Below are 71,374 nucleotides of genomic sequence, written 5' to 3' on the forward strand. Positions count from 1 at the left end.
CTGCTGCTCGTGAAGAACAAGGAAACAGCGACGGTTTCTTCATCCGTCGTAACGGTTTCTTCAAATGCTTGTCACAGTTTCTTCAACTGGTTTGCAACATTTATCTTCATTGTAACAGTTCTTCACTGATTTGCAACATTTATCTTCATTGTACAGTTCTTCATCCTCTTCTGCAACATTAATCTTCATATTTGTAACGGTTATCTTATCATAAAAGTGAGAGTTGAAACAGTCGGTCCACAACGCGCATGTGCTGTTGCAGATTTCCTGTTCACCATTTTCTCTTCTTGTAAACACTTTTGAGCCATGAATACATATTTTGAGTGTGTTTCCAACATGATGAGCTAAACCCAATCTTCCGGGGCGACGGAGGAAGCCATTCTTCCAAAAGTTATGTGGTAAAATTTATTTGAATTTATTTATGCAATTCTTTTATGATTATTTGCACCCAATGAAAATTGAGTAAGTGATTTTATTAATTAGTTGTTTTCTCTGATGAAGTATGCTTAGGTTAGGGCTTTTGATACTTCATTCTTGCGATTGATAGACGCATTTATGTGTCTAATATAGCTCATTGTATATATGTTAGTACTCGATATTGTATTATTCGGTTATTTTATGTATTTGTAGGTGTTTTGGAAGAATAAAGCTTTTGCGGCGAAATTGGCTAAAAAATGGTTTTTGCGCCCGTGGGAGAAAATTACTATACGGACTCTCATTTTGGATAAAGGGGTAACCTAATTACTAAGGGGTGACCCATTTCCAGGCATTGCTAAAGGGAGACCGGAACTGGATAGGGGGAGGTCATCTTCAAAGTTTCAAAACTGGATTTTGGCGGGAAAAAAGGCAGCAGCGTCAACAGTTTTGGATCAAGGATTTGAGCGACCTAGCAGGCGATTCAATGGGCAAATTTGGTACCACGGACTCTACAAGACATAAGGGACCTGTTAGAAGCGATTATACCCATCTAATTGGGCTGGATAAGTCAGAAAATCCACACAAAGTCAAGACAGTGCCGGTCCCTGTTTAGGGTTTTGAATTGGTTTGAAAGATTTGGGAGAGATTCTTGCGTGGGATATACTTCAAAACAGTTGAGTTCAAGTCAGAGAGATTTGGGAGCAATAGAATAGCTAACATACGCATACAAAGATCGACAGATGGAATTATTGTTAAAAACTGCACGTGAAGAATAAGAGATTTTATTCTCGAATTTGATCGAGTTTCTAGGGAATCTGAAGGATCTATAGTGGGGTTTTTGTCATAGAAGGTTAGAAACCCGCATGAGAGAATTTAGGAGAGAGTTCAGAGCCGAAACGAAGAACAGAAATCATACCCTGCTGCTGCTCGAGGAGGAAGACGAAGAGAAAGAAGAAGGAAGAACGGACTCGCAGAGTCAGTCGTTTTCCACAGTGCTTACAGCGAACTCAAACTGTCGTTATCTACAGCATATCATCTTATCGTATATAAACAACATCATCTGTTTTGTAACAGCGACGCTGTAACACTTCTACAGCGTTGCGAATTTCTGTTTCATCTTATTTCTTCATAAAAACACCTATTCAGCCATGAGTGATTATTTTGTGTGTGTTTTTTACCATGAAGAGCTAAACCCATTATCCAAGGCGACGGAGGAAGCCATTGTTCCAATTAATTGGTTATTCTATTTTAATTATTATTTGCATATTATTATTTGATTATTTGCATGGGATTTGAATTGAAATATTAGTTCTTATTAATAGTTGTGAATTAATTTGATGAAGCATGCTGGGTTTTAAATACTTTTGTGTTTTATACTCTTTGATTACAACTATTACTTCAAGAATATACTTGAGGCAAATATTAGAATTATTTTTAAAGATAAAATTGCATGAATATATTTAGAGTTTACTATTTATTGGTCAATGGTGGAATCCTAGTCTTGGTATTTTTCTCCAAAACTTTGAATTATTTTATTTAGTTGCCTGTTAATTTAAATCTATAAAATTGTTTTCTTCACAAGTCTGAAAAGACCCAGTTTTTACCACTACTACAATCACTATTTGAAAAAACCATCACGATTAACAATTGATGTTTTGAAAATCTAATTTAGGCAATGATTAGAATCACAATTTCTTTTGGTTGGAGTTATATTGTCTAGAATTTGATGATAAAAATTAACATTAAATTACATGAATTTTGGTGAATGTGAAATCCTGAACCCCGGTCTCTCTATATAATCAGTTTTAATTGCTTTATTTTCATTAGTTTTAAAATTTAAATCTAAAAGCACAACCTTCACCAAGTCTTGAACGAACTCTATTTATTACTACAACAACTTTGAAATTACATCAGCTTTAACTGTTGGTAATTAAAACATATAATATGAAAATCATCATTAAATGCTTTTCAATATTTCGGTATGGGATCATCTTGAGTTTCAAGGAATATCTTTGAAAAATAAATGACAGGATTATGTTCATGTACAAATAATGTTGACCTCTAGAAGTTTTTCTTAGCAAACCCTAATTCTAATACATACACAACATGAAGAAATGTGTGAAACTTGGAAACTCGGTTTGCTTTGGAACCGGTTATAACATGACTCACAATATTATTTGTGACCGGTTATACCATGCTTCCCAAGATAGGTTGTGACTGGTTACACCATGCTTCCCAATGTAGCTTGTGATCGGTTACACCTTGCTTCCCAAAGTAGCTTGTGACCGGTTAACCTTGTTACACATTATAAGCTATGTCCGGTTATACCTCAATTCTCAACATAAGTCAATATAGGTTCTACCTTATAATCTTGTACTGGTCATCTAAAAAAATATTCAATAAAGAACCAGACTAACACATTCATGATTTCCCTTTCGATTATGAAACAAGTTCATAAATCTACTTCCTTGGACTAGTGTAATAATACATAATTTTCTAGGATGAAATCACAGATATATCCTTACATAATCAAGTAACTAAATATACAAATTATGTTGACGTTGTATTCACGAAGTTCAATAGATAAGCGTTATACTTCGATATAATACCTTGATACTTTGATTATAATGCAATGACCAAGTCTAATCGCTTGGTTTATGAATTCCTCTTTCCATGTTAGCTTCATCTTCATGTTGTCGACTAAACAAGAGAAGGAAGTAGTTTTTATTTCATTCAAAAATAGTGGTATACCCAAGTACTTTTCCTTCAAACTCATTTTTCATTCAATTTCTTATAATTACAAGTAACCTACAATATCTATGATGTATAGTTAAAAAAGAAACAACATCATCCTGCTACTGCTGCTCGAGGAGGAAGACGAAGAGGAAGAACAGACTCGCAGAGTCAGTCGTTTTTCCACAGTGCTTACAGCGAAATCAAAACTGTCGTTATCTACATCATATCATTATTATCGTATATAAACAACATCATCTGTTTTGTAACAGCGACGCTGTAACACTTCTACAGCGTTGCGAATTTCTGTTTCATCTTATTTCTTCAATAAAAACACCTATTCAGCCGTGAGTGATTATTTTGTGTGTTTTTACCATGAAGAGCTAAACCCATTAGCCAAGGCGATGGAGGAAGCCATTGTTCCACATTAATTGGTATAATTCTAATTTTATTATTTATTTGCAATATTATTATTTGATTATTTGCATGGGATTGAATTGAAATATTAGTTCTTATTGAATAGTTGTGAATTAATTTGATGAAGCATGCTGGGTTTTAATACTTTGATGTTTTATACTCTTTGATTACAACTATTACTTCAAGAATATACTTGAGGCAAATATTAGAATTATTTTTAAAGATAAAATTGCATGAATATATTAAGAGTTTACTATTTATTTGGTCAATGGTGGGAATCCTAGTCTTGGTATTTTTCTCCAAAACTTTGAATTATTTTATTTAGTTGCTTGTTTAATTAAATCTATAAAATTGTTTTCTTCACAAGTCTGAAAAGACCCAGTTTTTACCACTACTACAATCAGTATTTGAAAACCATCAAATTTTTGGCGCCGCGACGCGACGGACCTGTTTAGTTAGCATTTTTTTAGATTTTTTTTTTATTTTTATTATTTTTGTTCTTCTTTACGTTTCTGTTTTTTTTTTTTTGTTTCCTTGCAGATTTTTGAAGATTGGAGCGAAAGACAATTTTGCCAAAGCTTGTGGTGATTTACTTAAAGTTTGGGAGCGAAAAGCAAAGCTAAAAGAGCGAAAGAAGAAGATTTTCTTTATTTTGTAAAAGAGAGAAAAAAAAAGAGAGACATTTTTATTTTTGTAATTTTTATTTTTATTAGACTTTCTTTTCTTTTGTATTTTTTTTATGGACTCTGGACATTAATTTTTGGACATTTTTATTTTTATTTTTAAACCCTATGGAAGGGTACCCTTAAATATAAACTGTTTGCAGGGAAGGACGACGATTACGATATCGTCTCGGCCCCTCGGGTTCGCACACGGCATAGGAGTCGTGGCCCCAGTCGACGACAACGGTTCATCGCCCGTCTGGTACGGGAGGTAAAATTCTAAACACCCGCGAATCTCCTGCAAGCGGGTTTCTGTACTCCTTAAGGTGCTAATTGTTTGAGGACGAACCAGACTGTTTTTATATTCCTAGTAAAGGGCAAGGCCTGGCCTAAACAAGATAAGGGTTCGGATTTCATCACCGCTCCCTTCTTGCCCGCCTTAGGAAAACGAAACCTAAAGCGAACCTAAGCCTAAAATTTGGACTAGAAAGAGACCTATAGGGTATCGAGCTTAACAGGACAATCATTCGAAAAATATTGGTTACTCTTTTAAGAACACCTCGAAGTTCTTGACGGTTTCTGCGAGTTGAATGCGTGACTGCGCCGCATTGGATCGGTGAGGTTTTGGGTATCAAAGCTCCACTGAGCTTCCCTCGCCTCGATTCAACTTGCTTAAACTCGGATTGATTCCAGAGGGGTTTGCTTAAATTTTAACGAATTCCCTTTCGAAGGATTAGAAGCTGGTCTAGAAACAATCTAAGTGGAGCCATCATGCTTGTTGTTTGCTAGAAATCTTTAGGTTTGCTGTGGTAAAGTCGAGTCAGCCTGCTGTGTGATTGCTAGAACCTTCCTGTTAGGATTTTTTTTTATTTCTTTTTGAATTCTTTTTAGTGTATGCCCGATTTTGTTAATAGGGCTTGGAAAAGAGATACTCTAGGTCGATTGATTAGCGAAAAACCTAGTAGTTCTTCTGATTTAAGCAGGGAGCTCGAAGACTCTTCTTTGGAGAGCCCTGTTTTTGGAAACTTCAGTTTTGAGAATTTATCTCTGAGTGACAAAAGTACCCCTAGTACTCCAGTTGTGCCAACGATGGCAACTTTGAAAGATTACATGTTCCCAACTAGGACCAACCGAGCTTCATGCATTAAATTGCCAGCCACTACGGCTAATTTTGAGATAAAACCTAGTATTCTTCAGATGATCCCTATATTCTTAGGAAAAGATGATGAGAACCCTTATTTTCATATTAGGGACTTTGAGGAAATCTGTGGGACAATTAGGATAAAAGACCTTACTGATGAAGTCTTGAAACTTAAAATGTTTCCCTTTTCCTTGAGAGATAAAGCCAAGACCTGGCTTAACAACCTACCGTCTGAATCCATAGAAACATGGCAGGAACTTATCGCTGCCTTCTATATGAAATTCTACCCTAAGCATAAAACTGCAGCTGTTAGGCAGAAAATTAGTGCTAGTGTGCAACAAGAGGGAGAGTCTCTTTATAGGTTTTTAGAGCGATTCAATGATCTCCTATCTCAGTGTCCTCACCATGGATTTGATAATATGAAACTTGTACAGATTATTTATGATGGTTTAGACTATTCGACCAAAGCCATGGTTGAGTCTATGTGCGCTGGTGAGTTCACTAGTAAAAATGTTGATGATGCTTTTACCTTCTTAGGAGCTATCGCTGAAAAATCCCAACAGTGGGAATCTTGTGTTGAACCCCCTAAAAGACTCTTGGTCAATAGAAGTAGCACCAATATGGTAGATACGAGTTTTGCGTCAGATGCTAAGTTTGCTGCTTTGTCCAGAAGGTTAGAAGCTTTGGAAATGGGTCAGTCTAAAAATAGGTCCCTTGTTGAACCTAATAGAGCCTCTCAAGTCTCTAGTTGTGGAATAGAGCCCGATAATTCATTATGGGAAGGTCAGGTTAGTGAAGAACAAGCCCATGCTGTCTACAACAATGCTAGGTTTGAGAACCGTCAGAAGTTTGATCCATACTCAGAAACCTACAACCCTGGTTGGAGAAACCATCCTAATTTCTCTTGGTCTAAGGGCCAGAGTCAAGGCCAGTCTAGCAATTCTCAGCCTCCCCAGGTTTTGGTTTTAAGAACTCTTCAGGTCAAACCCAGTTTCAGAACACTTCCGAGAAAAAGATCTCTACCTTAGAGGAAGCTATCACTATGTTAGTAAGTAACCATGACATGTTATCAAAGAACCACATGAGCTTTCAACAAGAAACTAGGCAGGAATTGAAGAATACTTCCCAGAGTCTTTCCAAGTTAGAACTTCAAGTAGGAACAAATATCTAAGTTTATAAGTGAGAGAGAGGGTGGAAGGTTCCCTAGTCATACTGATCCTAACCCTAGAGGAGAGAAATCGTACAATCATGTGAATGCTGTCACAACCCTAAGAAGTGGAAAGAAAGTTGACAACAAGGTTTCCATGCCTGATAGTGAACATGTTGTAGTTCACCCTGCTGAGCCAGAAAATGAGGAGACTGATAGAGTCTCCAAGGAGACCAATGAGGGTCCTGTTGAGCCCGGCTTTGTTCCCAGAGCCCCATTCCCACAGCTGCTAGTTCCGACTAAGAGGGAGTCCAACTTTAATGATATATTGGAGGTTTTTAAGCAGGTTAATATCACCTTCCATTATTAGATGCAATTAGGCAGATTCCCTCTTATGCCAAGTTATTTAAGGACTTGTGTACGCGAAAGCGTAAGCTCAGTGTCCAGAAGAAAGCCTTCATAGCTAGTCATGTGAGTTCTATTATTCAGAATACCACTACTCCTAAGTATAAAGACCCAGGGTCCCCTACCATTGCTTGTACAATAGGTAAGTACCGTGTTGAGAAAGCGTTGCTTGACTTAGGAGCCAGTGTGAACTACTTCCATACCATGTGTACCTCAAGCTAGGACTTGGTGAGATGAAACCTACCCAGATAACACTTCAGTTAGCTGATAGGTCCGTTAAAGTTCCTCGTGGTGTGATAGAGGATTCTCATAGAGGTTGACAAGTTTATTTATCCAGTGGATTTTATTATCCTAGATACCCAACCTGTCCCAGACCCAGAGAACCAAATACCAGTGATTTTAGGTCGCCCGTTTTTAGCCACGTCTAATGCGATCATAAACTGTCGAAATGGTATTATGAATCTATCTTTTGGTAATATGACTATTGAGTTGAATATTTTTAATGTCAATAAGCTACATTCTGAGCTAGATGACACGTGCATTGAAGAGGTAAACATGATAGGAACCTTAGTTCCGAAGTCTGTACCAAACACCGAATCGGAAGATCCATTAGAGAGTTGTATAGCCCGTTTTATCATGGATTTTGACGATGATAGCAACATTGAACAAGTAAATGCTCTGTTGGATTCTATTCCTATGTTAGATACCGATAGATGTAAATCTAGGTTTGAACCATTACTAGCTACCGAATCTACCTTAAGCCCTTATTTCGAAGAGCCTAAAGATCCTTCTAAGTTGGACCCCAATTATGCATTTGTAGGCCCATCTGAGATTTTGCCTATAACTTCCAATTTGGATAGTGATCATGAGATTAGGCCAGTAACTGTGCTTCAAAACAATAAGGAAACTCTAGGGATGACCATAGAGGATATGAAACATATAAGTCCTATAGCTAGTATACCTCAAAAGAATTTAGAGGAGGATGAACCACCTGATTATAACTCAGAGAAAGCAATTGACCTTTTTCAGGAACCGGATGGTCTAGAAATTAGGAATATTGTGACTAGTTTATCTAGAGACACCCAAAACTCTAAGTTTGGGGGTAGTGAACTAGAAGAAGCTCTAGAGTATTTTAAATACTCTCCGGATCGGAAATTCAAGCCATAGTTAAAGGTCTTACGGAGAATAGTGATTACCCTAATTTGGGGGGGTAGAGATTGTCAATTATCCCCAGTAGAAGTCCCTAACTTGGGACTCAAGCCTAGTGCATCTGAGGTATCGCTTGAGTCTATTCAGACTCCACAACCTGATCCGCCTGATACTGTCCAGGAGAAAATCCATATGTTAGAGACCCGTTTTTCGGATGAATCTGTTTGCCGAGACACTCATATGAAGCCCAAGTGGGCACCTCAGATAAATCCAGTTGTCTTGCGAGAAACTTTAGATCAGGTTGTGCTCTATCTGCTCATTTTTCTGATCTTAAGCATTGTCTCCTATTAGTGGCAGTTCTATTTGGTCTTATGGACCCACAATTGTTTCGACTATTGGTATACGACTTTGGAAGGTGACAATTTTTTAGAGGTATTTGATGTCTAGCTAATGACTATAAATTTAGCATTTACTGGGAGGCTCCCGCGTTCATGTGATACGGTAATATCCTTCCTTATTTCTTTTCCCCCCAGTGGTAATAGTTTCCCTTGTTCATGCTTTTAATTTCATCTTTAGAACATTGAGGACAATGTTAGATTTAAGTTTGGGGGTATGGGAGAAATTTTGTGTTGCACTTTTGAAACTTCTAGCGTCACATGGTACGGTTAGCTAAGTTTACATATTGTTTCTCACCGAAAAGATAGAAATTGGAATGCTAGAGATAAAACCTATTGAGACATTAGAGAAAAAGACATGAGATCCTTGAAATTCAGGAGAGAACTTGTTCCTTTTAGAGGGTTATCGTGATGGACCTAACCATACATGATGGAAAGGCAAGCAGGCCAGAAGGAAATGCCAGAAAGACAAAGCAACCTCACATGTAGTCTTAGTTACTAGATTACAACTCTCTCTCAGTAGAAACTTATCATCATCAACAAGCGGGCGACATCAAAATCTATGAAGAAAGTGAAGACGTTTTAAGGTTTAGAAGCAACAAATAGAAAAGAATAATTCAAAAATCAAGTTGAAGACTTAGTTATAAGAAGTTACAAGAGCAAATGATATAAGTTGTTAGAATCCATGATACCAAGACATCACAAGTTGCGAAGAGCCAAGTTTTGAAAGTCCTTCTCTCATGGCCATGTAAATTTTTGTCTTGTAATTTTTTCTATTTAAAAAAAATGAAAAATGAAAAAAAAAATTGAAAAAAAAGAATAAAAAAAAAAAAGAAAAAAAAAATATGAAACATCATTACGTTCTTTTTGTTCAATAAGGCCATAGGGAAGAAGAAATTTATAAGTCAAGCAAGAAATCGAAGAGAAGAGTTAATTGTCAAGGTTCTATGAGGTTCGATAGTTTATCATCAACAGTTGAAGACCGAAGAAGGCGTTGTTTCTACTGGGCACTGTGAGAGAGTCGAAGAAAGATGCATTTTGGTTGCTTTGTTAGTATGCTTTCAATCTGGCACAAGATCTTTCTAGCACTGGTTTAACTCATCACACGTAATTAGTCCAGCTGTATAGCAGATGTCCCTCTCATTTTTATCTCTCTCCTAATCTTATCCAGCTGTAAAGCAGCGGACGCATCTTACAATGTTTATCTAGCTGTATAGCGGATATCTCTTTATCTAGTAGTCATGCAGATGTGTCTCCCCTTTTCTTCAGTCAGCTTTAGAGCTGACACCTTTAATTTCTCTGGCATTCTACTTACTTGGAGATAGGTTGAGAATATGTATGTCCTCATAGCTCTTTGGATACTTGTGACCAATTAGGAGTACAGGTTTTGTGGGTATATCTCTGGTAAGCCCTCCCGAGACTATAACTCGGCCACTAGGGCCACCTAGGGGTTTAAAGGCTTATTGCATACGCTAAATGCAATCGACGATGCCTGCGACAGTGAGTTAGGATTTTATTTCTATTTGATTTGCTCGGGACTAGCAAATAATAAGTTTGGGGGTATTTGATAGACGCATTTATGTGTAATATAGCTCATTTTTATATTGTTAGTACTCGATATTGTACTTATTCGGTTTTTATGTATTTGTAGGTGTTTTTGGAAGAATAAAGCTTTTGCGGCGAAATTGGCTAAAAAATGGTTTTTGCGCCCGTGGGAGAAAATTACTATACGGACTCTCATTTTGGATAATGGGTAACCTAATTACTAAGGGGTGACCCATTTCCAGGCATCTGCTAAAGGGAGACCGGAACTGGATAGGGGGAGGTCATCTTCAAAGTTTCAAAACTGGATTTTGGCGGGAAAAAAGGCAGCAGCGTCAACAGTTTTGGATCAAGGATTTGAGCGACCTAGCAGGCGATTCAATGGGCAAATTTGGTACCCACGGACTCTACAAAACATAAGGGACCTGTTAGAAGCGATTATACCCATCTAATTGGGCTGGATAAGTCAGAAAATCCACACAAAGTCAAGACAGTGCACACGGTCCCTGTTTAGGGTTTTGAATTGGTTTGAAAGATTTGGGAGAGATTCTTGCGTGGGATATACTTCAAAACAGTTGAGTTCAAGTCAGAGAAGATTTTGGGAGCAATAGAATAGCTAACAGACGCATACAAAGATCGACAGATGGAATTATTGTTAAAACTGCACGTGAAGAATAAGAGATTTATTCTCGAATTTGATCGAGTTTCTAGGGAATCTGAAGGCTATATATAGTGGGGTTTTTGTCATAGAAGGGTTAGAAACCCGCATGAGAGAATTAGGAGAGAGTTCAGAGCCGAAACGAAGAACAGAAATCATACCTGCTGCTGCTGCTCGAGGAGGAAGACGAAGAAGGAAGAACGGACTCGCAGAGTCAGTCGTTTTTCCACAGTGCTTACAGCGAAATCAAACTGTCGTTTATCTACAGCATATCATTATTATCGTATATAAACAACATCATCTGTTTTGTAACAGCGACGCTGTAACACTTCTACAGCGTTGCGAATTTCTGTTTCATCTTATTTCTTCAATAAAAACACCTATTCAGCCATGAGTGATTATTTTGTGTGTGTTTTTACCATGAAGAGCTAAACCCATTATCCAAGGCGACGGAGGAAGCCATTGTTCCACATTAATTGGTATAATTCTAATTTTATTATTTATTTGCAATATTATTATTTGATTATTTGCATGGGATTGAATTGAAATATTAGTTCTTATTCAATAGTTGTGAATTAATTTGATGAAGCATGCTGGGTTTTAAATACTTTTGATGTTTTATACTCTTTGATTACAACTATTACTTCAAGAATATACTTGAGGCAAATATTAGAATTATTTTTAAAGATAAAATTGCATGAATATTATTTAGAGTTTACTATTTATTTGGTCAATGGTGGAATCCTAGTCTTGGTATTTTTCTCCAAAACTTTGAATTATTTTATTTAGTTGCCTGTTTAATTTAAATCTATAAAAATTGTTTTCTTCACAAGTCTGAAAAGACCCAGTTTTTACCACTACTACAATCACTATTTGAAAAACCATCACGATTAACAATTGATGTTTTGAAAATCTAATTTAGGCAATGATTAGAATCACAATTTCTTTTGGTTGGAGTTATATTGTCTAGAATTTGATGATAAAAATTAACATTAAATTACATGAATTTTGGTGAATGGTGAAATCCTGAACCCCGGTCTCTCTAATATAATCAGTTTTAATTTGCTTTATTTTCATTAGTTTTAAAATTTAAATCTAAAAGCACAACCTTCACAAGTCTTGAACGAACTCTATTTATTACTACAACAACTTTGAAATTACATCAGCTTTAATTGTTGGTAATTAAAACATATAATATGAAAATCATCATTAAATGCTTTTCAATATTTCGGTATGGGATCATCTTGAGTTTCAAGGAATATCTTTGAAAAATAAATGACAGGATTTATGTTCATGTACAAATAATGTTGACCTCTAGAAGTTTTTCTTAGCAAACCCTAATTTCTAATACATACACAACATGAAGAAATGTGTGAACTTTGGAAACTCGGTTTTGCTCTTGGAACCGGTTATAACATGACTCACAATATTATTTGTGACCGGTTATACCATGCTTCCCAAGATAGGTTGTGACTGGTTACACCATGCTTCCCAATGTAGCTTGTGATCGGTTACACCTTGCTTCCCAAAGTAGCTTGTGACCGGTTACACCTTGTTACACATTATAAGCTATGTCCGGTTATACCTCAATTCTCAACATAAGTCAATATAGGTTCTACCTTATCATCTTGTACTGGTCATCTAAAAAATATTCAATAAATAACCAGACTAACACATTCATGATTTCCCTTTCGATTATGAAACAAGTTCATAAATCTACTTCCTTGGACTAGTGTAATAATACATAATTTTCTAGGATGAAATCACAGATATATCCTTACACATAATCAAGTAACTAAATATACAAATTATGTTGACGTTGTATTCACGAAGTTCAATAGATAAGCGTTATACTTCGTAATATAATACCTTGATACTTTGATTATAATGCAATGACCAAGTCTAATCGCTTGGTTTATGAATTCCTCTTTCCATCTTGTTAGCTTCATCTTCATGTTGTCGACTAAACAAGAGAAGGAAGTAGTTTTTATTTCATTCAAAAATAGTGGTATACCCAAGTACTTTTCCTTCAAACTCATTTTTCATCTTCAATCTTCTTATAATTACAAGTAACCTACAATATCTATGATGTATATGTTTAAAAAAGAACACAAATCATACCTGCTACTGCTGCTCGAGGAGGAAGACGAAGAAGGAAGAACAGACTCGCAGAGTCAGTCGTTTTTCCACAGTGCTTACAGCGAAATCAAACTGTCGTTTATCTACATCATATCATTATTATCGTATATAAACAACATCATCTGTTTTGTAACAGCGACGCTGTAACACTTCTACAGCGTTGCGAATTTCTGTTTCATCTTATTTCTTCAATAAAAACACCTATTCAGCCGTGAGTGATTATTTTGTGTGTGTTTTTACCATGAAGAGCTAAACCCATTAGCCAAGGCGATGGAGGAAGCCATTGTTCCACATTAATTGGTATAATTCTAATTTTATTATTTATTTGCAATATTATTATTTGATTATTTGCATGGGATTGAATTGAAATATTAGTTCTTATTGAATAGTTGTGAATTAATTTGATGAAGCATGCTGGGTTTTAAATACTTTTGATGTTTTATACTCTTTGATTACAACTATTACTTCAAGAATATACTTGAGGCAAATATTAGAATTATTTTTAAAGATAAAATTGCATGAATATTATTTAGAGTTTACTATTTATTTGGTCAATGGTGGAATCCTAGTCTTGGTATTTTTCTCCAAAACTTTGAATTATTTTATTTAGTTGCTTGTTTAATTTAAATCTATAAAAATTGTTTTCTTCACAAGTCTGAAAAGACCCAGTTTTTACCACTACTACAATCAGTATTTGAAAAACCATCAAATTTTTGGCGCCGCCGACGCGGACCTGTGTTTAGTTAGCATTTTTTTTAGATTTTTTTTTTATTTTTATTATTTTTGTTCTTCTTTACGTTTCTGTTTTTTTTTTTTTGTTTCCTTGCAGATTTTTGAAGATTGGAGCGAAAGACAATTTTGCCAAAGCTTGTGGTGATTTACTTAAAGTTTGGGAGCGAAAAGCAAAGCTAAAGGAGCGAAAGAAGAAGATTTTCTTTATTTTGTAAAAGAGAGAAAAAAAAAGAGAGACATTTTTATTTTGTAATTTTTTTTTATTAGACTTTCTTTTCTTTTGTATTTTTTTTTATGGACTCTGGACATTAATTTTTGGACATTTTTATTTTTATTTTTAAACCCTATGGAAGGGTACCCTTAAATAAACTGTTTGCAGGGAAGGACGACGATTACGATATCGTCTCGGCCCCTCGGGTTCGCACACGGCATAGGAGTCGTGGCCCAGTCGACGACAACGGTTCATCGCCCGTCTGGTACGGGAGGTAAAATTCTAAACACCCGCGAATCTCCTGCAAGCGGGTTTCTGTACTCCTTAAGGTGCTAATTGTTTGAGGACGAACCAGACTGTTTTTATATTCCTAGTAAAGGGCAAGGCCTGGCCTAAACAAGATAAGGGTTCGGATTTCATCACCGCTCCCTTCTTGCCCGCCTTAGGAAAACGAAACCTAAAGCGAACCTAAGCCTAAAATTTGGACTAGAAAGAGACCTATAGGGTATCGAGCTTAACAGGACAATCATTCGAAAAATATTGGTTACTCTTTTAAGCACACCTCGAAGTTCTTGACGGTTTCTGCGAGTTGAATGCGTGACTGCGCCGCATTGGATCGGTGAGGTTTTGGGTATCAAAGCTCCACTGAGCTTCCCTCGCCTCGATTCAACTTGCTTAACTCGGATTGATTCCAGAGGGGTTTGCTTAAATTGTAACGAATTCCCTTTCGAAGGATTAGAAGCTGGTCTAGAAACAATCTAAGTGGAGCCATCATGCTTGTTGTTTGCTAGAAATCTTTAGGTTTGCTGTGGTAAAGTCGAGTCAGCCTGCTGTGTGATTGCTAGAACCTTCCTGTTAGGATTTTTTTTATTTCTTTTTGAATTCTTTTTAGTGTATGCCCGATTTTGTTAATAGGGCTTGGAAAAGAGATACTCTAGGTCGATTGATTAGCGAAAAACCTAGTAGTTCTTCTGATTTAAGCAGGGAGCTCGAAGACTCTTCTTTGGAGAGCCCTGTTTTTGGAAACTTCAGTTTTGAGAATTTATCTCTGAGTGACAAAAGTACCCCTAGTACTCCAGTTGTGCCAACGATGGCAACTTTGAAAGATTACATGTTCCCAACTAGGACCAACCGAGCTTCATGCATTAAATTGCCAGCCACTACGGCTAATTTTGAGATAAAACCTAGTATTCTTCAGATGATCCCTATATTCTTAGGAAAAGATGATGAGAACCCTTATTTCATATTAGGGACTTTGAGGAAATCTGTGGGACAATTAGATAAAAGACCTTACTGATGAAGTCTTGAAACTTAAAATGTTTCCCTTTTCCTTGAGAGATAAAGCCAAGACCTGGCTTAACAACCTACCGTCTGAATCCATAGAAACATGGCAGGAACTTATCGCTGCCTTCTATATGAAATTCTACCCTAAGCATAAAACTGCAGCTGTTAGGCAGAAAATTAGTGCTAGTGTGCAACAAGAGGGAGAGTCTCTTTATAGGTTTTTAGAGCGATTCAATGATCTCCTATCTCAGTGTCCTCACCATGGATTTGATAATATGAAACTTGTACAGATTATTTATGATGGTTTAGACTATTCGACCAAAGCCATGGTTGGTCTATGTGCGCTGGTGAGTTCACTAGTAAAAATGTTGATGATGCTTTTACCTTCTTAGGAGCTATCGCTGAAAAATCCCAACAGTGGGAATCTTGTGTTGAACCCCCTAAAAGACTCTTGGTCAATAGAAGTAGCACCAATATGGTAGATACGAGTTTTGCGTCAGATGCTAAGTTTGCTGCTTTGTCCAGAAGGTTAGAAGCTTTGGAAATGGGTCAGTCTAAAAATAGGTCCCTTGTTGAACCTAATAGAGCCTCTCAAGTCTCTAGTTGTGGAATAGAGCCCGATAATTCATTTGGGAAGGTCAGGTTAGTGAAGAACAAGCCCATGCTGTCTACAACAATGCTAGGTTTGAGAACCGTCAGAAGTTTGATCCATACTCAGAAACCTACAACCCTGGTTGGAGAAACCATCCTAATTTCTCTTGGTCTAAGGGCCAGAGTCAAGGCCAGTCTAGCAATTCTCAGCCTCCCCCAGGTTTTGGTTTTAAGAACTCTTCAGGTCAAACCCAGTTTCAGAACACTTCCGAGAAAAAGATCTCTACCTTAGAGGAAGCTATCACTATGTTAGTAAGTAACCATGACATTATCAAAGAACCACATGAGCTTTCAACAAGAAACTAGGCAGGAATTGAAGAATACTTCCCAGAGTCTTCCAAGTTAGAACTTCAAGTAGGACAAATAGCTAAGTTTATAAGTGAGAAGAGGTGGAAGGTTCCCTAGTCATACTGATCCTAACCCTAGAGGAGAGAAATCGTACAATCATGTGAATGCTGTCACAACCCTAAGAGTGGAAAGAAAGTTGACAACAAGGTTTCCATGCCTGATAGTGAACATTGTAGTTCACCCTGCTGAGCCAGAAAATGAGGAGACTGATAGAGTCTCCAAGAGACCAATGAGGGTCCTGTTGAGCCCGGCTTTGTTCCCAGAGCCCCATTCCCACAGCTGCTAGTTCCGACTAAGAGGGAGTCCAACTTTAATGATATATTGGAGGTTTTTAAGCAGGTTAATATCAACCTTCCATTATTAGATGCAATTAGGCAGATTCCCTCTTATGCCAAGTTTTAAGGACTTGTGTACGCGAAAGCGTAAGCTCAGTGTCCAGAAGAAAGCCTTCATAGCTAGTCATGTGAGTTCTATTATTCAGAATACCACTACTCCTAAGTATAAAGACCCAGGGTCCCCTACCATTGCTTGTACAATAGGTAAGTACCGTGTTGAGAAAGCGTTGCTTGACTTAGGAGCCAGTGTGAACTTACTTCCATACCATGTGTACCTCAAGCTAGGACTTGGTGAGATGAAACCTACCCAGATAACACTTCAGTTAGCTGATAGGTCCGTTAAAGTTCCTCGTGGTGTGATAGAGGATGTTCTCATAGAGGTTGACAAGTTTATTTATCCAGGGATTTTATTATCCTAGATACCCAACCTGTCCCAGACCCAGAGAACCAAATACCAGTGATTTTAGGTCGCCCGTTTTTAGCCACGTCTAATGCGATCATAAACTGTCGAAATGGTATTATGAATCTATCTTTTGGTAATATGACTATTGAGTTGAATATTTTTAATGTCAATAAGCTACATTCTGAGCTAGATGACACGTGCATTGAAGAGGTAACATGATAGGAACCTTAGTTCCGAAGTCTGTACCAAACACCGAATCGGAAGATTATTAGAGAGTTGTCTAGCCCGTTTTATCATGGATTTTGACGATGATAGCAACATTGAACAAGTAAATGCTCTGTTGGATTCTATTCCTATGTTAGATACCGATAGATGGAAATCTAGGTTTGAACCATTACTAGCTACCGAATCTACCTTAAGCCCTTATTTCGAAGAGCCTAAAGATCCTTCTAAGTTGGACCCCAATTATGCATTTGTAGGCCCATCTGAGATTTTGCCTATAACTTCCAATTTGGATAGTGATCATGAGATTAGGCCAGTAACTGTGCTTCAAAACAATAAGGAAACTCTAGGGATGACCATAGAGGATATGAAACATATAAGTCCTATAGCTAGTATACCTCAAAAGAATTTAGAGGATGAACCACCTGATTATAACTCAGAGAAAGCAATTGACCTTTTTCAGGAACCGGATGGTCTAGAAATTAGGAATATTGTGACTAGTTTATCTAGAGACACCCAAAACTCTAAGTTTGGGGGTAGTGAACTAGAAGAAGCTCTAGTATTTTAAATACTCTCCGGATCCGGAAATTCAAGCCATAGTTAAAGGTCTTACGGAGAATAGTGATTACCCTAAATTTGGGGGTAGAGATTGTCAATTATCCCCAGTAGAAGTCCCTAACTTGGGACTCAAGCCTAGTGCATCTGAGGTATCGCTTGAGTCTATTCAGACTCCACAACCTGATCCGCCTGATACTGTCCAGGAGAAAATCCATATGTTAGAGACCCGTTTTTCGGATGAATCTGTTTGCCGAGACACTCATATGAAGCCCAAGTGGGCACCTCAGATAAATCCAGTTGTCTTGCGAGAAACTTTAGATCAGGTTGTGCTCTATCTGCTCATTTTTCTGATCTTAAGCATTTGTCTCCTATTCGTGGCAGTTCTATTTGGTCTTATGGACCCACAATTGTTTCGACTATTGGTATACGACTTTGGAAGGTGACAATTCTTTTAGAGGTATTTGATGTCTAGCTAATGACTATAAATTTAGCATTTACTGGGAGGCTCCCGCGTTCATGTGATACGGTAATATCCTTCCTTATTTCTTTTCCCCCCAGTGGTAATAGTTTCTCCTTGTTCATGCTTTTAATTTCATCTTTAGAACATTGAGGACAATGTTAGATTTAAGTTTGGGGGTATGGGAGAAATTTTGTGTTGCACTTTTGAAACTTCTAGCGTCACATGGTATCCGGTTAGCTAAGTTTACATATTGTTTCTCACCGAAAAGATAGAATTGGAATGCTAGAGATAACAACCTATTGAGACATTAGAGAAAAAGACATTGAGATCCTTGAAATTCAGGAGAGAATTGTTCCTTTTAGAGGGTTATCGTGATGGACCTAACCATACATGATGGAAGGCAAGTAGGCAGAAGGAAATGCCAGAAAGACAAAGCAACCTCACAATGTAGTCTTAGTTACTAGATTACAACTCTCTCTCAGTAGAAACTTATCATCATCAACAAGCGGGGCGACATCAAAATCTATGAAGAAAGTGAAGACGTTTAAGGTTTAGAAGCAACAATAGAAAAGAATAATTCAAAAATCAAAGTTGAAGACTTAGTTATAAGAGCAAATGATATAAGTTGTTAGAATCCATGATACCAAGACATCACAAGTTGCGAAGATCCAAGTTTTGAAAGTCCTTCTCTCATGGCCATGTAAATTTTTGTCTTGTAATTTTTTATTAAAAAAAAAAAAAAAAATGAAAAAAAAAAATGAAAAAAGAATAAAAAAAAAAAAGAAAAAAAAAATATGAAACATCATTACGTTCTTTTTGTTCAATAAGGCCATAGGGAAGAAGAAATTTATAAGTCAAGCAAGAAATCGAAGAGAAGAGTTAATTGTCAAGGTTCTATGAGGTTCGATAGTTTATCATCAACAGTTGAAGACCGAAGAAGGCGTTGTTTCTACTGGGCACTGTGAGAGAGTCGAAGAAAGATGCATTTTGGTTGCTTTGTTAGTTGCTTTCAATCTGGCACAAGATCTTTCTAGCACTGGTTTAACTCATCACACGTAATTAGTCCAGCTGTATAGCAGATGTCCCTCTCATTTTTATCTCTCTCCTAATCTTATCCAGCTGTAAAGCAGCGGACGCATCTTACAATGTTTATCTAGCTGTATAGCGGATATCTCTTTATCTAGCAGTCATGCAGATGTGTCTCCCCTTTTCTTCAGTCAGCTTTAGAGCTGACACCTTTAATTTCTCTGGCATTCTACTTACTTGGAGATAGGTTGAGAATATGTATGTCCTCATAGCTCTTTGGATACTTGTGACCAATTAGGAGTACAGGTTTTGTGGGTATATCTCTGGTAAGCCCTCCCGAGACTATAACTCGGCCACTAGGGCCACCTAGGGGTTTAAAGGCTTATTGCATACGCTAAATGCAATCGACGATGCCTGCGACAGTGAGTTAGGATTTTATTTTCTATTTGATTTGCTCGGGACTAGCAAATAATAAGTTTGGGGGTATTTGATAGACGCATTTATGTGTCTAATATAGCTCATTTTTATATATTGTTAGTACTCGATATTGTACTTATTCGGTTATTTTATGTATTTGTAGGTGTTTTTGGAAGAATAAAGCTTTTGCGGCGAAATTGGCTAAAAAATGGTTTTTGCGCCCGTGGGAGAAAATTACTATACGGACTCTCATTTTGGATAATGGGTAACCTAATTACTAAGGGGTGACCCATTTCCAGGCATCTGCTAAAGGGAGACCGGAACTGGATAGGGGGAGGTCATCTTCAAAGTTTCAAAACTGGATTTTGGCGGGAAAAAAGGCAGCAGCGTCAACAGTTTTGGATCAAGGATTTGAGCGACCTAGCAGGCGATTCAATGGGCAAATTTGGTACCCACGGACTCTACAAAACATAAGGGACCTGTTAGAAGCGATTATACCCATCTAATTGGGCTGGATAAGTCAGAAAATCCACACAAAGTCAAGACAGTGCACACGGTCCCTGTTTAGGTTTTGAATTGGTTTGAAAGATTTGGGAGAGATTCTTGCGTGGGATATACTTCAAAACAGTTGAGTTCAAGTCAGAGAAGATTTTGGGAGCAATAGAATAGCTAACAGACGCATACAAAGATCGACAGATGGAATTATTGTTAAAACTGCACGTGAAGAATAAGAGATTTATTCTCGAATTTGATCGAGTTTCTAGGGAATCTGAAGGCTATATATAGTGGGTTTTTGTCATAGAAGGGTTAGAAACCCGCATGAGAGAATTAGGAGAGAGTTCAGAGCCGAAACGAAGAACAGAAATCATACCTGCTGCTGCTGCTCGAGGAGGAAGACGAAGAAGGAAGAACGGACTCGCAGAGTCAGTCGTTTTTCCACAGTGCTTACAGCGAAATCAAACTGTCGTTTATCTACAGCATATCATTATTATCGTATATAAACAACATCTGTTTTGTAACAGCGACGCTGTAACACTTCTACAGCGTTGCGAATTTCTGTTTCATCTTATTTCTTCAATAAAAACACCTATTCAGCCATGAGTGATTATTTTGTGTGTGTTTTACCATGAAGAGCTAAACCCATTATCCAAGGCGACGGAGGAAGCCATTGTTCCACATTAATTGGTATAATTCTAATTTTATTATTTATTTGCAATATTATTATTTGATTATTTGCATGGGATTGAATTGAAATATTAGTTCTTATTCAATAGTTGTGAATTAATTTGATGAAGCATGCTGGGTTTTAAATACTTTTGATGTTTTATACTCTTTGATTACAACTATTACTTCAAGAATATACTTGAGGCAAATATTAGAATTATTTTTAAAGATAAAATTGCATGAATATTATTTAGAGTTTACTATTTATTTGTGTGATGCATGGAATCCTAGTCTTGGTATTTTTCCAAAACTTTGAATTATTTTATTTAGTTGCCTGTTTAATTTAAATCTATAAAAATTGTTTTCTTCACAAGTCTGAAAAGACCCAGTTTTTACCACTACTACAATCACTATTTGAAAAACCATCACGATTAACAATTGATGTTTTGAAAATCTAATTTAGGCAATGATTAGAATCACAATTTCTTTTGGTTGGAGTTATATTGTCTAGAATTGGATGATAAAAATTAACATTAAATTACATGAATTTTGGTGAATGGTGAAATCCTGAACCCCGGTCTCTCTAATATAATCAGTTTTAATTTGCTTTATTTTCATTAGTTTTAAAATTTAAATCTAAAAGCACAACCTTCACAAGTCTTGAACGAACTCTATTTATTACTACAACAACTTTGAAATTACATCAGCTTTAACTGTTGGTAATTAAAACATATAATATGAAAATCATCATTAATGCTTTTCAATATTTCGGTATGGGATCATCTTGAGTTTCAAGGAATATCTTTGAAAAATAAATGACAGGATTTATGTTCATGTACAAATAATGTTGACCTCTAGAAGTTTTTCTTAGCAAACCCTAATTTCTAATACATACACAACATGAAGAAATGTGTGAACTTTGGAAACTCGGTTTTGCTCTTGGAACCGGAGTTAACATGACTCACAATATTATTTGTGACCGGTTATACCATGCTTCCCAAGATAGGTTGTGACTGGTTACACCATGCTTCCCAATGTAGCTTGTGATCGGTTACACCTTGCTTCCCAAAGTAGCTTGTGACCGGTTACACCTTGTTACACATTATAAGCTATGTCCGGTTATACCTCAATTCTCAACATAAGTCAATATAGGTTCTACCTTATCATCTTGTACTGGTCATCTAAAAAATATTCAATAAAGAACCAGACTAACACATTCATGATTTCCCTTTCGATTATGAAACAAGTTCATAAATCTACTTCCTTGGACTAGTGTAATAATACATAATTTTCTAGGATGAAATCACAGATATATCCTTACACATAATCAAGTAACTAAATATACAAATTATGTTGACGTTGTATTCACGAAGTTCAATAGATAAGCGTTATACTTCGTAATATAATACCTTGATACTTTGATTATAATGCAATGACCAAGTCTAATCGCTTGGTTTATGAATTCCTCTTTCCATCTTGTTAGCTTCATCTTCATGTTGTCGACTAAACAAGAGAAGGAAGTAGTTTTTATTTCATTCAAAAATAGTGGTATACCCAAGTACTTTTCCTTCAAACTCATTTTTCATCTTCAATCTTCTTATAATTACAAGTAACCTACAATATCTATGATGTATATGTTTAAAAAAGAACACAAATTATTTATGGAAGTTGATTTGTTGTTTTAAAATGTCAACGAAAGATTTTATAGCTAGAAGATTGTTGACATTATGAATATCTGCTTTGGCGAAGAGCAGGCAGTCGTCTGCAAAAAAAGATGTGCTACACATAGAGTAATAATTTTTTGCTATCTTAATACCTTGAATATTATTATTATGTTCAGCATGCGCAAGTACTTTGATAAAGACTTCCATTGTAAGCAAGAATTTGTAAGGTGGAATTGAATCACATTGACGAATACCTCTTCTTGGTTTAAAAGAATGACACAATGAATCATTTATAAGTATTTGAATCTCAAAAGTGATGAACACTCTTGGATAAGGCTAACCATTCATTGTTGCATTCAAGTTTCTTCACGATGTTATCTAGAAAATACCACTCTACACGATTGAATTCCTTTGACATATTGAGTTTCAAAGCCATGTAACGTCTCTTAGTCTTCTTCCTCTTTATGCAATGAATAAAATCACGGGCTAAAGTGATGTTATCACTTATACGTCTGCCTGATACATACATTGTCTGCATGAGAGATATGAGTTTATAAAGGACTATTTAATCGTTGGTACCCGACAAATGTCCAATATCTAGAAATGACATCCAACATTTAAATATTAAGAGTTGGTAGCTAGACGGTTGACCGTAAAAGTATCAGTTTGACCCGTTTTATTTTCTCTAATTAAATTAAAAAATTATTCAAATTTACGAATTTGTCCATATGTACACTAAACGCATATAGTCTGTAAAAAAATATTCGAATATGAAGAAGAAAATTAAAGAAAATAACAGATCTCGAAAACCATTGACTTCGACCTCCATTAATTCTACCCTAGCAGTTTCTTTTAAAATAATGACAACACTTCCATTATAAACAGTAAAACTACTTTCCTCCTCTCTAGATCTCACCACTACAGATAGAATAAACACCACCAAACTACACCGTCGTCACCAACTATACCACCACGAAAAGCCGAAAATGAAAGACGTAAATCGATTGCAGCACCACCAAGCTACATCGATCGTCTTCATAAACTACTTATAATAATCAGAGATATCGCGCCACCGTTACACTTTCTAGCTGGGTCTTGCAGCAATCCATTCTCAATTATAAACACTTACTTTACAGTTAGGGTTTCAAAATTCATACGTTTAATCTCATATTTGGATGAACTAATCTTTAAATCGAATCGGTATGACCACCAACAAAATCAATTTGAATCGACAGTCATAATCACATCGATTGAATGCTACAAGATCAACTAGGACTAATTCGATGTGGGGATTTGTACTGTTGAAGATTACTTGATTAAACGTGCGATAGCTAATTTGATGCGTCCACCATCACATTTCAACCCATTTTTCTTCTTAACAACAAATATATTTGGAAAATTGTGAACCTTAATAAATTAGTTGTAAATTTTGACGGTCAATTCAGATTTCAGATACCAACACTTCATATTTTAAAGGTTGGATACTATTGCTGGGTGTTGGACATTTGCGGGCACCAACTAGAGTCAAGTTGGGGCTGGAGTCGAGGCAAGGAAAACCACTTCCACAAGTCTGCAATTGGATCTTTTTTACAAAAACGGATCGGTAACGGAAGTGAATTTCAGTGGACACATGGCAGTGTGATATTGGTCTCCCGACACGGATTGATTAATCTAGAAAACTATCTCAGCGCCAAAGTTGAAAACTGAAGGTTATAAAAAAAAAAACCTTTTCAAATTCCCGCCGATTCCAAACCCATCATCTAACCCATTCATTTTTTGTTTTCAGTTATCAACGGTTTAAATCTCTTGCCCTATTTCTATAAATACGGTTCCTCCATCCCTTTCCCCTCACCAATCTCAAATCATTCCCACCGACTCTCAGTAATTTCTAGGGTTTTTATTTTCAGTCAATCTTTCTTCATCATCATCAATGGCTCCCAAAGCAGAGAAGAAGCCAGCAGAGAAAAAGCCAGCTGAGAAGAAACCAGCCGAAGAGAAAGCAGAGAAGGCACCAGCAAAGAAGAAACCCAGAGCAGAGAAGAAGTTGCCAAGCAAAGATGCTTCTACAGCCGACAAGAAGAAGAAGAAATCAAAGAAAAGTGTTGAGACTTATAAGATTTACATCTTCAAAGTTTTGAAACAAGTTCATCCTGACATCGGTATCTCCAGTAAGGCTATGGGGATTATGAACAGTTTTATCAATGATATCTTTGAGAAACTCGCTCAAGAGGCTTCTCGATTAGCAAGGTACAACAAGAAACCTACGATTACTTCTCGTGAGATTCAAACTGCTGTTCGTCTTGTTCTACCCGGTGAACTCGCTAAGCATGCCGTCTCTGAAGGAACTAAAGCTGTCACTAAGTTTACCAGCACTTAGATCTCAAAAAATTAAGGTTTCTAGGGTAAATTTTGGAAATAATCGATGTTTTGAAAAGTTTAATTAGGGTTTTAATGGTTGCAGCAATGTAAAGAAAGACTAGATCTACTTTCTGCTACTACTTTTGTTTAATTTCTCTGAACTTTTAGTATGAATGAAGGAATCTTTACATTTTCATATCTTAATCTTCGTCTCAATATTTGTGCAATTTTAGTTAATCGGTGCATTTTAGCAGTTTAATCAACCGCCTGCGTGTTTTAGTAAAATTGTTTAGAAATAGATCTGTGTGCGCTTGTGGTTGAAACCTGTGATTATCATGGTGGTCCCACAGGTTTATACTCGATGCTAATATGCGCCTTTTTAGTATATTGAACAATAAACTACTTATCTTAATCTCTGGGATAGGAATGATACCAGTCACTGATTTTTTTCTTCCTTGAAACCATTTCTAGGGTTTTTTTCTTAGATGGCTTTGACTCTGCATTTTAATTCAGTATCGAATCCTTTTAGATCTCGTTGTTCAGAAAATGGTAACGTTAATTTGACTACAGCGAAAATTTTATTTCGCATTTCTTCTGATTTAACAACCCCCAAAGCTAGGTTTGTTGTGAAAAGATCAGAAACCTTAGCCGTAAAACAACTCGAGCGTCCATTGAGTAAGTTTTTTGGGTTAAGAATTGAATATAAAACAGTGGTTTTCAGTTCTTCTGGTTTTTAATTTTTGTTTTATTTTTTTGTGTGCTGTTGAGCAGTGGAGTATATGAGTTTGCCTGCAAGTCAATACTCTGTGCTGGATGCTGAGAGGATTGAACGTGTTGATGAGAACACATTTAGGTGTTATGTTTATAGATTTAAGTTCTTTGCATTTGAAGTTTGCCCTGTTTTGCTTGTCAAAGTTGAGGAACAACTTAATGGGTGTTGCATCAGACTCCTGTCCTGCAAGGTATTATGATTCTCTATTTGTCTGGATTGAAGTGTCTAGATTGATTACTTGCTGCATAGATTTTGGTATTGGTCTGTAATGTTTTTTGGATGGTGGAATTGTAGCTGGAAGGTTCACCGATTGTGGTTGCGCAAAATGAGAAGTTTTCTGGTATGCGCTTTTGTGTCTCTGAAAGTCTGCCATTTATAAAGATTTGAAAACATTTTTGAAAATTCAAGTCCAACTCTAAATTTACAATGCAATGCCTTTTCAGGAGTGGTTTGACACTGATTTGGTATGGGAAATGCAGCTTCAATGGTGAATCAAATATCGTGCGGGAATGGTCAGGGCGACTCATCTTCACAGCAGCTCAGTTCAGATGCCGAGATAGAGGTAGTTTTAAATTGGTTTAGAACGTGTATTTTTGAGCTTTAGAACATGTCTTTCATCGTGTAGTGAAGTTTCCATATATATATTGACATTGTTGTACGTGGGATCCAGGTAACCATCGACATCCCTTTTGCTTTTCGAGCAATTCCGGTGGAGGCAATTGAATCATCAGGAGCGCAAGTCCTGGACCAAATATTACGACTCATGCTTCCACGATTTATGGCTCAGGTATATGTTCAATGAACTGAAAGATTGTTGCTTGAAATCTGTTTCAATCTCTTACAAACGTCATAAGGAGAATTTAGTGGGATGATGGAAAACCCGAAGAAGGTAATCGCTTAGTAGTTCTCACCATAATTCTTGCTAAAAAATGCATAGGCAGAGTAGTTTTCAACTAACGGAGTTCAGGCCAATCACAATTGTATTAGTCGTCCAAAGAACATGGCTTCATCGAGGGCCATTTATGTTTCTATACAGTTAACCAGGTCAGAAATTTCAGCCGGCACTATATGGTGGTGGTAGTGTCAGGTAAAATGGTTCAAGGTGATGATAATTGAGTGGATTTCACTGTAATCCATTTGTAATTTCATACTGATTGGATGTGTGTTTGGTCTCGTAGTGCAGAAAGACTGATGTTTCAAGTTTCAACTTACTGTGTTCAGAGCGTACTTTGAGATTAATTGACTACACATGAACCTATATCTTTACTGTCAGCACTCATATCAGAAACAAATGATCCTTCTTCAGATGAAAAGGGAAATGGTCGTAGGAGAACTCGTTGGAGAACTCATAAAAATTATGAGATAAACAGTACTTGTCTTATTTACACAAAACTTCACATTAAATTTCATCAAGAACATTCTGGATAAAGCTCTTTGTGTAGGATACTGACAAGATGTCATATGACAAGTCCTAGCAAAATACTTAGTGGTGAAAAGATTTCTTAGGGCACCAACATGAAGATAAATCTTTGGATGAGAAGAGTACTTCTGTGTGTTTTGACTATTTATGGTACTAGTTGAAATCAATATGCCACAGTTTCTCAAGTTGATATGCTTCTGCATGGTATGCTTTATATTCTAATAAAACCCTGCGAATTGACAACTTGTGGATGTGGTTAGATTTCCATCCTCATTCTTTCCTGATATGGGTATATCATATGCATATAGTCATGTTGAGTTTGTGATCTAGTCATGGAACACCGAACACGAATCATCTTATCCATATATGCACAGCCAGGCACATCAATCACAAAAGCCAACTTTCCATTAGGAAAGTTTATATAGCAATGATACAGGGTATTACAGCCTGTCAAATTTTTTATTAGTTGCGTAGCAGTTTTTATGTACTCCAGAAATGATGTTAACCGTTAACGTGATTCACTCTGAAAACAGTTTTTTTCTTCTTTTTCTTTCCTGTTTTACTACTTTGTGCTACGGAGGTTATTCAAACGATATGTACATTTCTTGTCTTTAACGTGTTAACTCTCTCCAGCTAGCGAAGGATTATCAGGCGTGGGCTTCTGGTGACACTTCCAGGCAGCCTCTTGGAAGTGGCAAGATTTGATGATCCTATTTTACAATTGGATTTAAATCGCAATTCACGTCTTCACATGATTGTATTTATTTATTATTGGTGACTCTTGAGGATCTGTATCTCCTCTTATTGTTGTACCTTTTTGATTAATGCATTTTGAAAGCTCTTGCAACAAATGTTCTTATAGGCTAGTGTTAAATAAAGTGGCACTTTTTTTCTTCAAAGAGATGTAATTGGGGTCCTTACTGTTAGGAAGGCTCCCCAAGGATTGGGATTGATTAGGGTCAACAGATATGAAGATTTTTGTCTGCATAGTGGGATCATGTTTCAAGGGTACCCCATTTGGGTTGAACACCTGAAAAGTAGAAATTTCTAAAAATTGAGTTGGAACGTTAGCTTCATAAAAACAAGATCCATCAGATGGTCAATGCAACTTGCTCCTAGACTGGAAGGCTCGTGTGGTATGTGGGGTTTTCTAAATCATGCACTTTTTGTTTTTTTCTTTTGAAAGAAAGGTTTGCATTGTAAGTGAATGCTAAAATATGCACTCAGATTTCTTCAACAACTTAAGCAAGTGGAACAAAAAAGATCAATCTAAATTATTGATGCAAGTATTTGTTTCGATCAAATTAAGAGTTTGTGTCACTTATTTTACAAGGCTAAATTGGGGCCCTGGAAAAATAATTGGGGATCCTAGCTACATGACAAAAAAAGGTCATGAAATAGTAATTGAGAGCTATCCCTTATCCTCAACTTTTTTAAATGGCTAAACTATCCCCAAATCATTAGTGGTAATTAAGTTAATTAATTATTAATTAGTTTAATTAGATTAAAATCAGATTTAGGGATAAAATTTGATAAAAGAAAAATTGTGTTTTTGTGTTGCGGAGAGGAAGAAGTTGAGTTTTTAGGGGATTCCAGTAGAGGAATCGTATTGCTCAAAATGAAGGAACCAATCCTCAAAAAATGAAGAACCCGAAGCTCAAAACAATCAGGTAAACTTCCTATACTCTTCAAATTGTATGAATGATGCCCCAAGTGGTCGATTCATGTACATTATGCAACTACTCAGAGTGAGGATCGTTAAGTCGAGAGGGTAATAAACGAACGACTCTAAGGAGTCGTCAATTACTTGACACAACCTTTGACGACTCAAACCTGCAACTTTTGCAGGTTATGAAAAATCGTCAACCAAGTGTGATATAATTGACGATTCCAGCTAATTAGGTCATATAAAGTCGTTAACTTAATATGTTTAGAACCCAACGACTCTAAAACTTTTTACTCTCTGAAGATGTTACTCTTAGGGTCGTTAATTAGGCATTCCTATATACTGACGACCCTAGCGAACCATTTCATGGATCAATGGTCGGCAAGCAAAATTTATAAAACCAAACGACCCTTCAACATCGTTAACGACTTCACATGACGACCCTTCAACATAGTTAACGACTACAACCATTTGACATGATGACCCTTCCTATTTTTTGAACAGGGAACTAATTTTGTATCATATAGAGTCGTTAGCGATTTAAAAATCCCTAGACGACACTATTCTAAGGCAGAAAACCAGGTTTAGGGTCGTTATCTACTACACCCTAATGGTTAACGATTTTTTTAGCAATTTAACATGCATATCAAAAATCGTTAAGCAATAAACAACCGTGGTTAACGACCCTGAAACTGTAACTGTAATTTTGCAGTTGAAAACCTAATTCTTTTTAGTTCACTTACCACGATGAATCGGTGAGAATTTTTTTTTCTCAGAAGTCGTTAATGGAATGGGAAACAGTGGGAGAGAGGGAGCGGAGGAGAAGAAGAATGGGAGGAGAAGAAGTTATTAGAAAAGGGTAAAATAGTTATTTCACCATCATTTTGAAAGCCCCATATATCTTTTGATGTGGGTATAAAATGTGTCCTGGACCCCAATTAGTTTCCATGGCCTCCAATTCAGCCTTGTTATTTTACAGTATAGCACCATAGCACACAACGCGAGCTGAAATGAGCTACATTCATGATTTACTGCTACAGAGTGTACCACCGCGGATGCAGGTGATTTGGTGCCCTTGTGGCACCGATGCTCACATGCATCCCATCGAGGTGAGTTAAATCCATAAAGAAGAATGCCTTCCCCAAGCACAAGGCATTATTTGAGCGGTTCGATTTCATCACGTGTTTATCATCGACGTGAGGAACACGCTGAGCATCGTTAGTGATAGGCACCACAATGCATCAAGTAGTTCAAGAAATGATCTCGCCACGTGTAATATCAGAACGTACTGAAAACGCAGTTTCTATTTCCTGAGCATCACCTAAATAATTCCATTTTTTTTTTTTGTTAAACAAAAAAGTGCAATTGTTGTCCTCGCTGTCAAATACACCAACCTTTCTCCTCTTCTCTCTCCTTCTTCTTCTTATTCTTTCGTCTTCTTTCTCGTATCATTCATTCTGAGATTCTTCATCGACGATGGCGTCTTCAAGTTCCGGAAACTCAATTCCGGCACCTGGTAAAAAAAAAGATCCTAACTCAAACCCTAATTTTGATATTATGAACTCTTGTTTTCTTAATTTTGTTAGTAATTGAATTTTAATCTCTGTTTCAGAAGCGGTTCAAGTTCTTGTTACTTCTCTTGCTGATGAATCTACTATGGTTAGAAGTTCTTCTATGCTGACTCTCAAAGATATCGCGTCTCTGTAATCATCTCCCACTCTCTTTCTCTGTCGCTTTCTTTGGAAATTGTTTATTTGTAATTGTTTGGATCTCAATTGATCAATTTTCAACTGCAGGAATCCGTTGTTAGTACTTGATTGTTGCTCCATTGTTTCTCGAGGAGGGAGACGAGTAATTTTTCTTCTTTATTCCTCATTTTTGCTTTGCTATGCATTCTGAAATTTGAGTTTTATTTTCTAAATTGAGAGTTCTTGTTGGGAAATGTTGTAGAGTTTTGGAAACATGGCTGGACTCTTTCAAGTGATGGCATTTGCAGTAAGTTCATTGGATAAGAAAGATGTTGATGCTCATTTCATGGCTAAACTTGCTAAAATTGCCACTACGGAGATAATATCTTCAAAGGTATACATCTCTTGCTTCATGCACATTACTATTCCAGATTTGTTTTCTTTAGAAATACTTTTAGTGTAAAATTGATTTACATTCTGCAATTTGAGGTAGTTGTCCAAGTAAGCTCCATAACTTGCATGGAAACATATGATTTTGGCAGTAACGGCATATGAATGGCAATTCTAAGTTCATATTTGAAGAGTTCATAATTATATGATTCATTTTTGAACAATTAGGATTTACTTGCTGATTGGCAAAGGGCTGCAGGGGGTTTACTAGTTTCAACAGGCTCCCATTTGCCGGATCTGGTAAGCTTCTGAAGCGTATTGTGATTATCAGTACTTTGAACCTTTATCATGTTTGCATTCCTCGCTATTCCTACTCTTGTTTCCAGACAGTCTTTCTGCTTTTATTCTAGTTTGTCACTTTGTTGTCTAACTTCTTGAGAATCCCGAGGGGATCAGCTAAGAATTTTTGAGTTCAAAAGCACTGAGCTTGAGTAGAGTATTTGTCTCAAGTGCAGTAAGGTTGTTAATATCTATGGCAAACATAACATATCTGTGTGGTTGTCTTTGTGATTTTCAAGGTTATATTAATATCCAAGGGGATGAGGGAGTATTTCTCTGTAGTACAATGAAGGTTTTAATCACAATTGCAAAATAACATATCTTTCTTATTTAACATTGTCAGCAAAAGCTTCTTCTAATTCCCATCGCCAACCCATTTTATATTTTTTTTCCTTTGCCTGCGGTTCTTGATAATTTTCCCATATGTAATTCTTTTAGATGATGGAGGAAATATTTCTGCACCTATCAGGTCCCAGTGCAGCTTTACCAGCCATGGTTCAAGTCTTAGCTGACTTTGCTTCCGCACAAGGTTGGACATAATGATGTTCTTCAGTTATGTTAGGATGTCTTGGGAATATCTTCTTAAACAGAAGTGCCTGCTAAACTTGTTTTTGTGTGCTTGAAGCTCTGCAGTTTAGTCCGCGCCTGAAAGATGTTCTTTCCAGGGTTTTGCCGATTCTTGGAAGTGTGAAGGATGCTCATCGGCCAATTTTTGCAAATGGTAGTATCTTATTTCCTGATTATTTGCTAGTCATATTTCTTCCTATGCTGTCAGCAGAATGCCATTGCCATGTCTGTATTTTCCAAATCTAGTAATGTTGCCAATGAAAGAACGTCTTATACTTTTGTACTGCATAATAGTCTCCGCCCACGACTCTGCATCAGTTAGCCATGTGTTGTTATGCTTTCATTTTCTCTTTTTTCTTAGGCGTAAATATGTCTTCTTCTTGTTCTCTATCCAGCATTCAAATTCTGGTGTCAGGCTGTATCGCATTATGGTGTGGACTTTCCATCTCATCGACTTCTTGATAGTGATGTCATGTGAGTTTTCAGTTATGTTTTGTTTTGCATTTCTCGATAATGCAACTGTTGTCCTTAGCTTTGAAATAACCCTGTATCTCTAAATCCAGGTCATTCCTGAATTCTGCTTTTGAGCTTCTATTGAGAGTTTGGGCGAGTTCTCGAGATCTGAAGGTTGGGCATAATTTCATTTCATCCTCTTTTTAGTTTCCTGATTCATTCTCATGTACTCGGATGCATCAAATATGGCACCTCAATGCATATCTCTGCATTTAATGCATGGTCCTAACGATGAGTATATCCACTTGAGTGGTGAGATTAAGAGCTATTTACTTGTTTGAGAAGAAAGTTCTCTTCTATTTTTCCAGTAGAGTTAGCTTTGGTCCTTGGCTATCCAATATATGCAAGCAGTTGGTGCGTGTGATATGTTCTTGAAGCTGGTGTTTTCATTCATATTCTTCTAATAGTCTCGAAAAAGCCTCACCCGGACACGCAGTTACTAAGGATGTTAGTTTTTTATGTGTCATATGAGCTGCATCTTCTCATGAAAATTATGTTGATGTATGCTAATGTTTTCTCTCTCGGTGCTGTGTAATAGGTGCGTGTCACATCTGTGGAGGCGTTAGGGCAGATGGTTGGCCTTATTCCTAGAACTCAATTAAAGGCAGCTTTACCAAGACTTATCCCTACTGTACTGGATCTGTAAGATCACTGTTAATTAGTGGGCCCTGCTTCTGGAAATTCGTAGATTTTTAGTGGACACAAATGTTGCATTGGTTAATTATTGTATCAACAAAGATTATCCTTGATATCTGTATCTTGTTTTCTTTATGCAGGTATAAGAAAGATCAAGATATTGCTTTATTAGCAACTTGTACTCTACATAATCTTCTGAATGCTGCTTTACTGTCTGAGATTGGTCCTCCGTTGCTTGATTTTGAGGTAGTGTCCCCCTCTTTTTTTGCAACTTCATCTGCTGGTATGCACCATGAGTCATAATTTCTTTTCCTCCCACCTTTTAGTGGTGAAAAGGTTATTAACTCCAATAGACTGTCAACTTTGCTCCTTGGAGCCTTCTGCTGCATCTGGATTTTTATGGTGTTTTTTTTTCTCTTCTAACTAATAAATTACTTTGTGTGATGAGTTAAAATGTGGTTTTTGTGGTGCTTGCTTTGGTATCTTAACAGGAACTCACTATAATTTTGTCCACGCTTCTGCCAGTGGTATCCATTCATAATGACAACAATGAGCATTCAGATATCCCAGTTGAGCGGAAGGTATAAATGTTACTCTTTTTTTTAGTTTTTGTTTTTTATGTCTTAATATTTCATTGCATTTTGTTCTAAATTATGGGTCCAAATCATTTTATCCCTTCACGGTTCAACATGTTCCTTTTTTCTCCCCCTAAACTTATCCTTCTTCCTGTCTTTTGAAGATAATTCCTATCCAGGTTCATCCTGTATGACTAATCTTTTATCATCCTCAAGTTTCACTTGGAGACTGTGACATCTGCACCGCAGGTTGTCATCTTTTCAATGAATTTTTTTCTTCTTTTGTTTTCTGTTGAATCATGTTTATTTTTTGTGACAGACCTATAATGAAGTTCAGCATTGCTTCCTAGCAGTTGGCACTGTATATCCCGAGGAAATTTTCATGTTTCTTCTGAATGTAAGTAGGAACCAGTTTGACCTGAAGTTTTGTTACTTATATACTTTTTATGGTTTTGATATTAGTTAATTAACATTATTATCCATTCAAAGATTTCACCTAAAAATTTTATTCCCTGGTACATTTGAGGTTTTCTTTTTAAGAGTTGATTATTTTTTGTTGGGTTACGACTTTTGAGGAAGTTGAAAAATTGGCTCCTCTCTTCATATGCTAAGGCCCTTCATTATTGGTATTAGAGATGCAGGTCAAAGGAAGAAGTCCTTACCTTTGGCGCCCTTACTGTAATTAAGCACCTTTTGCCCAGGTATCTTTTTCTTTTTTGTTTCCTTGCACCTTATTTCCAGTTGTCTTATTAAACCTAACTTTCTTTTTTTCTGTTTCCTCTTTGAGGTTGTTAGAGCCTTGGTTTTCTAAAAGGCCTTTACTTGTTGACTCCGTAAGGCTGCTTCTAGATGAACAGAATTTAGGTGTTTGCAAGGCAGTTGCCGAGGTCAGTCCTCTTTTTTTTTTTTTTTTTTTTTTTCCATGTAATATTAGCAAAATCTACTGGTGCATATGTCCCGTAGGCCACATATTTTGTCTTGTACAGGCTAAATAATGTTTTTGGTTGATCTGATCTATTAGTTTTTATCTTCTGCTGAATAATATTCTGCTTCCAGTCATATAACTAGCAACAGAACAATAGTAACAAAGTGAGAGTTGTGTGTTGATATTGAAACGCCACATTAGTTTATCATCTCAACTTGGTTATTTTCCCTTTGTTATATTTAGTTATCCATTGTTAGCTACTTTCTCTTGATGTATGATAAGATATGCTATGGAAATCATTAAAATTCACATGTGATAGCTTCCCGTGTCAGTTGATTGTGGTTATGGCTTCCCACTGTTACTTGGTTGGTCCTGCGGGAGAAATATTCGTTGAGTATCTTGTACGCCACTGTTCCATATCTGACGAGGAAATAAAGGACGAAAATGCAAGGGAATCTCTTCGGGCAAGTCATACCTTTGCGATCTTCGTTATATTTATGTTATGATTGTGTTGCATTGACAGTTCTTTCAGTCTGTTGATTGATACTTATCTAGTGCTTGACCAATGTTCTGCTCAGGTGAGGTTTGGGGGCATTTGTTCAAGTCCAAAGGAGCTACGGGCAATTTGTGAAAAGGGTCTTCTCTTAATAACTATTACCATTCCTGAAATGGAGGTATAGTTTATTTGGATGCATATCAAAGCTTTTCAATCTTAAATAAAATGACGTTTCTGAACAGCAATCTTACCTGCATCCTAATTTTCTGAATGATACTTGCTCAAAATTTCTAGCATGTACTTTGGCCTTTTCTCTTGAAGATGATTGTTCCACAGAAGTATACTGGTGCAGCTGCAACGGTAAGCTGCTTCTTCTTCTTCTCTTCTTTTTGTTTGGGAGTGGAGACTATTATATGAACTTATGGGTGGTTGTCAAGAAGCGTTATATGTATGCGTATTTGATATGATGTATCAAAGGAGTAAGTCCCTTCTGTTGTGATTACTTTGCTGGCAAGTTTGCTAACACTGTGCTATTTTGCAGGTTTGTAGATGCATCGCCGAATTATTCCGGCATAGATCATCTTATACTGTTTCTGTGATTGCCGACTGTGGATCTCGTGCTGATATCCCCAAGCCTGTGGTTGGAGCCATTTCTCTGATCAGTATTCAATCTTCCTCTTTAGTATTGTTTTATTAATTCATTGTAATTCGGTGCTTTGAACATCTACCCAGGAGCTTTTTGCACGGCTGATGGTGCTTTTGCACGATCCTCTGGCTCGAGAGCAACTGGCAACTCAAACTTTGACGGTTAATACCTTCTTATCCCTTTTGATCTTTCTCCCTTTGGCATCATCTTGACATGTTAACATGATCCACAGGGTTTTATTAAAGAGATGCATTACGGTCCGGATGAATTCTATTTTTGTAGTTTTATTCCTGCATTTGACTGAAGAATATTTTTAGCAACTAACCTCGGGTTCATGTTGTTGACTTTTCTATCTAAAAAGCCGAAATAACATTCCTATAGCAAAACATGTATCGTCTTACATTGTAGAGAACTGGTAGTGGTATTATTGTATGAGCAAGCAACAAATAGTCTGACCAAAATTTGTTGCCAGGGTAATTGTCTCTTTTGTTGGTTATTTCGCTAGTTAGTGGCAACTTGTTCCATGTGGTTTACTTACATTGCGGTTATTGACTTATTTCACTGGTCATGAAATATTTGCTCATTGAACTTGTTTTTGTTTGGTCTTTGCAGGTATTGTGTTACTTGGCGCCCCTCTTTCCCAAGAACATCTGCTTGTTTTGGCAAGATGAGGTTTGTAGCTTTAATATGTTGTCTTGTGCATGAAACCTTAAATTGGATTGCAATATTGTGTGCAAACTAAATTTCTTGTATAATGGAAAATGATCTATCAATAATTCAAGAAGTATTTAAGCAGATACTCTGTTTACCCAGCTTTCTCTTGTTAAATTGTATGGTAGTTCTTGAAATGGCACACATCTAAGAATCTAGAGTATTCACCTCATGTCTTTTACATAGCGACCTAACTTCATTAAGAAGCGTCTTGTCAAGAGTATTATCTAGTAATATCATTTTTCTTAAACAACACCAAAATTTATTTATTCTGTTGCTGATTTAGTGGATTTTGCGTCATGCTTCTGCAAGTCTCATCTGTAGGAAATCTTATTCAGTTTTTGTTTTGGTAAGCTTTAGATTCCGAAAATGAAGGCTTATGTCAGTGACAGTGAAGATCTAAAGCAGGACCATTCATATCAAGATGCTTGGGATGACATGATTGTAAATGTAAGGCTTACTTTCTGTAAAATTATTTAATATTTCAAAAGGCTTATGCCCGTTTGAACTTTGTCTGCGGCGTTGGGTGTCTGAATGTAGTTCAGTAAGTTTTTTTCACTTCTTGCTAAGAAAATCTTTACACCTCGGAAGTTTCATCTCCAGCATGCATCAGGGTTACTCTCGTAGTCATAACTAACCAGTATACCTGGTTGGGAAACTAATAGGTATTTAAAACTGGCCAAAACCTCTTTGTGGGATGATATGTTGCTTCCTTTTGCTTTAACATGGTTCCTTGAAATGTAGCCCATCTAATGGAAAATTTACTTGAAGGTGGGGCTGAAATTGAACCCCTGTGGTACCATACATTATAATCTATACTAGGTTGCTGAATATTTGAGCTTGCAACTGGGATATCTTTTCCTTGCAGTTATCCCTTTTTATGTTGTTTCTATTAGCTAGTCCCGGGGAAACTTGGAAATGTGTCTCAGAACCATGTCCAGTGCATTTAATGCGTTTGTTAATGTCTTGATAAACCTTCATGCTCATCTGTTCTTTGGTTGACAGTTTCTCGCAGAATCTTTGGATGTGATTGAGGATGCTGAGTGGGTGATTTCCCTGGGAGATACTTTTGCTGAACAATATGAACTTTATGAATCTGATGACGAGCACTCAGCTCTACTTCATAGGTATACTCTATGCCGGTGCAATCATCCTTTCAATGCTCCTGGAATTGAATCTTTGGGTGAATTATCAAGCATGTTGTTTTATCCAAATGTTGAACTTGGGATCTTCAAATTCCTATCTGCATTTAGTTTTATGTTTTCACCTTTTCTGATGTAGATGTCTTGGGGTGCTGCTTAAGAAAGTTGATGACAGGGCTTATGTTCGTGAGAAGATTAATTGGATGTATAAACGAGCTAATATTGCGGTTCCAACTAATAGGCTTGGTCTAGCAAAAGGCATGGGGTTGGTATGTAGGTGATGGAATTGTTCTCTCTTCATTTGCAAGACTTCCAATCGTTATGATTCAGTTTTTGTCTATTTACAGGTTGCCGCATCACACTTGGACACCGTCTTGGAAAAGCTGAAGGATATTCTGGACAATGTTGGACAGAATTTTTTTCAGAGGTTTATGAAATTTGAACACTTAACATCAGTTTGATATGCAAGTTCTTTCAGCATGCAAATCAATATTTATCCACTTCATATGTTCATCCCTCCTTTCTGGATCTTGCAAGTCAGTCAGTCAGTCTATTACTCAACGTGCTGACACTTGGAGGTCCAATTTTCTTTCTAGCAGATTTCTTGCGTTCTTTTCCGATAGAGTTAAAGTAGAAGATTCCGATGATATACATGCTGCTTTAGCTTTAATGTACGGATATGCGGCCAGATATGCCCCATCGACAATTATTGAAGCCAGAATAGATGCCCTTGTGGTATGATATTTCTCTGCGGCTTTTTGCCAAGTTTATTTATAAAAGAAACTCTATGGCTCGTTGTGGTTCCCTCATGATGCTTTTTGTTGTTGCCTAGTTGTGTCTGCATTTGGGGTACTCATGCTAGTCACTTGCTTTATCACTTTTTGGATACAGGGGACTAACATGCTCTCAAGGCTTCTTCACGTGCACCATCCTACAGCAAAACAAGCTGTTATCACTGCAATTGATTTACTTGGTTAGTAAGCCCTTACTTCGTTTTGATTGTCAGCTTTTTCACATGTGTGCAGTACAATATATTGATTTTTCTTTTATTTTAGAGAAGTGCATGCTAATCAGCATAGAGCGTATGAGTTTTAGGATTACACCGATTCTTTTTGTTTCAGGGGACTAAAATAACAGAACTTGTTGATTCTAACGGGATCTCGTAAGCTATTTTCACGTGATTAATGGATGTGGTTGATTTCATGTAGTATAGTGGATTTTTAGGACCCTAAACTTTCAGTAGCCATATCCTTCATTTTTAAGGTGCCCTGTGTGATGCAAAAATTACTTGGTGAACTGGTGAGCATTTCTGACTCAAGAATAGTCATGATTTTGGTGGGGAATGTTTATAGCCACTTGATGTAAAAGCTTGAGCTTTTAGAAGGGGAGGCTTGGAAATTATTTTGGTAGAGGTTGCTTGGTCCCAATTCCGAAAAAGAACTGCTTGCCACATTGTGACGTAACGACAACCTCTTGAGTCATACATTTATATTGTAGGCTACTACCACGCATCACTTGGTGTCCTGGTTATATCATAAAAGGTGTAATTGCGTAAAATTAACATGCGCCGAGGCATTATTTGTCGAGAAGCTTATTGATTTCGTAAATAATTAAGGTGTGAAATCCAAAAGTTTCATATACTAAAAAACAACTATGCGGCTTACATAGCCTCTAGTGTGGAACTTCTCATCGAATGTTGGAAGATAGGTAGAGGGTTCACCCCTTGCAGCAAAAATGTAAACGAGAAGTGTTATATCTATGTGTTACTTTTGCAATACAGGTCAAGCTGTTATCAGTGCTGCTGAAAGTGGTGCATCCTTCCCATTAAAAAGAAGAGACCTCATGCTTGATTATATATTGACTTTGATGGGTCGTGATGATAATGATGGACTTGGCAGTTCTAATCTTGAATTTCTTCGCACACAGGTGAGTCTGCTCTGAGAAATATATCTTGAATTAGCAGATAGTAGACATTATGCCAGTTGCAATAGGTTTCAGGTTGTAGATATTTTTCTTTGTGCTAGTTAGCGTGTATTTGTGCTAAGAAGAAGTGAGAACGAAGTTTTGGTATCTGAGAGACTAAGCTTACTTTACTACCATGATAGTGAGAGTTTCGATCAACACATACCGCTTTAGTGAAAAATGAAAATTAGTATCACAGTATCTGTGCCTTGCCCGTGTTCCAGTATTAAGCCAGTTTCAGTTAGTAACTTATTTTAAGATTGTGGGTTATAGGCTGCAATATATTGGTAAATAAGTGTAGCATTAGCAGCTTGTTTATGAAACCCACTATAAAAACAGAAATGATACACATGATCTGATGTGTATGATGTCATACTTAATTTGAGTGGTATACCTAATGGATTAATTGGCCGAACAGATTAAGTATCACTATATCCGTTCACAGTATTGCATCCTGTCAATATGGAAAAGTATTTGGCATAAGAGATTTTTTTGTTTGTTTGTGGGCTTATATTCTTGGATGTGTCTGCAGACCCTTGCTTTAAGTGCCTGCACCACATTAGTTTCTGTGGAGCCAAAGCTAACAGTGGATACAAGAAATCATGTTATGAAGGTACTTAATGGTATCATGATTGTAAATGGTCTACAAGTTCTATTTTCAAGTTATTTAACTCATAGGATTAGTCAGATACATTTGATCGTTTGTCATTGGCAGGCAACACTAGGTTTTTTCGCTTTGCCGAATGACCCAGCAGACATTGTTGACCCGCTTATAAACAATCTTATTACTCTGTTGTGCGCAATTCTCCTAACGAGGTAATATTGGGAAAAACTCCCTCTGTTCCATTTTAGATGATGGTTTTGGGATTTTTTTCTAGTTCCAGAATACTGAGGTTTTCCATATTTTTCCATAAAACTTCCAACGATACCCTTAAATTTTATCTTGGAACTATAAGTTTTTATTTTAAATGTAGTAATAGTAATGTTTGAAGACTTTTATCTAGGGTATAGATGGAAAAAATTTATACCTCTCTCTATTCCTTAAAAATGATCCTCATCTAAAATGGAACTAAGGGAGTATTACTTATTCAGATGTGTTATTTTTCCTGATAAATTGTCATTGCTTCATTTGGCGCACCCGAGTTAATTTGTTATGTTATTACGCGCGATTGCGATGTACTTATATCAGTTTGACATAGATGGCTCACATGATTTTAAAATATATTTTTTAAAGGGGATAGTCCCATCACAGTAGCTTGCTTCGCCTTTGCATTGCACTACTGCAAGAGCCTGGCACACCCCCACTGTTTTTTTTTTAAAGAACTTAATAAGGATTAAACCTCGTTGTTTTTGGATCTTCTGAACTTCAAGTTGTGTGGTGAAGAAACCAACATGCTGTTGGACTTGGAAAATCCTTGAAACAAGGCATGAAAACTAGAGAAACGGTGAGTGAGTATAGAAAATTGGTTGGGGTTGCAAAACAAATAAGCTAACTATGAGTAGCAAAATGATAGAGGTGCGCAGTGATAGGAGTTCCAGATATAAGTTTGTTTCTAATTCACATCTAGATGAATTAGCGCAATAGATATGTTTTCTTTGAGTTTGTTTTATGCATCACTTAACTGGCTTCCTGCTCAAACAGTGGAGAAGATGGTAGAAGTCGAGCTGAGCAGTTATTACATATTCTGCGACAACTTGATAAATTTGTTTCCTCCCCTGTGGAGCATCAAAGAAGAAGAGGTTGTTTAGCAGTGCATGAGATGCTTCTCAAGTTCCGAACACTTTATTCTAGTGGAAATTACACGCATAGTAATCAGATGGATCGGATGCTGCAAAAGAACTTTTCAAATTTGCCATGTACTCTTATTTCTCCTACCTCCTCATTAAGTTAGTAAGCTTTCTGCAGTGTGTGTTCATAAGTTAATGTTACTTTTTGTTTTCCCATTACCAGCTGTATTTGTGTTGCCAAGTCGGACCTCCTTGTGTATAGGGGAAAGGGTTATCATTTATCTTCCGCGTTGTGCAGATTCCAGTTCTGAAGTTAGAAAAGTTTCAGCACAGGTTCGCAATTAATGGCTAGATGGCATGTCAAATTGTTCTAGAAAGTTCATTTCACTTATTAAGAGTTGTGGAAGTAGAAGTTGATCCTAGATTTTCTTCTGTTATATAGATTCTCGATCTTTTCTTCACAGTAGCTCTATCTCTCCCAAGACCAGTAGGATCAAATGTTCGAGAAATTGAAATTTCTTATAGTGCTTTGTCTTCCCTCGAAGATGTCATTGCCATTTTGAGAAGTGTGAGAGTACCCTCAAACCTTTTCCTTCAGTTTTTTCTATGCTTTTTCACCTGAATATGATATTTAAATATAGTGGACAGCTAATTTGACATGCGTAAGGTCTCACATACATTTTATTCATGCAGGATGCGTCTATCGATCAATCAGAGGTTTTTAACAGGGTTGTTTCGTCTATATGTATTTTATTATCAAGGGATGAGGTAAGCCTGTTTTAACTTTTCACAGTTTAATTTCTGTGCTCCTTCAAAGTCATAATGATTCTGAGTTTTGAGCAGCTTGTGGCTACGTTGCTTGGTTGCACTACTTCTGTATGCGATAAGATTAAGCAGTCAGCAGAAGGCGCTATTCAAGCGGTAATTGAATTTGTAATGAAGAGGGGACATGAGCTGAATGAAACAGATGTCTCGAGGTTTGATTAATGATTACAGAATGAAAGGTTATAGAAATTGCATTGCTTCCATAAATCCATTTATGCATCTCATGCCATTCATCTTATGTCCACAGAACAACCCAATCTTTGTTATCTGCGACAATGCTTGTTGCTGAGAAGCACTTACGCCAGGAAATTCTTGGTGCTGTATCCTTTTCAGGTCAAGTGTTATCTGCAATTGGGTTTTTAGTACTTAAGTCGGTGGTCCAGTACTTTCATTTCAATTGGGGTTTAGGATGTCTGAAATAGTTTATTGGTGCATGTTCCTTATGCTGTTAGCCATAAATGTGAGTGTTGCAACAGATCCTATGGGAAGATTTTGAAGTTCAGTTTTGGATTTGTAGTACTGTAGATGACCCATGTTATCTGCTTTTTTTAGTATATCCGCATTATCCTTTACACCTGTATCATGCGTTTCCTTCACGATACAAAGATATCTTGTCTTGCGGAACACACGAGTTCAAAGATTGTTTTCAGTGAAGTACTGGCTGCTGCAGGAAAGGACATACTCACAAAGGATATATCTAGATTACGTGGAGGTTGGCCAATGCAAGATGTGTTCTATGTAAGTTTCACCATTGAATTTTTTTGATGTTTCTCCAACTGACATCACCCTAGTTTTTCTGCATGCTCGTAAGTCATGTTTTTTTTTTTCTTTTAATTATTTTTAACAATGTTTATATATTCCTGTGTTTGCAGGCATTTTCACAGCATGCAGTTCTGTCATTTTCATTCCTTGAACATGTGGTATTAGTCCTTAACCAGATACCGTATGTCAAAGGTGATTCTGATGGCGCGGACAGCAGTTCTCACTCCTTCGACAGTCCTGTAGAGGAAAATGTTCTACAAGCAGCTGTTCTTGCTCTTACTGCACTATTCAAGTATCAAATCATTCATTCTAATTGTAGATTATTTAATTAAAGACTTTGCATGTTACATATATTGCAGTATGGCCCATGACAATCTCTCTCTTGTTAATGCAAATTTCAGAGGTGGTGGTAAGGTTGGGAAGAAAGCCGTTGAGCAAAGTTATGCTGTTGTCCTTTCTGCACTCACACTTCAATTAGGAGGTTGCCATGGTCTTGCTGGATCTGGTCACCCGGAACCTCTACGGTACATTATATGCTGTGTAGTTTCCATTCCAGATAATTACTATGGTTGTCGTCTGACTACTTAACTAATGGCGGTGATTGAACTCTATTCCGTTTGTTTTTCAGAACTCTGTTAACTGCTTTCCAAGCATTCTGTGAATGTGTTGGAGACCTTGAAATGGGAAAGGTACAATACTGCGTGGGCATACCCACGAATGTTGCTCATCTGTACAAATTTCAAATTGAAGCATGTCATATGCTCTGACGTTGTAAATGTGGATTTCTTCTGTAGATTTTGGCTAGAGACAGAGAACAAAGTAAAGATGAGAAGTGGATCAGTCTTATTGGAGATCTGGCAGGTTGCATCTCCATAAAGAGACCTAAAGAGGTAATTTAGTAGAGTCAGGTGTCGTCTTTGGTGAAAAAGCAGTTCTTCTAAAAATTTCTTGTATGTGTCCCATCTTTCATTTTAAACGCCTGCTTTCACTGGTTAAAAGAAAACTTACATGCACATAAATATTTTAGTTCTCATCGCATGAAAATTGTCATTTGTATGCCTAACTTACCTTGAATAATAGGCGGAATTTATCCCAGCTAAGACTCCAACTCTGTAAATTATGGTTCACTTTATTTTTTTTTTCTTTTTAATTGTTTTCTGTGTATGACAGGTCCCAACCATATGTGTACTTCTAAGCAAGGCTTTGAATGGACGCCATAAATTTCAAAGAGAAGCTGCTGCTGCAGCACTGTCAGAGTTTGTTCGCTTTAGGTATGCTGGGGCTATCTGAACCTATGACTGCTATCGCGTCCTTCATTTTTGGTTCCAGTTTTTCATTGATTGATTTAATGTGATGCAGTGATGGGGTTAGTTCCCTGCTGGAACAGATGGTTGAAGCATTGTGCCAACATGTATCGGATGAGTCACCTTCTGTTAGACGTCTTTGTCTAAGAGGACTAGTGCAGGTTTTGGTTATCAACCTCCCTCGCATATGTGTTTTTCAAATTTGTAATAGCATTGGTCCCTTTACAAAAAATAGTTACTCGACTTGTTTTTGGTGCTAAATACCTAAATACTAATGTTTTATCATAGTGATCATCTGATATGTGAATATATTTGTTTAGTGGGACCGTGTTCTCATTGGCAAGCAGATGCAACAACTTATTCATACTATCATGATGCCTCAGTAGTCAGTACATTTTGTAAGACAACAGAATCTGTGAGAGCTGAGTAAGTGTCCTTGTAGAAGTTGTATTTCATTCAGTAGCTCAAGATGTTATGCTTGGATGATCTAGCACAAAACGGTGAGGTTAATCCTTTTGGGTCTCGGGGGTTGGATCTTTCCACTGAAGTGAACATAGCCAGTGATACGTCTCATTTCGCGAGCGAATCAAATAGGAGATGCTGGAATTTCAGAATCCCGCTTCAAACTTAGAAACAGAACAAAGCCTCCCCCCTACTGACCTCAGGCGTTGAAATCGGGGTAGCGGGCCTCTGCGTCAACCCAAGTTGCATTTGGGGATACTAATACCCTCCTTTTGAGGATTTCTCTTGCCTGCTCACATTTCACGTCTCTATTCACCTGTTTGGCGTAAAATTTAGCTGTCCAGGACTATAGCTTTGTAAACGAATGTTGTTGTGGAATTTTGGTCTTCCCTTAGTTTAACCTTATTTAGATTTAAGCTGAACTCATCATCATTGCTGCGATACTTTCGGCCTCGTCAATAAATTCTGGTGCTCCCTTATAGATTTATCCTTATTAGGATTTAAGCTGAATTCAGATCATTTCCGTGTTACTTGTCTCCTTTGTGAGCTAAATCTTAACTTTTTTTTTTGTTCCTATGAACTGGCAGATACCTTCTATTCATATGCTTCAACATGTTGCTCAAGTTCTTGGGGTGGTAGTAGCTCTACTTGAGGATCCAGATGAATCTGTTCAACTGACGGCAGTGTTATGCTTGCTCAGAGTGAGATTCCTTTAAATTTTGTTATACATTGTCTATTCAGCTAAGTCTTAGGTTTTATCATGTCTTGCTCTTGCACATCTTCATTTAATGCCGCTTTTATCCTTCTGAGACAGGTACTTGAATCATCACCTGAAGAGGCTGTGAACCTGGTTTTACTCAATCTATCTGTGCGGCTTCGGAATCTACAGGTAAGTGATTGTACATAAAGTTTCCTGAACCTGAAGCTGATGCTATTACTTAGTGTTCATTCTAACTATAGTTCAAAAAGTGATGCCACATTATTTTGTGTTATCTGTGAAGAGAAGAATACTGGTAACTGATGAACCTGTTCGCATACAGGTGTCAATGGATCCAAAAATGCGAGCTAGTGCCTTTAAGTCTTTTGGAATGTTATGCAACTTTGAACTTGGTGCGCAACGTGAGGCTTTTCTTGAGCAGGTGTGTGATGTTCGTCGTAATTACCAACATAAACTGTTTAAATTGTTTGTGAAAATGAATATTAACTGGGTAACTCTTTTCAATGTGCATGGTAGGCTCGTCTCCTCTATCTCAGATAGAGGATTATCTAGCCATGCAGAAGTTAGTATTATATGCACAGAAACAACTGGAGTTTAATTGAATAATTTATCAAGAGAATGTTGCCTTCTTTTTGCTAGCGTGCACTTGCTTTCCATAATGCTTCTTTGATGTTTGTTGTGTCTATGTTTTTACCCGCATACTATCTTTCACTAGGCCATTTAAAGTTTTAGGGCACAATGATTTTCAGGTGCATGTGGCACTCCCACGCTTGATTCTCCATGTCCACGATGAGGATGTAGCTGTTCGACAAGCTTGTCGGGTACTTTTTTTATCTTTTAATTTATTAGTTAATTTTTATTTTTTTTGTATTTTGCATAGATCTTCATGGATAATCATTTCGATCTTTACCTGCTTTTTTCTGTATATGAACTTTATCTTAAAATTCCAGTTCCTTGTTTTAACAGAAAACCCTCCAACAAATTGCGCCCTTGATAGACATGGACGACATGGCTGCCCTTTTTAATATGCATTGTTTCAACTCCGACCATCGGTATGCTATACAAAAGTGCAAAATCTGTGCTCAGATTCTGGGATAATATTACATCTGACTCCAATTTTATGTTCATCAGAAGCGACTATGAGGATTTTTTAAGGGATCTTACAAGACAACTGTGTCAGAATTTTTCCACCAGAGCTGGTACTTACATGGCGTCTGTAATCCAGGTATGCGTTCTGATCATAGACTCATGGAGCATGGGACGAGACTAAGCGTTATCTTGCTATATAATCTATACTGATCTAGGTGCTGTGGTATCAGCGGTTTCTTAACATGCCAACTGCCAACTTCACTAAGGCTGATTTTAAATCCCTGATTAAGTAGCAGATTTTTGTTATGTTTGGGTTGTGTAGAGCTTTTTGTCACTCAATTTTCTGGCGTTTAAGCATGACAGATTACTTGTTCTCAACCATAAAATGGAACTTATTAAATTTATGACGAGTGATATGAATAAGCTCAAGTATTCAACTAAAACATAAGTAATTAAACAAAAACAAGTGGAGTATGAGTGGTTAATGTGGTCATGATATGCAGGCTATTGACGCTCCTTGGCCAAAGATCCAGGCGAATGCCATCTATTTCTCTAGTAGCATGTTGTCTCATTCGGATGATCAGCGCATCTTGGTTCCTTACTATGCACAAGTAGGTGGTCCATAGTACTTTTATCATGTGACGAAAGAATTGCCCCCCCAGTAGGATATTATAATGACCAATAATCGGATTCTTATGGCAATAGGTGTTTGGTATGCTCATAGGCAAATTGAGTCGATCACCGGATGCAGTTGTCCGAGCAACCTGCTCTTCCTCTTTAGGGTTGTTGTTGAAATCCACAAACTCACTCTCGTGGAGAGTATCAAGGCTCGAGTCAGTACGTAAGAGTCATGAAGCCGTGTAAGTTTTGTATACAACAAATTCAGGAAGAGGGAGGAAGTGAGGAAATAGACTCTAAAATATGAAGAGAATCAAGTGGTGAGCATTCGACCCTTTGTAACTTTGGTGACCCACCGCATCGAGCCTAATAATCTCCCTCATATTTGTAAATTGGTTTGTATATTTGCTTGTGATGTAAATTTATGTAGTCATAACACAATCCAGCGTGTGATTTCTTTGGCGTAAAGTGCTATCGGAACCCGAAACAATAATGTAAGGTAGAGCTATTCCAGTTTGTTCAATAAAAACTCAAATGATGGTAATTTGTAAATCTGTTTTTTTTAAGCATGCAACTAAGAAAAAACCAACTAAACTGTCATTACACATGGGAATGTGATTCTCGTAGAGTCGCTCAAAAGAATTTAGAAAAGTCGGAGTCGCTCAAAAGAATTTAGGAAAGTCGGATTTGTCTGTTTCCAAATTGATGTCGATAGGTTTTCCGCTTGGCTGCTGTCGGCTGCAAAGTTTGGTTGGTAAATCTGTCGATAGGTTTTCCGCTTGGCTGCCGTCGGCTACAAAGTTTGGTTGGTAAATCTATTCTGTTTGATTTGCTGATGCATGGAAGATCAATTTTATTTATTTATAAACCAGATCAGATTTTTGCTCCGGGTCCTCTCAACTTTGGGCTGGTAGTCTGCTTGTGCAATTAACCGACTTCAGTGGTAGCAAGTCTTGTTTTCCCCCCGTTGTTCAAAAATAAGTAAACAATAAACCGATTTTTGATTAAAAAATCGAACATTGATAAGATTTGAAGAGATTTCAGTGGTAGCCAGTCTTGTTATTCGATGTCACATAGTAAACTCCGTGGGGCAGTGCATTAATTCAGTGGGGCCGCCTAAACCTTGTCGAGACAAGAAGATGTTTTTTACTTCACATGTTCTGTTCAGGAGTCAGGGCTATAATGGTTCTACTTTCCCTTTCATAGGCGAACAGAGAATATTTTTTAGGGATTTTTAACAAACTGCCATACCTGTAAATCCCGATTCAAGAAAATGCCACCGTTTTTTTCAGTATTAATTAAATGCCACAACCGTTAGTTTTTCCGTCAGGACCCACACATTTGGTCTTTTTCGCTGACTCGGTCAAAAGAATCGGTCGCAATTTACATATTTACCGTTGAAAAGAGGATATTCTGAAAGAAAGAAAAGAGGATACGAGGTCTCGGATGGCGTCGATGAAAGAAAGAAGCTGCTACTGTCAATTGGGGTTCAGCTGCGTATTGATGGATTCTGTATGAAACCGAAATTGGGCCTGATTTGGGATGAATTGAGCTGTTGTGATTGGTGGGTCGATTTCAATTTGAAGCAATGGTTTGAGTTCGTGGAGTTGAATAAATTGGGATGTCGTTCTCTGCTGAGTCTCGGTCGATTGAGGCAGTGCTAGTATCAAATGGTGGATGCCTACCGTTCCTATAAAGGACTTCTTCAAACAGCAACCAAGGAATTGAATCGGGGGTTTTGATGTAATCTGAAGATGGGTTTTTGCCCAATTTGGTTTTGATCAAATGGTGGTCATGAATTACAGGAGACGGTGGATGAGATTGGGTTTAATGGCAGTTGTTCTTGCGAATTAGAAGACATGAGAATCAATGGGTGGCAAGTAGTATTCGAAGTTCACTTACATTGCGATGGGCTTGATCTGAAAATGGTGTTGATTGTTCTTATGGCTGATCGAGTGTAAGGATGATAGAATTTGGGGTTCACTGGATATTAGATCCATGAGATTTTAGACTAACTGATGAAGAATTTTAAATATACAAGGAAAAAGATGCTCATTCTTCCGTTCTCTTTCTCACAAATCAGTCGGATCAATTGAAGGTGTTGTTCCGTCCAAGTGAGAAGACGGAGAGAATGACACATTAGGTGTTCGATAAAAGTTCTAAATGGATTTTTCTTCACCTCTTCAAGTTCAGTTTCTATCAGTTGAAGCTGCTAAAAACATTAATTGCATAATGCTACACGCACAGGATGGCATAATTATTTTGAAAGTACCCTTGGCTGGGTCAGAGGATGGCACTGTTTTGTTATGGAGCGATGATAGAGATGTGTATCTCAATATGTTCTTTGGTCATGCTAGCAGTGTTACTTGTGGTGATTTTACCCCTGAATCCCTGATGGTATATCTTGAAGCGAAGCTTGCTGTGTTAATAATAATTAGATTTCATTACCCAGTCTTAGGATGTAAACTTCTATCCTTCGTTTTCCAGGAAAACAATTTGTACCGGTTCTGATGATGCATCACTGAGAGTTTGGAACCCTAAAACCAGAGAGAGCGTTCATGTTGTTATTAACATTACTTATCAACTGTAAATTTTTTATTTGCATCCGATCCGGCACTATAATGGCTGAGTAATATTGATAATAGTCAATAGTCTAATAGGGAAGTGCCCCCTGTACTGCATAGACATAAAGATTCTATTATCTCGTCTATTTTTTTATAATTTTAATCGAATCCTAAAGGATTTACTTTCTCCAGATCATCCATATCATACCGAAGGTTTAACTTGCTTGGTTATCAGCTCAGATTCCAGTCGTGGTATAACAGGGTTGAAGGATGGCTCTGTTCACATAGTGAACTTAATAACTGGGAAGGTCTCTTTCCTTCATTACTCATGTCTTACTTATTATTGTCTTTCACTACCTTCTCAATCATTTATTGTTTTTTTTTCTTCAAAAGAAAATTGTGGTTACTTGTATGGTGGTAAATAGGCATAAGCTTTACATCATTAGTGGAATTCACAGAATCAGTGAGACAGTAAGGGTGAGAGCTAAAACATCACAACATATGTCTTTTACTAAAAGATTCAATGGAATGGTTTGGTGAGTTGGTGACAAATTTGAGGGTGTATATGTCTTTTACTAAGCTGGATAACTGCCACCTATGCACTAACTGATGGCAACAGTTTTTTGGGATGGAAAAGGTCAAATGTATGGCATTTAATATACTCTGAAAAAAAGGTCAAATGTATGGCATTGAATAGATTTCGCCATTACAGTTTTATGCCATCACAGTGGTGGTTTTGGGTTCATTTCTTATCCAAGGATCCCTATTTGCTTCTTGTAAGATTAGAAAATACGGCTACACATTCCTGATGAGCATATACACCATTCTTCCTTTAGAATTTGCTTCTCACTTCTAATTTCCCTATACTAGTCTAGGAATTTAAAGCTCAAACCTTGTTCCAGTTCACTCATTTACTTGAAATGGCTTTACAAGAGCATAATCAACTCCACTTTGTTTTATTTCCTCCAATGGCACAGGGTCACCTGATCCCCACTATAGACATGGCTAGACTCTTTGCTGAGAGAGGTATTACCGTCACCATAATCACCACTCCTTTGAACACCTTCAGGTTCAAAACAATCATAGATCGTGCTGTTGATTCTGGCTTTTCAATCAGACTTCTGCAACTCAGGTTCCCTTCTGTAGAAGCAGGATTGCCGGAAGGGTGTGAGAATGTGGACTCTCTTCCTTCACGTGAAATGGTGAGTAATTTCTTTGAAGCCACGTCTGTGTTACAAGAACCACTTGAACAGTTGCTTGGAGTGCTGAAACCTGTTCCAAGCTGCATAATTTCGGCCATCGCTTTCCCATGGACTGCGGAGACAGCTCGTAAACTGCAAATTCCGAGACTTGTTTTCCATGGTACGTGTTGTTTTTCTTTGTTGTGTTGCCATAACATACTAGAATACAAGGTTGCTGATAGCATCACAAGCGAGTCCGAGTCGTTTGTAATACCGGGTTTGCCTGATCGAATTGAGATAATCAAAGCAATGCTCCCAGGAAACCTTCCTCAAAGCTCAGGTGACCTGAAGAATTTCCGTGACCAAATTAACGCGGCTGAGCTGACTGCGCATGGTGTAGTGGTAAACAGTTTTAACGAATTGGAGCCTATGTATGCGGAAGAGTATCTGAAAGCGAAGTTCGGAAAAGTTTGGTGTACTGGTCCAGTATCTCTGTGTAACAAAGAGACATTAGACAAGGCCGAGAGAGGTAATAAAGCCTCGGTGGATGAAAGCCAATGTCTGAAATGGCTTGACTTGAAAGACCCCGGATCGGTTCTTTATGTTTGTCTGGGAAGTCTATGTCGATTAACAACTTCAGAAATGATCGAGCTTGGGTTGGGTCTAGAAGCATCAAAGCATCCCTTTATATGGGTGATCAGAGGCAGAGATAAGTACCTAGATTTAGAAAAATGGTTACTTGAAGAGAAATTCGAGGAAAGAAACAAAGATAGAGGTCTCGTAATCAAGGGCTGGGCACCACAAATACTAATTTTGTCGCACAAAGCAATAGGAGGATTCTTAACGCATTGTGGTTGGAATTCAGTACTTGAGGGAGTTTGTGCGGGTGTTCCGATGATAACATGGCCTATGGGTGAAGAACAATTCTTTAATGAGAAATTGGTTGTTCAAGTTTTGGGAATTGGAGTGAAGATAAGAGGAGATGATATTCATGCTAGTGATGCTACGAAACCAATGGAACTTATGGAAGAACACAGGAAGTTTGGAAGTGATGAAAATAAGAGGGAAGAGGTGGAGAAGGCTGTGAACAGAGTAATGGATGGAGGTGGAGAAGGAGAAGAGAGAAGAAGAAAAGTGAGAGAACTTGGAGAGAGAGCAAAGAAGGCCATGGAAGGTGGGGGATCATCTCAACTCAATATGACACTATTCATTCAAGATATACAGCAGCAAGGACCAAAACAAGGATAATTTGTTTTATTTATTTTTTCTGTAAGTGAAATAAATTACTGTTTTCTTTGCCCATTCGAATCAAACAGTGTTATCTCTTGATTATTACAATAATTGATGTCAAATTGATAAGAAAAAAAAAACTAGATTCATTGACAAAAAAAAAATCCAACATAGAAGATAACTTGTTCATTTCTTCATAGAGTGAGGATCCACTCACAGTTTAGTAGCTTTTTTAGACGATTAAAAAAAACGAACTCATTATCTCACATTTTAGACTCTTTTTTATAACAAAACCTAGACGGTACATCTATCGAGCAATCCGAAATACCAATCTTCGCCATCTATTCATCATAATTTCAACGGCTAAAGATTCCTTCTGATTTTTCAAAATAGTAGAGGGTGATGTCATTTGTCTCGAAATGTGCTCATTTTTGAAAGATATATAGAGTTTTACAAAACAAACATATCCCAAAATATTAGCTTCAAAGACTTTACCGTTAATGTTTTATTTAAAATAATGTCTAAAATATGAAATGATGTGAAAACTACCTTAAGAGTGAATCCACTCTCTTCTTTATAAGCGATTTTCTTTTGAGTGGATACCTTCTTTCGGGTTGTTATTAACAGGAACGTAAAGAATGGCCACGAGGAAGGAAATTTATAATGTAAAACTCAAAATTTAGTATTTTATTCAATTTAACAATATTTTTAAATTAAACCTTTTTTTGTTGTTGAAAAGGTATAACCAATTTATATTTATTTTAGTAGAAGAGGTTACAATTCTTGGAAACGAGGTTCCAATTCTATCATTCAGTACAATCTGCTGTAAGAAAGGTGGACATGCGTTTTCCCAGTTGGTCGTCATTGGCGGTGTTGTTTGGTGTTTTTGATTTTTCACCGCCTGGTTTGCTAGTTCGTCCGCCGCCTGGTTTGCTTCCCTCAGAGTGTGTGTGAGTTAGTGAATTGGAATGCTCCGCATGAGGGATTTGATTTCCCTGAGCATATTTGTTAGGTACTATGGTGTTGGTTCTTGGGCTTGTACAAGATAAACTAGTGCCTACGAGTCGACCTCAAACCAAATTCTAATCCATTGGTTTTGTGTTGCTATTCTTTTTACTTTCAGTAATCCCCATGTTTCTGCCAGAATTGATGTGGTTATCCCTAAAGGTGCTGACTTAGCTTTGAGTACCTACCCATTGCTATTTCTGCATATGGTGCCTGCTCCAGCCGGTCCTGGGTTTCCTTTTGAGGCTCCATCCGTGTTAATCTTGATCCAGTTTGGTGTCGGGGCAATCCTCTTATGTAGATAGTAACCGTGATAATCCTTTGTTGCTGATTCCTTGGAAGTATTGGTCCATTTGCCATGATGGGTGTTGTGTGTGTCTGTGCCTATTGGTATTCTTCAAACATTACCGTTATGACCTGGTAAATTTGCCATGGTTTATTCCGTTGTCGTTTGTACACTTTTGAATTTTTTGCCAGCCATATGTGCCATATCGTAAATCGCATTAGTCCTCTAGTTGACTCTGACTGGTATCTAACATATCTTGGATGTTTGCTGGGGTAATATGATGGTGTTGTTGTTGACGTTGAAGTTTCCGCTGATGCTGATTGTGGTTTCCTCCTAGTCGAGTTTGTTGATCAGTGTTGGGGATTCTCGCGAGGTGTGTCATTATGAGTTGCCAGATTGTTTTTGAGTAGTCGCATTCGAAAAATAAGTGTTGTTCTAACTCCGAGTGGTTGTTACATTGTGGACATGTGTTGGTAGTGGTGATATTTATCCTGTGTAGCCGTTTGAAGGTTGGTAGGCCATTATGTGCGACTTTCCACGAGAAAAGTCTAATCTTTGGTGGATATCTTAGCTTCCAATTTTTTTTTGATGTTCACAGGTTGATGGGAATGGGTTTGGTTTGTTTGGGTGGGAGGCTGCATGGAAATGAGTTGGGTGTAGCCAGATTTTAAGGAGTACTTTCCATTTTTTTGTGAAAGGAAAAATGGTTTTGTCAGGTATTGGGTTATTTGGGAGGTGGATGTTGGTGATTTAGTGAGCCATATATGGAGTGGAAGATTGTGTTATGGTTCCATGTGTTTGATGTTTGGTCAATCAGGTGGGACGATAAGGTGGTGGGTGGTAGAATATGGCTCACTGGGTACAGTTGATTTGGAGGTCTATGAGGAACCCAATGTTGACTAATCATTGTGTTTTGGCAATCTCCTATTTGTGAGAAAACTATATCCTGCAAAACAGAAGATAGGTTAGCTAAACATTTCCAAAAATAACTGGCTGATGATTGAGGCTTTGGGATTGAGGTTGAAGTGGTATTTGGGTCAAGATATTTTGGCGTGCATACACCCGTCCATACTGAAGTTGAGTGTTGTATATGCCACACCCTCTTGAGTGATAAGGCTTGGTTATGCTCCTTACTTTTCCTGATTCCAAGTCCTCCAAGTGTTATTGGCTTAGTGACACCTTCCCAACCAATGGGGTGCAGTTTCATGGATTGGCTACCGTGCCCACAAAATAAGTTTCCAGTTATTCTATTAATTTTGTTGCGTACATCACATGGTAGTTGTTGCGCTTGTGGTTTGCTGTAGGTGTCAGAGCTGTCTTGATCAAGACAAGTCTCCCAGCTTCTTTTACGCACTTTGCAATCCAACCTTTGGATTTTCTTTCAATCTTGTTTAGCAATTCCACAAACAAATGTGAGGAATTCCTTCCTCTCCTGAATTTAATACCTAGGTATGTAGGTGAATCAACAGTGGTGTTGATATTGAAGGTCCCTTTTAGGTGTTGAACTAACTCAGGTTCCAGTTTTGGATGATGTATCAGTGATGACTTTTCTATGTTGATAGCTTGGCCTGCAGAAGATGAGTATCTGTATAACACATTTTCTAACGCCGTACACGACCTATGGTCATCCATGCAAGTGATTAGAAAGTCGTCAGCGCACATGGGGTGTAGTATGGGTGGTGCTTTTCCCCAAACTTTGATGCCTTTTAGATCACCTTGTTTCTCAAGGATCTCGAGATTGGTGGAAAGAACTTCAGCACATAGGATGAAAATATATGGGGATAGCGGATCACCTTGGCGTAAGCCTCTTGTTGGTTGAATCCTTGAGCTGAGCCATTGAAATTGATGAAGTAGGAGACTGAAGTAATGCAATTCATGATGTAGTCTTTAAAGATTGTTGGGATGCCCATTTTCATCAAGGTGATTTCTATGAAGCCCCAATCTAGGCTATCATATGCTTTTTGTATCTCCATTTTTAGAGCAATTTTTGGATTCTTGGTTGGCTTGGTGGTTCACATATGGTGGAACAACTAAGTGGCTATAACAAGTTATCATGTATGGATCTATTGGGTACAAATACACTCTGGAAGGGGCTAATTATGAATTGCAATAGAGGTCGAATTCTATTGACTAGAATTTTGGAAATAATCTTATATACAACATTGCAGAGACGAACTGGTTTGAAGTTGTTTGGTTTGGTTTTAGTTTTTGGGGATCAAGATTATGTTTGTGTGATTGAAGGGGGTATTGATTTGGGATTGCTCAAAGAACTGAAGGACCATGGCGCAAACTTGGTATTTTACTGTGGGCCAAAAAATGGTATAGAACTTACTGGTGAAACCATCTGAGCTTGGTGCTTTGTTTGGGCCGATTGAGTGCAGCGCCATTTTGATTTATTCATCCGTCACCATTTTGGTTAAGCTCTGGCATTGAGTTGGTGTTAATCTGTTGGAGATGCAGTTGAACAAGGTGTGATCTATGGTTGTGGGTGGTGCTACATATTGGTTGGTGAAGAACCACTGTATGTCATCAACAATCACTGATGGGCTTGTCATCCAAACTCCTTGTTTATTTTGCAGTTGTGAGATGTGGTTAATGCCTCGATGGATAGTAGATTTGGTATGGAATAAGGTTGTGTTCATATCACCCTCTTGTAGCCATTGTATTCTTGATCTTTGTTTCCAATAGATTTCGTAGCCCTGTGCTAGTACCAAATGAGTGTGTCTGTATTGCTGCTCATGCTCTAGACAGTAGAGGAGTTCCGGGTTGGCCTTGTTGAATAGACTTTTCCATGCCTTTGATCAAAGAAGGAAAGTGACCAAATGTATTTTTGCTCCAGAGTTGTAATGCAGTTGCCGTATCTTGCATTTTGATCATGAGATTTATTGGTGGTGAGGGTGAGTGTCGTTGGTTCCATGATTGAGTCAATATATTTCCATGTGTGGGTGTAGGAACCAAAGTTGTTCGATTTTGAAACTTTTTGCAAGTGGTGGACTGGTGTGTTTTTCTTGGAGTAAGAGTGGTTCATGGTCCGAGGATATTCTTGGGAGGTGCTTGACAATCATGTGTGGGTGTAAATTTAGCCAAAGTTGGTTGCTAAGACTACGATCCAATCTTTCCATTATGATATTTTCTCCCAACTGTTTGTTGGTCCATGTGTATGGACCTCCTTGAAATCCCAAGTATATGAACCCATTCGTGTCTATAACATCCTTGAATTTTTTTGCATGGTTGCAGCTAACTGGTCTTCCTTTTTTTTTCTTTCTTTTTTTCTATTTGACTGAGCACCTCATTAAAGTCCCCCATGAGTAGCCATGGTAAGTTGTATTGAGGAATGATTGAGTTGAAGTCTTCCCAGAAATTCCACCTGACTAGGGGTTGTGGTGGTACATAGATACCAGTGAACAACCACGGTTGTGAAAAGGTTAAAGGAACTATGTAAACATGGATTCAGATTTGATTAGATACTAAGACAGTTACTTTAAGGTTAGATTTCCACAACAGACACAATACTCCCTTATGACCATTATAAGAAACTGAGAACCTTTCATCATATCCTAACGATGATTGCAGAAAGGATATATGAGCATCAGATGATAAAGTTTCAGACGAAAAATGAGACTAGGACTGAATTTGCATGCATACTCACACAGTTTTTGAATTGTCAAGGTGTTGTGGGTTCCTTGACGATTTCAGGCCAAGTAATTCAAAATGTTGGAGAGTGTTGGTTAGGACCAACAACTCGCAAAAGAGTGACATTAGCGATGGCACCAATCTCTTCATCTTACAGAGATAGTTGCCATGTTGGAGAAGCTGGTGTAGTGGGTTGAGCAGGTTGGTTCTATTTGGCTCTTCCAACATAGATTGCAGATCTGGGTTTCCTGGTTCTCTGGGTAGGTACTTCATGTTGTGGATGATTAGGTTTGGTGATCCACCTTTGATGGCTGAAAGTGATTTGATATTTATACTTTTGCTGGTGGTGGTGGCGCCCCAAAGTCAGGTGTAGGTAGGAGGTGGAGGTGTTGTGGAGTTCCTTTTCTCTCTCGCCTAGCTTTCCTTTTATATGTTCTCATCGGAGTGACCATATTTGGTAGACTGGTAGGCTCATGTGATGTTGCACTGTCAGCTCCAGAGGTAGTGGCAGTGTTTGTTGGCGGCTCTTCAGAATGATTGTGTGTCATTTTCACATGAGGGGACCCATTCACCTCAGTGACCTGCAACTGGATAACAACATCCCTTTTCTGGAAAAAGTTGGCTAATAATTGAGAGAAATTCACAGAGAAATAAGTGGTGAGAGGGAATAGTTGTGACGTGGTCGTGCCAATTGATCCTACAGGTTGCCGGGCCATATCTCTAATGAAAATTTGAAGAATTGTGGAGTTGTGAGTATATTGCTTCCTTCCCTTTATCAGTAGGCCCACTGGGCCCAGCTCGGGTCCTCTCCGGAACAACCTTTGCTGGGATGAGAATTCCTAACATAACCGGCGTCCCACATTGACATAAAGAAAATCTCCTCCTTCTCTGCCTGCTTAGGATATCTGGCATCGTCAACCATTCTATAAACAATAGAAAAAAATAATTTTAATTTTAGTTTTTGTCCATCCAAAGTTGATTCTATTATTAAACAAGACCATATTTTTAAGGTTATCCTTCAATTGTTTATCGTTGTCAAATCTTAGTATAAGAAAGCTATATAATATTTGATAGTCATGCATATATTCGTTAGATATGTGTTTTCAAATACTTTTTAACGATATAAAGTTTACAAATACCCCTGACATACTTTTACATACATGTCATTTCTAAATTTACTGTTTTTATTCATAAGAATATAATTGAAAAAAAACATCAAAAAAATATTCATCTTCCATCATTATCTTATGAATTGTGCAAACTTAAAATATGTCAAATTTGGTGGAACGAAGGGAGTAGTACTTATTCTTCCGTGCGTAAAATAACCTACTGATATGTTTAAATTTCGATATTGACAATCAAGCTTCTAATATGAGTCCTCTTGGTTCTCAAACTCTCAAATATTTTTGTGATTCTACAATATGATTCATTAAATAACACAAGATTTATATTTTAACAAGCAAGGATTTTGATTATTACGTGATATTTAATTGTCTGATACATATTCATTTTTTCTATGAAAAACTGGGTTGTTAAGTCATCTAATTAATCCTTTTAATTTTATAACTCTTTTTATGTAATTTTATCATACTCTTCTTTTGTTATGCATGTCGTAATTTTATTATAGTTGATTATATATGCGGAAGATAATTTTATAGTAGTTGATTATACAAATCATAACGTATTATTTTTTTTACTTTTTCTTTTCCTTGAGAATAAAGCTCTAGTATTTGCTTTAATGTTTTTTTTTTAAGATGGAACGATGCATTTTATATATTATTATATATATATCACTAGCACGTGCACTGAACTTATTTTTTTCCTTCCGAATATAAAATTTGATGAATTTGACTTTATATCATTTATAAATTCTTTTATATGTGGGAGTTCAGGGAAAAGGCTCCGAAGTAGCCCTTCGTTGGATATATGGTAATCAGCAGAAAGTTTGTTAATGTATTATCAACTTTATAATAACATGCAACACACATCACACATGTGTGCATGGGTTGATTAATCACATTACAAATAATAATAATTCATAATTAATAAATATGTGCTTAGATGGTTTGAGAAGCTTCCCATAGTATTTAGGAAAACACGCTCTATGTCGACCTCAAGTGCTAATCAACGAGGATTGACGAAAGTCAGTGATATTTAATCATTCAAATTCATGTATCAATTGAAGTCCTAAACATTGAACAACTTTCTGGAAGGACCTGGTTGGTATCCTTCCTCTCTGCACATTTGATCACAAGCGCCAGGGCATTCCCGATCTCCAAGTTTTTGGCTGAATTGCCTTTTACATTGTGACAAGCAGTTGTTGTAACAACCATCATATTCTGGGGATGCCTCAACAACAGTAATAACCATCAACATCGCAACAAGCATCACAATCACCATCATTTTCTTTCCGCTACAACTTCGTGCCATTTTTTCAAGATATGACCTTACTGAATAATGAAGTTGCAGAGAAATATTGATTACGATTTGTTGTTGCTTAATGAGTGATGAGAGGAAACCCAAATCAATTTAAATAGAGGAGAAATACTAATTTAAGATTCAAACTTCTGGTACATATATACATATTTTTTTAGGACTAGTGCTAATTTTAGAATCATTAAAGCTGCTAGAACATAATAGATCCATGCATTTACTCACTAATTTTGGACGGATGATTCTAGGTCACTAATTTTTCTGGTTTTTTGTTTAGTGTTTTTCGATATTGAAAGGAAAAAATTCTTCATTTTTCGAATCGATAAAACAAAGATTTCTTTGATCAAAGACGAAAAAAATATAAGAGAAATACACCACTCGAAGAGAATAACGAATAAGGACCAATTAAATTTGATCCTAATTACTTGCTATAAAAATATACAAACCCTTCAATCACAACGAAAAAACCCAAATAAACTACCAAAACATAAAATCTGTGGAGGATTAAAATAATATATTTCCATCTTACCATGACACTTTAAAAGGATATATATATATACACCTGACGAAAATTAAAAAAAAATCAATACTTACAAAGCAAGCAACACTTAGTCGGATAATACAATTTCTGACGCCATATTCCAAAGCAACGACACTATTTTCTCGATATATAAACACTTTCATTGTGTAAGAAACCCACTAATAGGCCTATCAACAAAAAATTAAGTTTATCAAGAAATAATTAAGAACAAAGTGCTCCACTGGCGTATTTGTTACAAAATTTACATGAATTACAAACCTGGGTACCTCACACTCAAAAGTTCAGAATCTGAAAAATGACGAGCAAAAGTTCAGAATCTGAAAAATGTTTTGTTAGGTTTCGAAATTATTTCAGGATTAAGGTTTAACTTTAGAAAAGGTGCAATTGTGGGTTTTGGGAATGTTCCCAATGGTAATGCTTGTGCCCAAGCTTTTGTCTGTGTTTTTATTTATCTTCCTATAAATTAATTGAGGATTCCATTAGGTAGCAAGTCTAAATCGAAAGAAATATGGAAGGATGTCATTCATAAATTTCAGCAAAAACTATCATCTTGGAGAATAACGTACTTGTCAAAGGGAGGGAGATTAATTATGATTAATAATGTTCTCTCAAGTCTCCCAATTTACTATCTATGTTTCAAATGCCATTGTAAGTGGTAAAAGAATCAGATAAGATTATAAGGGACTTTCTCTGGGGGTCTTCAAATACTAGGAAAAAGAAAAGTTTGGTTTCTTGGTTTGCAAAGTAATATGGCAATGGTCCTTGTAGATTTCAGCAATGCTTTCAATTTAGTTGACATAATTACAATGATCACTGAAGCAAGAAATGTTTTCCCATCTATTTCCAAGTGGCTCGTTTATATTACAAAAACAATTCTTTAGCTTCAATGCGAGCGGTTCAACAGGGTGATCCCCTTGGACCTTTACTTTTTGATCTTGCCTTTCATCCTCTTATGTGCAAGATAGACAGCTGATGCAACCTAGACTTACAAGCCTGGTACTTGGATGAAGACACCCTAATTGGTGACACTTTTGAGGTCTCTAAGGCTCTTTCTATTATCCAAGAAGAAGGGGTTTCTAGGGGTTTGCAGCTGAACATATCCAAGAGTACAGTTTACTGGCCTACCACGGGTCCTCGCAGTTTATAGCATGGAGTTTTCGCGGATGATATTGACATGCCTGTCGTTGGGGTTAAGCTCCTAGGGACTCTTGTCCGTCAGGATTTACAGTTTAGTTCTCAGATGGTATTGAATAGGGTGGATAAAACTGTAGCTCTAATGGAATCAGTTCGCAAACTGCGAGACCCTCAGTGCGAGTTGCTCCTTTTGAGAAGTTGTATAGGTGTTTCTCGGTTGTATTTCTCCATGTGCACGACTTGTCTGAAAGCTATATGTCAAGCTCAGTCAAGGTATGATTCCTACTTGTTTTTATACCTTCGATCTCTTATATTAGACGGGCATGGCTTTGGGCCTCTCCAACATCGCCTAGTTACTTTAACTCGCATAAATGGGGGGTTGGGCCTGTATACAATGGAAGATATGGCTCACTATTGTTTTATGGCATCATGGGATCAAACAAAAAACTTGCAAGACAACATCCTAAGAAAATATCCTATACCTGGCACTAGTTCCATCTTCCAGCGTGCGCTTGACAGTTATATTCAAATTTGTGGCTCATTTCCTTCTTCTTTCAGCACCGTTGACACTGCCCCCCATCTAATGAGAACCTTATAACTTCGTTACTTCGATGTAGTAAAGAAAGATATGCCAACAAAATATTCTATGCCTGAGCGTGATTTGGTTCTATGGCACTGTAACAAGTTAAAGCATGTTCAAGATTACCTCATGGAAATTCCTATTAATGGGATGAATCAAAACATTGGTCCGCGTCAGTTTGCTTCAGTGTTACGTTATCAATTGGGTATCCCTCTTTTCGAGGAGGGTAGTATTTGTTCTTGTTGCAAAGGAGAGATGTACATATGCGGGGATCATGCCATACACTGTGCTAGATATGTTGGTTTCAAGTTTTTCCATGACTTAGTGCATGATACTTTGGCTGATGCCTGTTTCAGAGATGGTGTACCTGCCAAAAAGAGGTTGCTTTGGGGCTTCTAGCTGATGATGGGTCTGCACGACCTGATGATCTCATGGTTTATAACTGGGATAATGGACAAGGCATATGCTTTGATGTTACAAGGGTTTCCCTCTTTGCTGGTAGTGGTGTATCTAAATTTGTACCTGGTCGTGCTATCTCTGATGCTGTTTCTTGTAAGCACAAAAAATATCTGGATAAATGCACCACTCAGGGTTATGGTTTGGGTATTTTGGCATTTACTATGCTCGAACTTGGGGGAGATATGGTTGTATTCTTGAATAGATTACGGTCCTGCATAGCTATCCATGACTTCAATGAGAGAGTAAGTAAGTTTGTTTTTCGTAGGATTGAGGTCGTTATTCAGAAAGGAATTTAGGCTCTGCTTGTTGCTTGGATACCATCCAATCTTGTAACCGAAGATGATCAGTTTTTTAAACCTTTAAGGATTTCTTTTTTGTATTTAAATGCAGAGGTGGAATCAGGAATTTGAATCTGGTTAATAAGGCCTTGCATACTAAGTGGGTATGGAGATACGAAAGTGAAAACGTCTTTGTGGAGGATAATTGTACGAAAAAAATCTGGGGTGGGTGGGTGGGGTGATACTAATGCTTTTTTTCTAAGTGACAGAAAAATGACTGTTGTCTCAAGCTTGTTGTATGGTATTCTAAATTGCAAAGGAGTAGTCACAAGTAATACTTCTTTTCATGTTAAGGATGGTGCAGGAATTTCTTTCTGGTCTTATTTTTGGATTGGCAATAATCCTCTTAAGATGTCTTTTACTTCTTTATTCGAGTTGTCCAGAAACAAAAAGGCAGCAATAAAAGAAATTTTCTAATGATTTATCATGGGATTTTAACTTCTGCATGAATTTAAACGAAATGGAGCTTGGGGAGGTAGTTATACTTGTACAACTGTTAGGTACCCAACTACTATAATTTCAAATGGAGAAGATGTGAGAATTTGGAATTCAGGTAAGGAATGCAGCTTGTCTTTTGTGTCGGTCAGACAATAAAACAAATTCACGTTTATTTCCTACATTGTTCTTACACTAAACAAACATGGGATTACTTCTTAGACAACTTTGGTGTTAAGTGGTTTCAGCCCGACAAAGTGAAAAATGTTTTGTGGGAATGGGGTCTAAATAAGAGCAATAAAAGATCCAGAAAATTATGGGGTATTATGTCATTTTCAATCTGCTGCAATGTGTGGAGGGAGCGAAATGACAGAATTTTTAACAATAGAGCAAGGGGGGATAAGCAACTAATTATTGCGGTGAAGTGCTCTCTTTTCAACTGGTCATTACATACAATTTTTTTTAAAAAGATATCTCGCTCTCAACTATCATCTGTAATTGGGATGTTGTCTTGTACAACTAATCCTTGTTTTTCCTTTCCACATTTTCTCTCTTTTCTTGTAACTTTTGTCAATGATTTAGTGACGCTTTTCTTAATAAAGTTTTTCCCTTGATCGTTAAAAAAATAGTCAATAAATAAATAAATTAAAGTCAATGCTCGAGCCCAACAATTAAATAGATTCAGACCATGTTTGGCTGGACACTGGCGGGCTTCGATTGCCCATGGTATATTCAGGCTTCATCACCCCTATACAATTTTGTCGTTGAAAATATGTCGATTTTGTGTTGTGATTTCTCAGCATGCTATAATTTTCTTTGTTGCATGCTTACCCGTTCCGCGTGCCAATCAGCGTCAAACACCGTAATATATATAACAGATGAAGATATTATGATATGTTGTGATGTGCCATGTTGTATCCAAATTTTAGTGTATTGTATTCTGCCATTTAGTGTACTGTATTCTTCCATAAATGTGCTGGCACGACAAAATTTACACCCTAATTGGGCAAGCTTTCACATGAAAATAGATAATTTTTTTCCCTTCGAGAACAATAGTCCAAATAATAATTATGAGCATCTATAAATCTTTATCAAAGATCATTTCACTGATAAAAGCGTTGTATTTTTTTTTATAAGCATGCTTAGATATTGGAAATAAAAAATATTTCAATTTATTGAGAGTTGCTAAGTTGTATGGAGTTGAAGTTAAATAATAATAAGAACGTTAGCTTTATTGGTAGCCCAACAATACTACAAAAAAAGATCTTAAAGCATTACCTTGTCAAACCCACAAGTTTCGCTATGTGAAGCTTGTTGTCAAATTTAGTTGATCAAAACTATATATTGATTTATGGTCTACTAAAGTCAGTCTCAATCTAGGAATAGAGCATGATAGATGAAAATCATCATCAGTAGTTCGTCTCCGTCTTCTTCTTCTTCTATATTTTTAAAGGTATTTCCAAAACTTAGTTGAAGATGCCCTAGATCACGAGGATCCGATTTTAGGTATCGTTTTGGGGTAATTCTAAGCTCAACAACTAATTTATTGATGTTATTTCTATTTCAGGAGATATCATTCATTTTTTTTTTTTGATTTCATACTGATTTGTTAGTATTTTCATTAATTTATTAATGTTGATGTTGTTTCAATCTGAAGTGGTTTGTTAATGTTTCGTGCAAATTTAGGGTTGTATACGTTCTTATGCATGTTTACTGAATTATTCATTTGTATTCGTGTTGTTTATTAGAACAGAGCTCGGTTGAACCAACCAATTATTGGTATGTCAAGTTTGGTTTTCATATTTTAGTATCAAAACTCATCTAGAGTCGCTTGATTAAATACTAGAGTCAATTTCATTTAGGTTGGACTAGAAAGTCTAGGAATGTTGGGACGTACCAAGTATTACTCCGAAGACCTGAAGAATGAGAAGAAGTAACGAATGCAACGAGGACATCATCCTTCCACTTGAGATTAGTAATATTGACTTGACTTGTTTCCATTCCTAACGTATCTGTCAAATCGTATTATATTGAAAACATAACATGCAAAGTTGTATATGTATATAATACTCTGGTGATTAAACTTGGTCATATCATTATGATCAAAGTGCCAAGGAATATATTATTATGAAGTATAAATGCTTATTTTTTGGAGCTTCGTAAATACGACATCAACATAATCTTTGTATTTAGTTACTTGATTATGTGTAAGCTATAGGTGTTGATTTCATCCTAGGAAACAAAGTTTCATAACATTTGTTTAAAGGAAGTCAAAAACGAACTTATTTCTTAATCGAAAGGAAATAATGATTGGCTAAATTCTTTATTGAATATCTTTTGAGTGAACAATACAAGATGACAAGGTCAAACCTATCTTAACTTATGTTGAGAACTGAGTATAACCGGTCATGGCCTATAGGATGTGAAAAACCGGGGGTCTAATAACCATACCCAATATTTCGTTCAGGTAATCTGTATGGACTAACTCCAATCTGTATGGACTAACTCCAACATATCTCCAAGAGAATCAACTAGACAGTCATACTCAATCAAGAAAAATACATCCGAGAGTTATATCTCAATTTCTCAGATCAATCTTCAATCGAACAGATAGAAATCTGTGAGCCGGATTAATATGAGAAATAACTTAGATGGTACCAAAGACCAATATCCAAGCGTCAATCAATTTATATCAACAACCAAAGGTTGAATTATCTAATTGATTGAACTACGCACAACCTGTGATATTTCAATTATATAAAAACATAATCGGAAAAGAAATAACACAGACACCAGAAATTTTGTAACGAGGAAACCACAAATGCAGAAAAACCCCGGGACCTAGTACAGATTTGAACACCACACTGTATTAAGACGCTATAGACTCTAGCATACTATAAATTAACTTCGGACTGAAGTGTAGTTGAGCCCTAACCAATCTCACACTGATAAGATACAATCGCGTTTCTGACGCCTCTTGAACCACGCCGGATTCTGCGCACTTGATTCTCTTAGATGATCTCATCCACAACTAAGAGTTTCTACGACCCAAAGTCGAATACTTGATAAACAAATATGTCTCACACAGAAAAGTCTATTGAATAGATATGTAGCGCCCCCAAAGCTAGCAGCTGACTAAACCAAGATATTAACTAAATAAAGAGGCACTAAGAATCTAAAGCATTTACTTAAACATGCAATTAAGAAAATCTACTACAAGATCTTAACCCAAGAACTAATCCCTCTCTGAAATATATACAAGAATTTCTCTCAAATGATATATATATAATAGTCATTTGGTTTGCAAATAGAATAAACAATATAATAAACATAACATAATTTAACTAATTAACGGAGTCAACTCCTCGAAGCTTTCGCTGCGCAACTCTGATCTGTCTCTGAAACTGAAAGTGGGAAAGGGTGAGCACATCATCCCTAAAAGGGGTGCCCAGTAGGAATAACATTTAACTTTAAAGAAATCATGAAAAAGATTTGGAAAACAATACATGTTTTCCCAAACATCAAAGTGACTAAGTCACTGGAAATGCACAAACATGTATGTAGACAAACTTCTTCTTCAAACAATTTATATTAGTGATGTCGGGTTTTTCCACACCTACATAGCTATATTGATGCCGGGTTGTTCCACACCTAATAAGCATAAAAGCTGAAAGTAAATAAATATAAATATGAAGGAGCGTATCCTATATACCATACGTGGAAATTCTCATTTCCCATAACAATTCATAATGACAAACATTACATGTCCTTTCCAATTCATGGAAAGATTCAAAGAATTAACAGAACAATCATGATACAAACTAAACAATGTATGAAATGCACAAATAGACAATGCATGAGTTTGTTAAACATAAACTTTTGTAAAAAAAACAAACAATTGTTTCAAAAGATTTAAAAGTATTCCCACCTCTTTTGATGACAAGCCAAGCCTACCTCGAGATCCACAATCTACCAGTTCATCCTTTGAATCGATCGTTGTTAATAACTAACTGTTAATCACACAAGAACTCTAAGAATCTAGTCCAAAATGGCTCACACATGAATCATACAAGTTTATCTAATGGTTCTAATCTCATTTATGACTTTACACCTTTTCATTCTCTAACTTTTGTATAGTTAAGGTTTACTAATTGAATTAGGGTTGTTCTATAGTCCATTAGCTAAGTCTTATGAATATATACAACTTTGTAAAAGGAATCAAAGGTCAAATCGGACCATAAGGGGTCCAAAATATCAATCTATGAATACATGATACTAAGCCCAAGTTATCTAAATAGGCCCACTAACTAAGGTCCAATCCAACTAAGTTAACTAACGGCCACTAACGGTCAAAGTGACGGTCAGACAGAGTCAACTAACAGTCAACGTCTAAGTCTAAGTCTAGTCAAAGGTCAAATATAACTATTCTGGTCAAACGAGTCAAGACTGGGTTAACTCAGTCACTAAGACTGATTCAGATGAGTCAACTAGACTGACTGAGATGGCTAACAGGTAATAATCAATTGCAGCTACACTTCAGCTATAAATCTTACAATTTCATCTTTCATTTTAACATTACAGTATTAACACATTCATAATCACTACCAACCTGAATTCAGGCTTCCATCATTACAGCTCAGTTCCATCACCCTTCAACAACATTACAGGGAAAGACACCTAACGTCATAAACATAAAACTCTAATTCCAAATCAACTTCAAAATTCATTATATCAATACAAACTCTGCTTACCTGCCATTGCAGTTGCAAGCCTTCCCTTAGAGGTTTAACTCAATACAATCACTAAACTCTTATTCTAACAACACTGTCATTCCAACTCAATATCACCTGCAACTTACATTAACTGTCATCAACAAAACATCACCATTTGCATTCAAACAACATCTTCTTTAATTTACATATTTTCATCACCATCTAATTTAACCAGAACAATTCAGTTCATCTATCACAACACCATATACATCTCTTCACCACCAGACCTCAATCCCAGCACTACTGAATTACCACCATTTTCCCCAAAATCTCAAGTTTATTCCATACACATACCTACATCTTAGCTTAACTATTTTGGAACTACCATCTTCTTATCTGTAACTTTATGTCCTCCACAACAACATCATTTCCAACTGCAAAAACTCTAACTCAGTTTAGTTCAACACCACCAATTATGAATCAAATGCATACTGCAACCCCCTCCTGCAATACCAGCTCACCATCAACTCAAGCTTACTCATACCATTACCATAACTTCAACTCATCATCTCAGATGAAACTTCATAATTAGTAACTTCGAAACCCTAACTATAAAATCCATCTTCATTATTAACACAACTCGGTCTCAATCAATAATTCACATCAAACCCACTTCTAATCATCCTTATAGAATATCAATTCCAACTTCATTCTCTATTGAAGCACTAACTCTTAAATTGGGGAAGAACATGAGAAACCATAATTTCCTTTGAAATCAAAATTAAATCCACACAAACATTTCTACTTCATACCTGATTAAAACCCATCACAAGTTACTCCATTAAATACTCAAATTTTCACAATTTGATCTTCAATTCAAAAGAACCCTAACTATTCAAATCTGGATCACCTTTTCATGTTAAATCTTAATCAACCATTTGATAGACACATTTTTTTGTCTGAATTTTCCTCAGTGTCTCTATTGCTAGTGCTTGATTTTGTACTTATTATGGTTTTTTTTTTTTTTTTTATGTTTGTGTAGGTGTTTTTTGAGAAATACACTTGTGTGGAAAAAGTTGCTCAAAAAGTGCTATTTGGACCCCTGGAGGACATTTGCTATACGGACCCCGGATTTGGCTAAGGGGCACCCAAGGTTATCCGTAGCCCAAATTCATCCTCAACACCCAAATTTTTCCTCAGCACCCATCTGTTATCCGCACTCCCGGATTGGATAAGTGGCAGTCATCTTCTTCGTTTGAATTTTGAATTTTGGCGGGAAAATGGTTGCAGATTTAGGGTTTGATAATTTAAGTGGCTTCATCGAGACTAAAACGCTGAAATTGAATATGCATCTTCCTTAAGCCTAAACAGGCCTGGTATGATCGATAGATTGGATCAACATTGTCTAGAATGGTGATTTGAAGCAAACAGATTGAAAGGGAAAGTGGCGGGAAACCGGTTCTTGAACTTGCAGAATTAGGGTTCGAATTTTAATCATGTTCCAGGGAGATTCAAGGGCCTAAACTCATTGGGTTTGTTTCTTTTGGATTAACAGAGCTGGTAATGGTCGTATTTTGGACCAGAATTGGCCAGAATGGTGGATTTAATGCTTGAACAGGTTCTCGAGTTTTTTTCCTGCGGAAACTCTGTTAGGAATTTTGACAAGTTTCAGTGAGACTTGACCACTAGTTTTGGTTGATTCGGGCCTGTTTGGACCAAAAAGGAATGGTATGGTCGCTGGAATCGATCCAGTTGGGCTGGATAATCATTTGGAAGCAAAACAGGGAGTGAGGAAAAAATCGTGTTTTCCTGCATTTAATCTGTGAAGATTGATGAAGATATTTGGCGAGATTCTTGGCTTGAACTGGATTGGTATTGATCTGTTACGCTAAAACAGGGGTGATCACTGCATTTGATTCAGAAAAGGAAGGTCGATTCTCTCATTTGAAGAAAACATGGCCCATATATTCTTTGTGAAATATTCTAGGAACTTCTCGTTATTTTGGGAAGTTATCTTGTGGTAGAAGCGTGTTTGATGTTATCTGGTGCTTGTAGAATCTTTTTGGAGTGTGTTACATATCTGCAGACGCATGAGAAGGAAAATCAGGGAAGAAAATATTCCCGAGAATATTTTTCTTCACTGCCGTATAATGGGAGATTTCGTGGAGTAATGAGAGGTTATTCTTGGCCCTGTTGAGTATAAATACGACTTTGGGGTAGCATAGAGAGCAAGACGAGAGTTTGGGGGAGATTATAGAGATGTGAAAGTCGAGTTGCAGAAGAATCACCATTTCTGCTGCTGTGAAGAATACCAAGAACATTAGGCGCGTAACAGCAGTCGTTTCCCAACAGTGGAAACGACACACAGGCGAGGGTCGAGAATCAACGACAATACTTTGTTCTATCGTTCTTTTCAGTTTGTAACACTTAGAGAGTTAATCGACGATTACTTATCTCATCAGTTCTACTAGCAATAGAACGATCAATAGACTAATCTAGTATGCATCCCAAATCAATCTAAGAATCACTCATAAAACCTAGATATGGTAAAGACAAACGATGATGATAAAAACTCTCAATAGGTTTGTATTATTAATAAATCTTCACTATTAGAACATTGAATTCATCCTTAATCAACAAAGGATTTAGCTACTCATATTACAAAGAAGATGAATAATGGTGGTTTCCCCCTAATGGGGTAAACCCTAGGTTTTGATATAGAACTTGTGATATGAGATGATATGTGAAAGGCCTAATACCTATTTTTATAGGTTTACATTGCTTGGCCATCAAGTATTTAGTTCGGTTCAAGAACCCGACCCGAAAATACGACATAAACGAACCCAAACGCGACCTTAGGCCTTCCAAGGTATGAATACACGTTTTCCTACTTTCTAAGTACGCGTACCCAGTCCACGAACTTCAAATTCCAGCAGATATTTTCGGAATTAAAGTATGCGCACCCGTCCGCATACTTTACTGTCTTCGGTATTCAATAAAAGCTTGTTTGGCCACAACTTCTTCATCCGAGCTCGGAAGGACCTCATTCTTTTTGCATTATTTTTATCTTTCAATTATATTCAAGATGGTGATGATAATTCCTTAATTTGAATGAGTTAATATCGGTCTTTGGCCCTTCTCTTGATTTTGAGCGTTTTGGTCCTTTTCGTCGCGCTTCTTCCACTTCTCTTGGACCTGGGCGCTTGGATACTTGGAATATTTATCTTCTTAGATATTTTCAGTACTTTGTAGCTCCTTTTTGGATGATTCACCTAATAGAGGCAAATGAGAGAAAACAAGAGTAATAATACGAAAATATGCAAGAATAATAACTAAAACAAGTATGAAATGGACACTAAAATCATATGAATTATGCACTTATCAAATTCTCTCACACTTAGCTTTTTCTAGTCATCGAGCAAACTAAATGAAACTAATAATAAATAAAACAACTCCATGTCGTGAGGATACAGTTACTCTTAGCATGAATACCAGGCCTTTAAACCCCTAGTTGTCCCTAGTGGACGAGTTATAGTCTTGTAAGGGCTTACAAGAGGTATACCCACAAAATTTACTCCAATTTCTCGCCTTGGAAGAACCACTAAGGATGGACACAAAGCAAAAAGCCAAATAATTAGCTTGCATATGTTTTTTAGCTGCATACATCCCACATACATTCTAATCATCATACACAAGCAATTACTTACTTGTGACATTCAACCTGATTGCAAAACTCTACTAAGATAGTCATTGTACTTGTTGCAACGTTTGCCACAACACTCGCATACTGAAATCACATAGATAGATAAGAGAATGGAAATAAAAAAGTGAAGTGTGCAAATGTTGACTAAAGTGAAAGATGTTACCCACAATACTTGTATGAATGTCGTCAAAGGATTCTTATTTATAGCGCACTAGTTGAGAGAAGCACCCATTTAACTCGACCACATGATTAGATACTCTAAGCGCATGTTCCTTTTCAGCAAGTATGTGATAGTTTCCTTGGATCTTGCGTTCCACGCTTACTTAGGCGGCGGAGACAGGGACAATGTTTCACACATACTGCTATCCAAGTTCAGGAACCTCATCAATAGTCTTTTTGACTTGCTATATGATGATGATATGGTTTTTGTTTTCATCGACTATGATTAGTCCGAACCTATCATTTATTGGTGTCGATAAATGAAGAAGAGCCTTATATAAATGTTTTTTTTTTCTTCTTTTCTCTCATTTTTCTTTTTCGTTATCTTT

The 71,374-nt window shown here is 37.0% G+C and overlaps 4 protein-coding genes across 9 annotated transcripts; all 4 read left to right on the forward strand.

Moving 5' to 3' along the window:
• Positions 1-24,084: 24,084 nt before the first annotated feature.
• Positions 24,085-24,842, forward strand: LOC113298716 (histone H2B.3-like). The gene has a single exon (XM_026547530.1). The coding sequence runs from the start codon at positions 24,211-24,213 to the stop codon at positions 24,655-24,657; it is 447 nt and encodes a 148-aa protein (XP_026403315.1). The 5' UTR covers positions 24,085-24,210; the 3' UTR covers positions 24,658-24,842.
• Positions 24,843-25,062: 220 nt separating this feature from the next.
• LOC113298717 (uncharacterized protein SYNPCC7002_A1590-like) lies at positions 25,063-27,729 on the forward strand. Its single transcript, XM_026547531.1, has 6 exons — positions 25,063-25,313; positions 25,410-25,600; positions 25,705-25,750; positions 25,890-25,972; positions 26,081-26,197; positions 27,464-27,729. Exons 1-6 carry the CDS (start codon positions 25,124-25,126, stop codon positions 27,533-27,535), a joined length of 699 nt encoding a protein of 232 aa, XP_026403316.1. The 5' UTR covers positions 25,063-25,123; the 3' UTR covers positions 27,536-27,729.
• A 2,140-nt stretch (positions 27,730-29,869) lies between these two features.
• LOC113298719 (protein SHOOT GRAVITROPISM 6-like) lies at positions 29,870-47,177 on the forward strand. 4 transcript variants are annotated; one of them, XM_026547533.1, is made up of 51 exons: positions 29,870-30,012; positions 30,109-30,199; positions 30,293-30,347; positions 30,447-30,578; positions 30,803-30,874; positions 31,352-31,442; positions 31,539-31,634; positions 31,876-31,954; positions 32,044-32,107; positions 32,532-32,635; positions 32,770-32,875; positions 33,121-33,210; positions 33,524-33,601; positions 33,838-33,905; positions 33,992-34,091; positions 34,462-34,593; positions 34,708-34,803; positions 34,920-34,985; positions 35,167-35,265; positions 35,358-35,432; positions 35,884-35,943; positions 36,343-36,432; positions 36,988-37,109; positions 37,264-37,393; positions 37,472-37,551; positions 37,724-37,859; positions 38,016-38,097; positions 38,905-39,050; positions 39,619-39,699; positions 39,802-39,902; positions 40,729-40,973; positions 41,113-41,147; positions 41,257-41,382; positions 41,508-41,582; positions 41,658-41,791; positions 41,887-41,959; positions 42,246-42,377; positions 42,512-42,693; positions 42,803-42,925; positions 43,030-43,090; positions 43,196-43,291; positions 43,572-43,672; positions 43,761-43,866; positions 44,755-44,868; positions 44,982-45,056; positions 45,208-45,306; positions 45,635-45,706; positions 45,852-45,937; positions 46,017-46,110; positions 46,478-46,585; positions 46,680-47,177. In XM_026547533.1, exons 1-51 carry the CDS (start codon positions 29,973-29,975, stop codon positions 46,836-46,838), a joined length of 5,058 nt encoding a protein of 1,685 aa, XP_026403318.1. In that variant the 5' UTR covers positions 29,870-29,972; the 3' UTR covers positions 46,839-47,177. The 4 variants fall into 4 exon arrangements, with proteins under 4 accessions (XP_026403318.1, XP_026403317.1, XP_026403319.1 ...); XM_026547532.1 differs by having other exon boundaries at positions 40,729-40,943; positions 41,038-41,147; XM_026547534.1 differs by having other exon boundaries at positions 40,729-40,943; positions 41,038-41,147; positions 46,699-46,931.
• Positions 47,178-48,011: 834 nt separating this feature from the next.
• LOC113298720 (UDP-glycosyltransferase 73C3-like) lies at positions 48,012-51,672 on the forward strand. 3 transcript variants are annotated; one of them, XM_026547538.1, is made up of 3 exons: positions 48,012-48,989; positions 49,349-49,464; positions 50,134-51,672. In XM_026547538.1, the coding sequence occupies exon 3, from the start codon at positions 50,158-50,160 to the stop codon at positions 51,583-51,585; it is 1,428 nt and encodes a 475-aa protein (XP_026403323.1). In that variant the 5' UTR covers positions 48,012-48,989; positions 49,349-49,464; positions 50,134-50,157; the 3' UTR covers positions 51,586-51,672. The 3 variants fall into 3 exon arrangements, with proteins under 3 accessions (XP_026403323.1, XP_026403324.1, XP_026403322.1); XM_026547539.1 differs by lacking the exons at positions 48,012-48,989; positions 49,349-49,464 and having other exon boundaries at positions 49,529-51,408; positions 51,443-51,638; XM_026547537.1 differs by lacking the exons at positions 48,012-48,989; positions 49,349-49,464 and having other exon boundaries at positions 49,529-51,672.
• The last annotated feature ends 19,702 nt before the right edge of the window (positions 51,673-71,374 follow it).

Source organism: Papaver somniferum, chromosome 7, assembly GCF_003573695.1.
Source record: "Papaver somniferum cultivar HN1 chromosome 7, ASM357369v1, whole genome shotgun sequence".
NCBI classification, from domain to species: Eukaryota; Viridiplantae; Streptophyta; class Magnoliopsida; order Ranunculales; family Papaveraceae; genus Papaver; species Papaver somniferum.

Coding starts and splice junctions, on each gene's coding strand:
- LOC113298719 (XM_026547532.1), top strand. CDS start 29,973: ATGGCGTCTTCAAGTTCCGGAAACTCAATTCCGGCACCTG. Junction 34,092..34,461: donor TTTGCAAGGCAGTTGCCGAG/GTCAGTCCTCTT, acceptor TTCCCGTGTCAG/TTGATTGTGGTTATGGCTTC. Junction 46,111..46,477: donor ACATGGCGTCTGTAATCCAG/GTATGCGTTCTG, acceptor CATGATATGCAG/GCTATTGACGCTCCTTGGCC.
- LOC113298717 (XM_026547531.1), top strand. CDS start 25,124: ATGGCTTTGACTCTGCATTTTAATTCAGTATCGAATCCTTTTAGATCT. Junction 25,601..25,704: donor TCAGACTCCTGTCCTGCAAG/GTATTATGATTC, acceptor GTGGAATTGTAG/CTGGAAGGTTCACCGATTGT. Junction 26,198..27,463: donor TTCCACGATTTATGGCTCAG/GTATATGTTCAA, acceptor AACTCTCTCCAG/CTAGCGAAGGATTATCAGGC.
- LOC113298720 (XM_026547537.1), top strand. CDS start 50,077: ATGGCTTTACAAGAGCATAATCAACTCCACTTTGTTTTATTTCCTCCA.
- LOC113298716 (XM_026547530.1), top strand. CDS start 24,211: ATGGCTCCCAAAGCAGAGAAGAAGCCAGCAGAGAAAAAGCCAGCTGAG.